This window comes from Lissotriton helveticus, chromosome 1_1 (assembly GCF_964261635.1).
Source record: "Lissotriton helveticus chromosome 1_1, aLisHel1.1, whole genome shotgun sequence".
Classification (NCBI taxonomy): Eukaryota; Metazoa; Chordata; class Amphibia; order Caudata; family Salamandridae; genus Lissotriton; species Lissotriton helveticus.
In genome coordinates this window covers 1654855325-1654927413 of record NC_136057.1, presented here as the reverse complement: position 1 = coordinate 1654927413, position 72089 = coordinate 1654855325, and the positions used below count along the sequence as shown (strand labels likewise).

Genomic DNA, 72089 nt, shown 5'->3' with positions numbered 1-72089 from the left:
TCATCGGGGTTTTCACCAATCGGTCACTGCACCACTGTTGGACATCATTATTCTGAAAACCTTAGCCAGCAAAGTCCTCTCATACCAGCTGGTCAGAAGGGCATTTAGCCCAGGTATCGATTGTCGGTATCAATCGTACAAATAAGGGACCGGGACCATGTATCATCCCAGGAACTTCTCATGCCCACTAGAAGAACACTTATCTATGTCCAGGGTACAGGGATCCATACTATCCCCAATACACAAAAAAGGACCAACTAACCAGCCAGCTCACTCTACACTAATAGCCTTGCTTGCCATAGACAGGAAATGTTATGCCAATACTCTAAATTCAGAGCTTGAAGAATGGGCAACATCCAACACAGGGCTGCACCATGGAGGACAACTTGGTGAGTCTCTACTCCCTTTTTGAGGCAGCAAATAAAAAAAGAAGAGCTTTTGATAAAGTAGATAGATTGAGGCTCTGGCAGAAGCGCAATAGCTGGGGCATCCAGCCACCACTGTTGCGTGCCTACATGAGCCTATACGTTAGTGTGAGTCAAAATCTCCGCCAATAGAGTAACACAAAAGATTCGGACTAAGCAAAGGCTGAAACAGGGGTGCATATTAGCTCCCCTATTATGTATCCTTCTCTTCACCTTCACTAACTGGTGTGTATGTAATCTCACCCAAATTCAAGCGTTCACATCTACAATGCCTGAAATATGCAGACAACTCTATCTTATTTAATCACACCGCTGTTGGCCTGCAAAGATTGCTGAATACCCTGTCACGCTACTGCTATGAAAATAAGATCTCTATCAATGCTCTGAAGACAAAATCAATGGTGTATGGGAGGAAGAAAGACAAGAGAACCAAATTCATCTTAGATCAGATGACCATTGAGCGGGTATCTAGCTTCAAATACCTGGTTGTCTATTTCAACAAGTGTGGCTCACACTATACACAACTTGAGGCATTGAAAGGAATATCAGCCTCAATGATCTTCAGCTTTCAGAAACTAATAAAACAAATAAGAGGGCCCAACCAGGTTCATTACAACATTGTCATATGGCTCCCTAATTTTTAAAGACTGCCTCGTCCCCTGGTTGTACAAGTCCCAGTGCCACTACTACAGAAGTCTGTTTCAGCTGACTAACGCAACCCTGTCTTCGCAAATCTGCCTAGAATTCAACTCAAGCAAGCAAGTGATTTGGGGTAAATCAAGATACCTTAATTATGACCTCAAGCTTAAGGCTTCCCCACCCGGCTTGTTGAGGGGGCTATTATGGTTAAACATGCAGAATAGTAAGCTGGCCTGGTCAGCATATGCTATACTTTCAATTAATGCTGTGGGTGCCCATGAAATTATCGATCTGAATCATCCACCAAAACTACGCGCCAAGCTGCTCACAAAAAATGCATGTCTGAGATCCACAGATGATGATCAACAGGCGCTATCTACAAGGTCTCAAGCAAAATTGTGCACTTCTTTCTATCAGTCCAATGGGAGGGCTTCCTACTAACCCTGGGCGTAAACAATAAAAGCTAGTATCTCTTGCTGCCCTTCCCTTGAGGCATCATCCTCAATGCTGGAAAACCCCTGTTGTCTTGAGCAGTTTCCTGCAATAGACGACCAATCTTTTTTAGATTTTCTGTCTAAAATAAAGTCAGGCTAACCTACTGACAGCTGCCTGCCCCATATTTTAAATGGAGTTTTTACTACCTTCCCCAGACCCACCTTGGCACTTCTAAATGATTTACTATTGCAGGTCTGTGTCCCAAGAGCTTTCAAAGAAGCAACTGTTGTTCCTCTATTAACCCCTTCCGTGCGGGGCTGTTTCCCCCCGCTGTGCTGTTGGGCGGGTGGCGCGTACAGCGCCCCGGTGCTCATGACGAGGTCAGCTCGTCATGAGCCACAGCGCTCCGGTGCTCATGACAAGCTGAGCTCGTCATGGCCACACCCGTTCCCATGGAACGCTCAGCACAGCAGGGGAATCAGCCCAGTGTGCAAGCGTTCCACGGAATGGGCGCGGTCATGACAAGCTCAGCTCGTCATGAGCAACGGAGCGCCATGGTTCATGATGAGCTGACCTCGTCATGAGCACCCAAGGGGTTAAAAAAGCCAGGTGTAGACCCAAGGATTCTGACCAATTACCAGTCCATCTCCCTGCTCCCATAGTTGGCCAAAATACTGGAATCTCACGTGGACAAATGCCTCTGCGCTTTTATTGAGCAGTCTGACTATCTTGATCCCAACCAAGCAGTCAACCGAGGCAGTAATACTTACTGTACTGGACACTCTTCGAGAGGAAGCTGACCCCCCCAGGCCCTGGTGCTGCTGGACCTGTCTGCGGCATTTGACACAGTCGATCATGGTATCCTGATCGACCGTGTCAGGGCTGCTGGCCTTAAGGGAGCAGCATCCAGTTGGATTGAATCATTTCTTGAGGATCACACCCAGTTAGTGCGTCTCTCCCAGTTTTTTGCACCAAAAATGGAAACAACATGTGGAGTACCGCAGGGCTCCTCATTGTCCCTCATTTGTTTAACATCTACCTTGTTCCCCTAATTCGGTCCCTGAAAGTCAGGAAGGTGCGCACATATAATTATGTAGATGACTTGCAACTGGTGTTCACTATCAACAATTCACCTGACTCAGTATCTGAATTCCAGGCAACAATACTACACATCCGCAACTGGATGAAGAGTAATCAGTTAAAGCTGAAACCGAAGTGATTCTGACAGGAGTTCCCCTAAACTCTGGGAATGCACATTTTTGGCCAAGTGAGTTGGGCTCTTCCCCCACTCCTTCCTCATCAGCCAAGAGTCTAGGGGTGATCATAAATAATGACCTTACTATACTATGATATGCCAGATAGGAGGAGTAACATCCACCTGTTTCTTTCAGCTCAGAAAGATAAGAAAGATCAGGAGATTACTTACTCGGGAAGCTCTAATCCAAGTGGTCCTAGCCATGGTGATTTCACAACTGGAATATGCCAACTTCTTATATTTTGGCAACCCACTATATCTCACTAAAAGATTGCAGTTGGTGCAGAATTAGGCAGCCAGGCCGATATTTCAGCAACCCAGAAGGGAGAATGTGTCTCCCACTATGGAAAAATTACATTGCCTCCCTATTACCACAAAGATGTGCATTTAAACTTGGCTGTCTCATTTTTAAGTTCCTGCATGATGCTAGCACAAAATTCATATCCAGGCTTGTTCAAAAATACATACCTTCCTGGAGCTCGCCCATAAGAACCTCCTAGCCATTCCTACCTACAAATGGAACAATTAGGTGGTTGTAGGTTTGCAGTACTGGCACCCAGCTTATGGAATGCTCTTCCTTTGGACATCAGAACCTGCACTGAATTTCCCAGATTCAGAAGGCTTCTTAAGACTTGGCTATTTAACCAGGCTTATATCTCGAACCCAGCAGACAATCAATCACATAAGTCTCAGGCAATATCCTAGATCAGTGCCAAGAAACCAATTGGTGTATGTGCGCTCTACAAGAGATTTTAACATAACATAACAAAATCCGCTGCGCTCGCGGAGTTTGCGTATTTTTGGCAACTCCGTGTTCGGAGCGGAGTTTTTTGTGTTTGCACGCTCAAAATGCGTTTTCACGCGCTCTAGCGACTTACCGGGATGCCGATGTTCGCCGACAAGATTTCACATCTGTTTGCGAGTGCTATGACATTTGGTAGCCAGCCGCACTGTCCTGCAAGAGTGTGCACTCGCGAACACGTCATTCAGGCAAGCCATTAGACTTCTGGCTGAAGTTTTGTGAAGATCGCGATCCCGAACACGCAGAATTTGCAATTTGGAAAAGAATCTCTCTTGAGCATCAAAAATCTTCTCGAAATGATGATTTGGATAAAAAAAACTCCTCAGATTGACATTTGGCTGTACTTTAATGTGCAAGGAGTCCTTTTTCTTTTTGTACTTTTTTTTGAAGAGGAAGGAAGTGCCCAAGAGTCTCTAACTTCCTGTTCCGGCCCAGCAGGCTCCTCCCAGTGCTTTGTCCATCTCTTGTTCACTTTTCATTTGGATTTGGAGCTGGAAGCATCACTCTTCGTGTCTGCTGCATCATATATCATTGGATTTTAGGACTTTTGGATTTCAGATTTCACAAGTAAGTTGGAAAATTGGTGTTGATTGTTTGATTGGGGCATTGCCCCTACATTTTTTTGTACTTTTCATTGTTTTAAAAAAATGCATTGTGGTGGGGTCTGTAGTTTCAGTAGGTGCCTAGTTGTTTCTTTGTATGTAATTTTTCTACTAGTTTTCTTTTATAAAGGAAACATATTGCAAAGTTCACTATATTTTCTCCAATCTTTCAAATCAATTTGCAATACTTATTTAATTCACAAGCACAGTAGTCGGCCAATAGGCCTTTCAGCCAGTAGACCCAGAGCTACTCATGGGTGCATGAAACAACTGTTTCTGTGGTGTCTGAGGAATTTAAAAATCGTTTAGGGCATGGATGGCAATGGATTAAAATGCAAAATGTGTTTTTATGGTATTTTACTTGTTTTATGTGTGTTAAATAAATCCATTTGTTGGATGTGTGTGGTTGTAACTTGAAAACCGTTTTTTGGCCTTTGGATTTTTGTTTTTGGCATTGTTGCATTAACGCTGTGTTGTTTAGCACGCCTCCTTCCTTTGTCTGGCCAGTGTGTGAGTATGTTTGCAATAGTGTTTGTCTTCACTTTCTTGCTGTTGTGGCCTGCCTGCCCATGTGGTTTTCTAATAAATTTGCAATATTATTGATTTGAATTGATTGATTCACTATGTGGCCTAGTCTACCAATGTATTTCCCAACCAATAGGCCCAGAGCTACTCTTGGGTGCATGAAACAACTGTTTCTGTGACATCTGTTGAATTTAAACATCATTTAGGGCATGGATGGCATTGGATTGAAATGCAAAATGTGTTTTTTTTAGGTTTTTAATTTTTTTATGTGTGTTAAATAAATGCCTTTGTTGGATGTGTGTGGTTATTGTTTAACTTGCAAACCTTTGTTAGCCCTGTGGATTTTTGTTTTTGGCATTGTTGTATTAAAGCTGTGTTGTTTAGCATGTCTACTTTTTCTGGCCAGTGTGTGTGTGTTTGTAAGAGTGGGCCAGCCAACATTTGCCTTGGATGAGCCGCCCCATGTGGCAAGGGGCCATTTTCTAAAGTCTGTGTCCATATAGGCCTGCTTGAGTTCATTATTTTCCAGGCCTCCTGCTTGTTGTTGTTGATTGTGAGTGACCATGTGGCTGGTTCCAATTTTATGGTGGTCGTAGTTAGTGTGCTTGCTTTTTCCATAGGCCTGCATGTCTTCTGTCCTTTGTTCCTCTTGGATTATTGCTTCTTGTTGTGCTAACCTGCCTGGCCATGAGGTTGGCGGCCATTTTGTGAAGGCAGCCAGTGTGTTTTTGCCATAGGCCTGCATTGTCTGTCTTCCCTTTCTTGTTGTTGTGGTCTGGCTATGTGGCTGGCGGCCATTGTGTGAAGGCAGCCAGTGTGCTTCTGAATTAGGTCTGCATGTCTTTCTCTTTCCTTTCTTCCTCTTGGATTATTGCTTCTATCAATTGTCAGCTGCAGCTCCCTGAATGCTGAATCCCATGTGATGCACAATGCCAAACAGGGTCCATACATTTGTATTTTTGTTGTTGTTCTTCTTTCCTAGCCTTCCCCAGTGTACTGTACACTAGTACACCAACCATGAAAGCCCTTGTTTTTGTCAGTCTCACAAATGTCTACACTGTATTGTTTGTTTAATAACTGAGGTAATAATACATTTAATAATATTAATAAGTATGACCACACACAAAGTTATATATTATATCTGTTTGTTTGTTCTGGTAGTAATTGAACTACAACAATGAATACCACGTTTCACTGATGTTCTTCTTGTTTCTTTGCTTTTAGGTGCACAAAGAGGAGGAGTCATCACCCATTGTACTGCCAGACAGAAGTCCTGCTGTGCACGACGTCCCGTGACGTGTGACCACAGACATCTCTTCAACTTGTGCCACTGTGTGCTGCTGACATCTGAAGAAGATGGCCCCAAAGAAAGGTACCAGGTCCTCCAGTACCAAGAAAGTTGTCAGTGAGAAGAAGGAACTGCCACTTACCAAGGATTGGTGTGCCGCCCAAGATATTTTTTGGGAAAGGAAAAATTGCATATAAACATAAGAGGGACACTGAGAAACTTGTTCTGGGGAAACATCCAAACCAGGGAAAATAAAAACAAAGGACATGAGTGGATGCCCCAAAGATTAACAAAAATTGGGCAGTAGCTCCAAAAATAAGGGATAATTACCCACAGATCAGTTCACATATTATTTATTTATTTATTTATTTATCATCATTCGGATTTTTTGGAAGATTGAATATTAAAAGTAGAGAGAAATATTTTTTTAAAAGAAACATACATCATAAAAACAATGACATATAAACTACATAAATAATCATGAGACAAAAAGTCAACCCACAGAAAAAATATGCAAGAGAAGTACACACTATATGGAAATCCAACTAATTAGCAACTAAAGCAAACACATACATCATAGACATAATCATGTACAGCTATAAAAAACATAACACAATGCAAAACAATACACAATAGAACAACAGTACACATCACATATAGAACGACAATAGTGAAAAGCGCCGACACGCGTTTCGGAAAGTACCACAGCTTCAATATTCCTTCATCAGGGCGCAGCCTTCATAATTTTTATTTTCAAAGTGGCCAGAAGGTAGCCATCAACCAAAGTAATACATAATATACATGTATAGTGTGAAAGCAGGGCTGAACGAACTGTCTCAACAGTCAATATGGGATAGCTATGAAGAAATGTAAGTCCGGTCTGCACTTAACTAGACTTCAGGGGTTGAGAGTTATTGATTTAAACATCCACGGAGCCTAAGAATGACAGCAAATAATGCAGATATCGAGGACCAAAAATGGAGAATACAGGCATAGAGAAATATAGTCCACGGCAATATGTTCATCGAGGCAAAAAATCCTGTCGCTTAAATATATGGAGCGATGCAATGCTGCTAGTTTCCAAAGCGTGCCCAAAGGGTCACAGGATATAGATAGAAGTGAGGGAATGATCCAAGGCTCCAGACCTCTGGTCAAACACGAAATCATTTGGAGCTCAAAAAGTGCTTCCACAAGAACGTAACGCAGGTAACTCACTCCATGGCTCGTACCGATGCAATTATTTATGTTGTTTATATATCATTGTTTGTAGGATGTATGTTTATTTTTAAAAAACAATTTTCTCAACTTTTTATATTCTATCTTCTTCCAAAAAAACGAATTATGATCAATAAATAAATGATATGTGAACTGATCTGTGGGTGATTATCCCTTATTTTTGGAGCTACTGCCCAATTTTTGCTAATCTTTGGGGGCATTGTTTGGAAATAAAAAATTGCCCCTGCAGAAGTGGTGTCTGGGGAGCAAGCTGGGAACAGCACCCCCGCATCAGTGGACCAACCCCATCATAGACATCAGTCCCGCCCCAGTGGAGACCGACATTCCCCCATCCCAAATTGCTGAGGGATGTGGCAGGGATACCACCAACACAGATCATACCACCAACACCACTCCATCTTACATATTTCGCCGGCAGCCACGTACATCCATCACAAGTACCACCCCTGTAGAAGTAGGTACTGCAGAGAGTCAAACTTCACGGCCACCTACCAGTTCATCTGGCATTGGAAGTGGAACCAGCAAAAGCCCCAGGAAGAATATGAGTTGGTGGAGAGCTTAACCCTTCACATATCTAAAAATACATGGGTGCAAAGAGGCATTGTGTCATCCAGCGATTACACTTCTGCCACAATTCTGGATCCACTGTACAAACCAGTACTGAACACATTGATTCCTTTTCAGAAGGGGATGTTGCCAAATACAAAACTTGGATAGCTGTGGAAGCCAGTCGCTGTGAAAAAGAACAGCTGGTTTTTAGAGGCCCGCTACTCCAGCTCACATAAAGTACGGCAGGGCAGCCGGCATCAAGTTCAACTTCAGAGCCTAAGGGCTGTGCGGTTGGTTCACAGCAGTCAAAACCACCAACACCAAGAACACCATCAATAAGAAATGGAGCATCAGCCCCACCAAAATGTGCATGGTAATGGTTTCTACAGCAAGGGCTTGTTAGGTCCAGTGCTGAGGCAAAGGCAAAAGAGGCAGAGAAGAGTGGAACACCCTTGAGCATTGAGCGTATGGTCCAGGCCTATCTGGATGACCCAACAGAGGTCTATACTGATCAAAACCCATTGCTGTATTGATATGGGAAAAGGCACAAATGGCCAGTTCTCAGCAGGCTGGCAATAAACTATCGGGCTTGCCCTGCCGCAAGTGTCTCTTCTGACCGTGTTTTCAGTGCTGCTGGTTCCGTCCTGACAGTGAGAACAACCACTCTCTCATCCCAAAACATGGAGAGGTTAACCATGATCACAATGAATCAGCACTTTATACCACACGATTACACCATACCTGAAGTAGCACAGCAGGAAGATGATGACGGCGACTTAGGTCATGGAAGTAGTGTGTTAGATGACCTACTTCTGGGTGAACCACCAGCATTTGAGGACGAGCTTTATTTAACCTGAAAACTAGGCTTTCGACTTGTTACTTTCTTTCTTGCTTATTTACTTTTATTATTTGTGTGTGTCTCTGTCTTTCTGATTGAAATCACAACAAATTCATCCCCACCGTCTTACTCTTTTAATGCCGGATTGGAGTTGCAACTGTGTGCAGTCAGTGAAGAAGTAAGTCCACTACTCCGAGTCCTGCTCCTGTCTACTCCTGACTCGCCCTAAATTAATTTCCCTTAAGCCAGACATCGGATGTAAAATATTATAAGAAATGTGTGCCTGCCTCGTCGAGTCCCTCCAAAGAACCTGACTATAGCTATCCTCCTATCCGAGCCGGGAGGGACTGCCCCTTCAGAACAGGTAAATGATGGCATGCATCGGACGCTGACTCTGAGTGATTGGTGTTCGTGTTGTTGTGCATGAAGTCTATTAGTATAATCTACACACAAAAAAGTGACTCAAGTCAATGTTTCCCTTCTTGTTGTTTAATAACAAAATTGTACTACTGCAGGCCGATCCATTGCCTTTTTGATTCTGGAATCTGGATTCACTCTGTACACTACAGAGTTGGACACCATGATTACCATGCTATACTCGCAGTCAGTCAGTAGGATTGGAGATAATTGATGGAATAATTTGGGTGTTTCATGAAGTGGCCTAAAAGGTAAACAAGTTAACAACAACCACACCAGACCTACATGTCTGTATAGTGGTGGTGGCGAGTGTAGTGGTATGACTGACAGCGGTGCATTGATTTAGTTACCTAATTTGGAAAATTCTATGTTGCTGTATATGTGTGTTCAGTGCTGTCTGGCTCAAAATCTAAGCTAAGTGGAGGTTGAATGGGTGCCGCGGGCCTGCTCGTTCCTGTTGTTGTTGTAGGTTAATGTTGGAAACAGAGTAGACATGATTTAGCCACGTCGCATCTGAAAGTGTTCTTGTTGCACTCCTCCTTAATATATGCATTTTAACTTTACTTTTCTCCTTGATTTTCCAATATCCCTTTTGTTTTTCCATCTACACTTACCCTGTGCTATACTGGGAAAAACAAATCATACTTACCTTACCAATCCACATCTGCCAGGCAGGCAGTGGCACCCAAGATTAACGGACAGAGCGTCCATGGAATGAAGGACCAAGAGGAATGCCGAGATGCAACTCCCAATTTGACCATAACATAGTAATTTATAGTATCATCATCTTTTAATTTGATTTATTTTTTCTCTTCAATCATTACGAATATGTGTATTGTTTTTTATTATGTTTGCTTATATATTTGACCCCTACAGCTATTTTTTGATGTTCTTTGCTAGCTTTAAAAGGAAGCCCGGTACAACAGAACATACAATGTATGTAATCTGTGTCTCTCTGGGGGCAGACAGGAAAGGCAATCGCATAATAATAATAATTAATAATATACTGCCACCCTGTACTACTAGTCTAGTACTACTCATCATTAACTTTCCAGTCATCATCATGCATGCATTTCCTTTTTCTCCGTTGACAGACTTATGATGGTTGTCTGCGAAGATTGTGTTTTGTCCGTTTGTAGTGTTTGTCTTTGTCAAACCTTTCCCTCAAATATCCCTTCCCAACAATTCACCAAACCCTAACCCTCTTCCCCCTGGCTGTATGATTTATATTGAGGTGTGATTAAATTAAATTTACACCAATAATTGATCACACACTTGCTGGGGCGGATGTGGTGAAAGCAACACTAACTCAAGGCAGGGCGAGGATCTTCTTCTGCTTGCCCACCAATGGTCAGTATTTGCGAGTACATTTTTTTCCAGAGGAACATAATCCATCATAATTATAATTGCCGGCATCGATTCTTCATCCTTCCAGCACTAAAGGTTTTTCTTGTCCACTTCATAGGTCGAGACAACTTCAGTTTGTAACTTTTACTAGGCTATCCCCACCACCATTATGTTTTATTTTACTTTAGCACTGCTTATTCTCATCATGGTTTCTTGTTTGCCAGTCTTCATGTGTACTGTACTTTTACTACTCGTTCCCATGTCTCCCTCAGGCGACTGACTGTCTCATTTATTTCTGTTGCAAATCACTGTCAGTATCTACTACAACTACCACCATCACCCTGGCATCTTGGGAAACAAACCATCATCACCATGTAGCCATCGCTTTGCCTAAGTAATAAACATCAATCACAGGTAAGAGAAGAAGTTTGGGGGAGGCATAATTAATTAATATGGAAATTAATTCATTAATTCACACACCCTTCCAAGTCCAGTTGCAGACTGCATAGACTAGGAGCCGAGGCTAACAGTACTAGTAGGACAAGTCACAAATGAGGGTACCGCATCTATCTGTTGGTGTGTAACACTATCGCAGAATATTATTTCAATCAAAATACTGGCTGCTGCCCTGCAGCAGCAAAGGAAACCGTGTGAAGTAAAAGAGTAACACCCCCACAAAACATTTAAATTGAATATAAAGTTAGTATAAATAATTTATTACCCTCACAAAACAAACTATTGGAAAAAGCCACAACACCTGACCCACCCTCTCCCTACGCCAAACCAATGCCCAAAGACTGTTCACTCCAAAAGTCCATTGTCCATATAAACCCCAACTTTGCCCCAATGCCCCACCACCCAAAGGTGCAAGGTGTTGGAGTTTTAGTGGCGAGCTCGCAGTTGCCAGTTAATCATCAGGACCTCCTTTACCCGCTCCTCTTGGCGCGCCATCCGGAGGAGCATGCGGCGCTTAAATGCTCTACAATTGCATCCATGGGGGGCAGCAGTGTTGAATGAAGATGAAGTGTGGCGGGTGGCTACTAGACCGCGGCGCCATACCACTGGGGGGGGCATGGCTGGGGTCCGGGGTAGTGCAGGAGGCAGCCTACTACTCCTTCGCAAGAGGCAGCAGCCGCCGATATTCTCTGCAGATGGCCTCCAGCTTCCAGCGCCAGGCCATGGCTGCTAACTCCTTACTGTTTGGTTGGGAAGGAGTAACTATATCAAGAAAGAAAATAAAGTCAATTGTAACCAATACTCTCAGCAAAACTGTAGCACAAAATTAATTATACTCATAGTGGCACAGTAGCACTAAAGCACAGTACACAACATTTGTGGTATCCTTCAACTTCCTCGGCCTCTAACATTTGTGGTAGTTTCAGGCATTACTACTACTAGGCACTATGGAGTAGACAAGTCTATCTCTTCTCTCTCTCTCTTGTTTAGCTAAATTAACTATAGAGACAATTAGGCATGCCAGCTCAGTCAGCTTGCGCTCTAGACAGACATACTCATGTTGCAGACTCACTTTATTTTATTTACTACTGTCTGCAGGTGGGGCAGCTGTAGTCTACAACTACACAATGATCTTATTTTTCGATTATGGTCATACTCTGTTACATCAATGGCAACTGCTCAATTTCACTTTCACCCTGACTACTACAACAAGGCAGATGATATCTGATCCAAATGATCATTGATTATATATGGGATGACGGCAGCCGATAGGCCACCCATGGTAGGCTGACACAGTCGTAATTTACATAGGTAGGGACTAGGGAGTGAGCCTCGAAGATGGAGGGAGGTGCTTAATAATGGTGGGTGGGTATGGGTACATACATACACAATATACATGCTGTGCTTGCAAACTACTGTGAGTCAAGGGAGTATTCTGAAATACAACCTTAAATCAAAAACCTTGAAAACAAACAGTCCTTGTTTCTCTTACCAGTGATTTTTCCATTTATCATTGCATTGCTCTTCCAGCATTATATTTTCTTATTTGAATCTCTTATACTATTCTCCTTAGCTTTGCTAGTCTGCCATGGTTTATTTTTCTTTTACATTGTCTTCATCCAGTGACAGTCTCTACCTATGCTATGATGATTGTACCATCCATCCATCTATTCATTTAAAGTAAACATGGCTATCATTCTTCTTAAGTAATTTTTTAACAGACCTTTCACCCACAACGTACTTTTGCAAATTTCTTTTAACCACCACCCATGCGTCCTTCGTTGCTTGCCTTTTAGTTTGACCCATTAAAACCCCGGAGGATTCTTCCTATCACCCATACAGTTTCACCCAGGCAGGCAGGCAGCCTTTCTTTCACCTTCCACCCATCCTTCAACCACCCATGCATCCGATTCTTAACAGCCACCTATGCATCCCACACATTCTTCTCTGCCAGTCCATACTAATATTATAAAGAGAGAGCCCAAACCTTTGAGGTGGGTAATCTCAGTAACCACAGCACCAACCACAACACCCAATACAGCGTTGGAAAGGGCAGTTGCAGCAGAACAACATAGGCTATGCTGACGGCCACCATATATATTAATTTTTATGCAGAGTTTTATATAGTGCGAACTTGACCCGAACTGAATCAGGTATCAAAGCGCTTTACATAGCACCAGTTACATTACATGAGGACACACATTCATTTTTGTTAGGGACGGGGCGATTAAGTGATTTGCCCAGAATCACAGGATGTCTGGCGTTGTTACCAAGACTCGAACCCAGATCCCCAGGTCCGAGGTCGAGCGCCTTAGCCGTTAGGCCAACTCCTTTATACATTTAAAAGGTAAAAGAACCGTGCCAGCAAAGTAGACCCTTGTGGGCGTATCTGTGTTGTGCTGTGGGCGTGGGCTGGGGGCGTGACTAACGCTGGGGGCGTGTGCTACGGCCATCACATCGTGGGCTGTGGGCGTGTGCTGGGGGCGTGACAAACCCTGGGGTTGTGACAAACGCTAGGGACGTGTGTCCGCCCTTCATGCCATGTGAGTCATACATACAAGCGCCAATTACGTTGCTGCGCAGCATCAAGGGCACGCTGGGGGCGTGACACTCTGGGGGCGTGAGAAACGCTGGGGGCGTGAGAAATGCTGGGGGCGTGTGTCCGGCCTTCATGCCATGTGAACGCAATTGCGCCGCATCAAGGGGCACGCTGGTGGCGTGAGAAACGCTGGGGGCGTGTGCTACGTTCCTTCCTTCATGCCATGTGGGTTGTACATTATTCAGAAGATCGTCTGCTGTGGCCGTGTGGTGGGGGCGCGACAAACGCGTTCACCTGGAGGCCTGGTAAGTAACGTTACTGCAGCCTCTCCTGCGTGCTGTTACTGAACTCTCTCATTCAACGAAATTACACGTGCCTGCTACCATCAACCAGGGCTCCAGCCGGGCTCAGGCGGCGGATCAGTACACTAATTACACTCGCCTGATAACATCAACCAGGCCTGCATCTGGGCCTCAAGTGGGGGAACACGCAAATGAGCGTGTCTGCGGGAACAATTACTGCAGACTCTCCTACTCGCTGTCACTCAACTCTCTCATGAAACGGATTTACCCGCGGCTGATAACTCTCTCATTCAACGACATTACATGCGCCTGCTAACATCAACCAGGGCTGTAGCCGGGCTCAGGCGGCGGATCACTACACCAATTACACACGCCTGCTAACATCAACCAGGGCTGCAGCTGGCCCTTCTCTGTCCCTATTCTAATGAAACATAAAATGTTGTGTATATAATATTACATGTCATCGGTCCTTCCTTCTTCCATCTTTCTTTCCCTATCGTTCAACCCATCCATCAAGGTCATATGACTTTTAGTCTTCTTCATAAAACTTTCCCAGCTGAGTTGGAATCAGATTTAAGAGGCCATTAGTTACTCAACTCCTGCTGCTAACGCTATTGCTAAGTAAAGGGTGTCTCTTCAACCGTTGTTCACAACAACTTAGTCTCTCTCAAAAGTACAGTACAGTACACCCTTGCAGCGACTGTGTAACTATTGTCAATAAGTAAGGAATATAAGTACAACTTACCACCAGCCGCCACTGCTGATGGCTCATCCACCCCTGCAGAAGCTGCTGCATCTGCTCCCTCCTGGCTGGCATCGCCTACCCCACGGCTGGCCCCGGCACTGGTGGTCGGTATGCCTAGAAAAAACATTACACTTTTTTTAGATGGCATATATGCCTCCCCTTTTTTTTCACTAGCAAGATTGTGAAAATAAAATATATACATACATATACCACATACATCACTACAAATTGAGTACTAGAGTATAGTAGACAGTAGTATGTCCTCTCCTATCAAAACTAGTAAAATATCTAGTTGGCATTTTGTTGGTGGCTATTGTTGAAAAGCCTCTCAAGATTAAGACGAAGACAACCCAAAGGACTGGACTCAGAGCTAGAGCTATTGGTGAATCTGAGTTTTCAACTTTTTAAAAATAAAGAGTCGCCAACTGGGCAAGCTACAGACAGACTAATAGTAGTGTGGAGTCAGAGGCAGTTAGATTGATGTAAAAAAACAGACACTGGAAAAAACATAATTAAATAGGTAGGTAATGCAGAGACAAGAAGAATTTTGAAACAGATAAATCGATTTGGTATAAAAAAAATTAGGAAATGGAAATAATAATTCAGAAAAAATAAGGTGCATTTAAAGTTAGGGAAATATAAATATTAATAATAACAACAGGAGGACTTACTAGGACCAGCAGCAGAGCCCTTGGTAGTGGCGTGATCCTGGCCATGGGAGGCATCTCCCGCTACACGTCCCGGCTCAGACAACCCCGTCATCTTCTTGCTCCTGGATGCTGATCATGTAAGATATAATAAAGAGACAAACATTGATTGGTGTGAAACAAATAAAATATTTTAACAAACGCTCTAAAATCATTTTTGGACAGGAAACAACAATTGCAATAAAATTGACCTATCTAATCTGATCAACTAGTAGTAGTATCGCGGACCATGTATTTATTATTTATTAATCCAGTGTTCCATTCCGATTCCAGAATCCTAAACCTGTTAGTAAGTACCACCTAGCCTAGCCTATTCCAGAGACATTGGAAATTAATTGAATTGCCCAAAAATAAATTTTTCAATCTCATTCGAAATCAAATCATCAATGAATCAACCCCCATTGACAGGCCAATTGTTCACTAATTCTGCATTCCGATTTTTTTTAGTCCTCAAAAATGCATAGATGGACACATGCATATTGCATACACCAAATTGTTGGTTGGTTGCTGCTGATGTGCTGATGAGTTGCTATATTACTCACTCACTAACAAACTACAAAAGGTTCTACTAAGGACTGGAATCAGCAACACATGACGGAGGATACGTCACGCCACGGACCGTTAAAAAACTTACCAACTAACTAATACTAAGTAAATAAACTACCTACCTACCAGCACTATCTTAGTGACAGGACAAAGGAAAGGAGCCTCTCTAGCATTACCTAACTTAAGTTCTGTAAACTCTCTTACATAATCAGCCCAAGCAAGCGCAAAGTTACAAACAAGTGAGATTAGTAGCGCCGAGCACATGTCTAGTGTCAAGAAGAATAACAATCACATAAGATTTTGAAACAAAACTTACCTGTCTGTAAACAGCAGCGTTCTTGCTATTTGGGAAAAAAATAATATTCGCAATAACACAGAACAGAACACTCAATACTACTATAATTAGCTACTCACCAAGCCGAACAACCTCAATACCTGACAGGTCCAGCAGGTCTTGCTCCCGGTCCAAGATGTCTCAGCACCTGTGAGTCACCTGGTTGTGGGTGCGCCGAACCTCAGAGCAGTGAAACACTCCTCGTGCACCCTCGCCTTCCAGCGGTGATGCTCCTGGGGAGCGTAGCCGGAGCCTGGTTTTCAGCCTGCTGCCAAGGTTAAGGGGAGGTGGCGCTAAACAAAAAAAAGTGCAGCCAGCTCCACCTCGGAGAATAGGGCTCGGGATTGCACCTCTTCTGGGTGCCGTCTTCCGCAAGGAAGGAGGCTCTTGGTCTCACTACCCTTGGCCTTCCCCTTCTGGCTAGCCTTAGCCATGGTTCTGTGGGGTTGGGGTGGAAAAGAAAAATGTAGAAGTAAAAAATAAAGTCAGGAGAAGAAGTAGGAAAGTAAAAAAAAGCAAGTAATTGAAAAACAGTACAAAAATGCAGGAAAAGTAGAAACAAAACGCAAAATATACACTTAGGGAGAGAGAGGGATAGGTAATAAATAAAAAAGATCTGAAAACAGTGTAAGAAACAAAGGATTGAAAAGATTGGAGAGAGATGAAAAATAGGCCCCAGTACTATGCAAAGAGTCGAAAAACATGATGGCCATGCCCACTGGCGACCACGTGGTGAAGTTCGCTCGATATTTACCCCGAACAAGTAATCCGCATTGCTGAACATCAGAAAACGTCTCGCGGGCATGCGGGACAAGCAACTCCGCATGCTCGCAGAACTCTGCATAGCGTTGCAGAGTTTTTTGACTGCTTCGCGTAGGTTCACGTAGCGCGACTACGCGAACTCCGCCCAGGCATACTTCCTACCTAGCATCCCCCATGAGTTTTCAGTTGAAAAAGATCTAATCAGGCAAAGATGTGGCATTATATCCCTACAAGCCTATAAATACAGATGACTGAATGGTTCAGAGGCCTTGATTTTTTTGTTGTGTAAATACAAATCTGAAGCACTGTTGCACGTTGTCTGTGATTGCAACAAACTGAATGACCTGATGCGTTATTGGTTAGTTCTGGTATTCTGCATTTTAGGAATCAGGCAATTTAGAAATGCAATGGCAGCATGCTTTAGCGGGACTCATGTTCAGCTAACCGTAAGATTTTGGAAATTCCTGAAGGGAACTTATAAAGTTGTGAGCAAGAATGCCCGGCCAGCACCTAACTTGTAATTCTAGCCTTTTTCAACAGGGTGCATTGGACACTTTTTCTTAAATTCACCTACCTAACTGGTGGATAAGTAAAAAGGGGAAGACCTAATCTAACAACTTTTGCCAAAACAATGCATTTTACATTTGCACAATATTGAGAGTTCTGAGTCATTTTCCCCCATCTTATCAATTGTAGAAAAGGCCCAGCCGCACCTTAAATCGAGAACGAATTTTGTGTTTGCCCGGTTTACTTCTAATACTGCATTAATTTAGATGAAGCATTTATCAAGTTGCAAATTTAAGAATATTTTATATCAAGAACTAAGTTGGTGTTTACTTTGCTCATTGTGCACATTGGATCCAACTTTTAGATGAAGGATCAGAATGCAATTTAAGAACATCTCAAACCAAGAATGAAGTCTGTGTTTACCCTGCCCATCCTGCAAATTGAGTCCATTCATATCACAAATTATGACTGTAGCTGGTGTTTCAGTTCTAACTAGCACAGTGCACCTTTTTACTTTACTTTGCTCACTCTGAATCAACTTTTGGGCAAAGCATTTATCATGTATCAATTGAAGAATGTTGCCAGTGAAGCAGTTTTAGTCAACAAACGTTACGTGCTAGCAAATGCATGCAATTCATGTACGTCATAAACTAATAATGTTTACCTTGTTTCTTTTTGCACATGAATCTACACTTAGACAAGGAACTTATTATGCTGTAATGCAATAATGAATCTTGTGTGACAACTAGTTAGCACAATGCACTTTATACTGCCCATACTAGGCCAGTGCTTATTTTGCACACTGATTCAATGTCCTTATTTTGCACATCGATCACTGACTTTAGATTAAATGTTTATTTTGTTCCAACTTAAGAATGAGGTTTGTGCTTTCTAGCTCCAGCTAGTCTCATGTATTTGGCATTCTTATACAAGGCATACTGTTCAAATTATTTCCACACAAGGATCCAATGCTTGATGATATGTTAATCAAGTCTTACGAAATATGGAACCTGTTGTACCTGACTATTTTGTGCTAAAATTGTTATGGTTTTAATTAACTAAACAATACAAAATGCACCTTACCTAGCTAGTACTGTTCATTTTTCTCATTTTCACCATATATAATGATTCCTCACATCATAATCATAATCTCATACTTTGGCTCATATGCAAATCATCGTGTCTTAGAGATTGCGCTTCACACTCCATTGTAACACAATTTCTCTGACTCCTGTCCCAATAAATAAAACTGAAAAGTAATCTATGGGGCAGACCCCCATGCGTTACTTTATTATTTATATTGCCATCTTAACAGGCATCCACACATGATGTACGTATTAAGCACTCTTCATACTATCGAGTGTACCCAACATTCCTATACATAGCGCAATATCAGTGTTACAAAAGACAAGTTATGTGTAACCAGAACCCATAACCACTTGTCTCCGTATCTATATGCCATATTATCGTATCTATATTGTATTGTAATTGCATTTGTATAGCGCTTACTACCCCTGACGAGGCGTTGAAGAGCTTTTTTGGCTAGGAGCATGCCGAATTACTGACAAAATATTGACGTTGAAAATATTGATGTAAAAAATATCGGAGGGGGGATATCGACGTCAAAAATATCGAAGTCCTATCTACATTAAGGTAAGTACAAAAATATCAAAAAAAAGATATAGGGGTCAATTAGGATGGCGGGCAGATTGCCCCCGCCAGGCTGGTGGTAGCCACCGCCAGCCTGGCGGGGGCAAACCGCCCGTCATCTGCACCTAAATTCCCCCCGCCATATTAGGATGGCGGGGGGACCGCGGCGGACGGAAAGACCGTCTGCTGCTTTTCTGCCCCGGTCGCCTTGCGGTGGCAGTGTCTCTGAGACACCGCCAGCCATATTAGCATGGGCATGTACAAATGCCTTTCCGTGGCAGTAAGGCATGCGGAGATACCCTGCGGGGGCCCGTTGCGGGCCCCCAGGGACTCCGGAGGTGGGGGGTGCACATGGGGGGTACCTATGGTACCCCCCAGCATTACAAAGTACGACGTGGCAGGCACCCCGCGGTGCCTGTCACGTTGTGCTTTTTAATGCATTGCATGTATCTTCAGCATTGCGGCGGGCGGTGCATTCAGCACCACTCGCCGCAATGCTGAAGATACAGGATGCGCCCGCTACTGTGGCGGGCGCATCCTAATGCCCCCAACGGGACCCCCGCCCTTATGTGGGCGGTCCCTAGACACGACAGGAGGACGGGCGGACCTAATGGCCCCCATAGTTGTAAAAAATATCGTTTTATGTTTAAAAATAATATAAAAATAAATTATACATATATTTAAAATAAACATAGTTACAAATATATTCAAAATTATAAGTAATACATATCATGTAAAACAAAAGTAACATATACATATAAAATATAATATATATACTTTATAATATTTACAATTAATTACTCTAATAACTTATAAATTGTTAAAATACATTTTATAAATTATAAATACATACATACACATACAACAATACCATAAATAAAAATATAAACTATATATAACACATTTTAAAAAATAATTCTAAATAAATTAGACTACAATAAATAAAACAGTAAATATTGGATAGCGTAGGGGTAAAAATTACTGTTCTAACTCCAGAGAGTGGAACAGTAGGGAAAGTGTTGGATAGCGTAGGGGTAAAAATTACTATTCCAACTCCAGAGGGTGCAACAGTAAGAAAAGTGTTGGATAGCGTAAGGGTAAAAATTACTATTCCAACTCCAGAGGCTGCACAGTAGGGAAAGTGTTGGATAGCTTAGGGGTAAAAATTACTATTCCAACTGCAAAGGGTGCAACGGAAGGGAGAGTGTTGGATAGCGTAGGGGTTCAAATTACTATTCCAACTCCATAGGGTGCAACAGTAGGGAAAGTGTTGGATAGCGTAGGGGTTCAAATTACTATTCCAACTCCAGAGGGTGCAACAGTAGGGAAAGTGTTGGATAGCACAGGGGTTAAAATTACTATTCCAAATCCAAAGAGTGCAACAGTAGAGAAAGTGTTGGATAGCATAGGGGTCAAAAGAACTTACTAATAATTAAAATAATCATTTTTTTGTAAAAAATAACAATTTAATTACTAAATTACAACAATTTAATTAACAATGCCAATAAATAATTATTTAAAAATAATTACAAATGAATTAACAATTAAAATAAATGCAATTAAATAATAATTATTACAAATGTATTAACAAATAATAATAAAATACAAAATAAAACAATTCCAATACCAAAAAACAATAATTATAAAAAATGTTTTACCAATTAATAATTAAATAACAATACATTATTGATAAATACCAATAAATTATAAAAAATCAAATGTAATTACCAATTAATAGTTCAATCAATCAATCAATCAATCAATGCATTTATAGAGCGCGCTACTCACCCGTGAGGGTCTCAAGGCGCTGAAGGGAGGGGGGGGGGGTGCTGTTACTGCTCGAATAGCCAGGTTTTGAGTGAAGTGTTCCTGAAGGTGAGGTGGTCCTGGGTCAGACGTAGGTCGGCGGGGAGGGAGTTCCATGTCTTGGCGGCCAGGTAGGAGAACAATCTTCCTCCGGTGGTGGTTCTGCAAATCCGTGGGACGGTGGCGAGGCTGGTGGAACGGAGCTGGCGGGTCGGAGTGTAGAAGGTGAGGCAGTTGTTGAGGTATTCGGGGCCCATGTCGTGGAGCGCTTTGTGTGCGTTGGTGAGGAGCCTCAACGTGATCCTTTTGGTTACGGGGAGCACTGCAGGTTTCTCAGGTGGGCAGATATGTGGCTGTGGCTAGGGATGTCGAGGATGAGTCGTTCGGAGGCGTTCTGTGTGCGCTGAAGTCGTTTCTGAAGTTTGGCAGTGGTTCCTGGGTATAGGGCGTTCCCGTAGTCCAGTCGGCTGGTGACGAGGGCCTGGGTGACCGTCTTTCTTGTTTCGGTGGGGATCCACCGGAAGATTTTCCGGAGCATGCGCAGGGGGTTGAAGCATGAGGATGAGATGGCGTTGACTTGTTTGGTCATCGAGAGTGAGTAGTCCAAAATGAATCCTAGGTTGTGTGCGTGGTCCGTGGGTGTCGGTGCGGTGCCCAACGCTGTTGGCCGCCAGGAGTCGTCCCAAGCGGATGGGGATTGTCCGAGGATGAGGACCTCCGTCTTGTCTGAGTTCAGTTTCAGACGACTGAGCTTCATCCAATCCGCGACGTCTTTCATTCTTTCCTGGAGGTTGGTTTTGGCAGTGGCTGGGTCCTTGGTGAGGGAGAGTATCAGCTGGGTGTCGTTGGCGTAGGAGATGATGTTGAGGTTGTGTTTGCGTGCGATGGCAGCGAGGGGGCTCATGTAGATATTGAAGAGGGTTGGGCTTGGCGAGGAGCCTTGGGGTACGCCGCAGATGATCTCAGTGGCCGCGGAGCGGAAGGGAGGGAGGCGGACTCTCTGGGTTCTGTTGGAGAGGTACGAGGAGATCCAGTCCAGGGCTTTTCCTAGGATCCCAGTGTCGTGGAGGCGGGTTATTAGGGTGCGGTGGCAGACGGTATCATAGGCGGCTTAGAGGTCTAGGAGGATGAGAGCGGTTGTTTCCCCGTTGTCCAACAGGGTCCTGATGTCGTCGGTGGCTGCGATGAGGGCGGTCTCGGTGCTGTGGTTGGCTCGAAATCCGGACTGGGATGGGTCGAGGTGGTTGTTTGCCTCGAGGAATGTAGTCAGCTGTTTATTGACGGTCTTCTCGTGACTTTTGCCGGGAGGGGAAGGATAGAGATGGGGCGGAAGTTCTTGAGGTCTTTAGGGTCCGCTGTGGGTTTCTTTAGAAGGGCGTTGATCTCTGCGTGCTTCCAGCTCTCTGGGAAGGTGGCGGACGTGAAGGAGTAGTTTATGACGTTCCGGAGGTGGGGTGCGATGATGGTGTCCGCTTTGTTGAAGTTGTGGTGAGGGCATGGGTCCGAGGGGGAGCCCGAGTGGATGGTGTTCATGACGTGGGTGGTGTCTTCAGTGCTGATGGGTGTCCTGGCGCTGAGGGTGGTGGTGGGGGCATTGGTTTGGTGAGTGGTGGCGGAGTTTGGGCGCCGAAGCTGTCGTGTATATCGGTGATTTTGTGGTAGAAGAACATGGCGAGGGAGTTGCAGAGGTCTTGCGACAGTGTGATGTCATTGTTGCTGGAGCTGGGGTTGGAGTGCTCTTTTACGATGCTGAAGAGTTCCTTGCTGTTGTGTGTGTTGCTGTCCAGCCGCTCTTTGAACGATGTTCTTTTGGTGGTGCGGATCAGCTGGTGGTGTTTGCGAGTGGCGTTCTTGAGAGCTGTCATGTTTTCTATTGCTCGTTCGTGGGGCCAGGATTTCTCGAGAGTTCGGCAGGATTTCTTTGATTCTTTGAGGGCGTTGGTGAACCATGTGGTTTTCCTGTTGCCGGTCTTGCCTAGGGGGTCCTTCAGTGGAGCAAGGGCGTTGGCGCAGTCGGTGATCCACTGTGCGAGGTTGCGGGCTGCGTCGTTGGTGTCAGAGGTGTCGGTTGGTGGGTTCTGGCTCAGTGATGTGATTAGCTGGTCTGTGGTGACTTTGCTCCAGCTTCTGCAGGGGATCTGTTGCGGGCGGTGGGGGGAAGTAGTCTTCTTAAAGGTGAAATGGATGCAGCTGTGGTCGGTCCAATGTAGTCCGGTGGAGTGGCTGAAGGAGACGTGGTTGCTGGCGGAGAAGATGGGGTCGAGCGTGTGGCGGGGTAGTGGGTGGGGGTGTTCACCAGTTGCTTGAGTCCGAGGTTGGCGAGGTTGTCGAGCAGGGTGGTGGTGTTGTTGTCGTTATTGTTCTCCAGGTTGGAAATTCAGGTCTCCTAGGAGGATGTATTCTGATGTGGCGAGGGCATGCGGGCTGATGAAGTTGGCGATGGTTTCGCTGAAGTGTGTGCGCGGGCCCGGGGGTCTGTAGATGAGGGTTCCTCTGAGGGTGGTCTTGGGGTCGGTGTGGATCTGGTAGTGTAGGTGTTCGGCGGTGGTGAGGGTGTCTTCGGCGTTGGTCGTGACGCTGATGGTGTTCCTGTAGATGATGGCGATTCCTCCTCCGGTTTGGTTGATGCGGTCCTTACGGGTGATCTTGTAGCCGTCCGGGATGGCTATGGCTATGTCGGGGGCTGAGGAGGCGTTCATCCAGGTTTCCCTGAGGAAGGCGATGTCCGGTGCTGTTGTATCGAGGAGGTCCCAGAGTTCTACGGCATGCTTGTGGATGGAGCGGGTGTTGAGTAGGATGCACTTGAGGTGGTTTTTGTCGTTGCTTGGTCCGGAGGGTGGGGTGCATGTTTGGCGGCAGGTGAATTTGCAGGCTTGGCAGGAGAAGGGTCCGTGGGTGCCCTTCGGGGTGGCTCGGTAGCAGGCGGATGGTCGGCCGGTGTTGAGTGCGTGGAGGGCGGCGGTGTCGTTTCTCAGTCGGGGTTCCTGGCTTTGGCGGGGGCCAGGGGTCCTGGCGCTGAGCGTGGTCCAGGCGCGGACGGGCACACATGGGCTTGCCTTTGGCGCGTCCGCTGTGCATCCACTGAGCGGCCTCCATATGAGGGGAAGAGGGAGGGAGGAGCTGCTGGGAGGCGGGAGCGGGCGGTTGCACAGAAGGAAAGAGGGCACACAAAATGGGTACAAAATACGGCGGGGCAGGCACAAGACAGGCAATAACAATGGGCACACATTTAAAAGAAATGAAAACAAAAAAACGAGCAGAAATGAAATTAACGCGACACCCAGTACGAACCGGGGCACAGCGAGTGGCAGCAGCAGGGGTAGCGTCACACAGGAGGAACGTGTGGTGGCTGGGGGGGCGACCTACCTGGTGACAGGGTCAAGGAACTTATTATGCTGTAATGCAATAAAGAATCTTGTGTGACAGCTAGTTAGCACAATGCGCTTTATACTCCCCATAAACTAGGCCAGTGTATACTTTGCCTATTTTGCACACTGATTCAATGTCCTTATTTTGCACATCGATCACTAACTTTAGATTACATGTTTATTTTGTTCCAACTTAAGAATGAAGTTTGTGCTTTCTAGCTCAGCTAGTCTCATGTATTTGGCATTCTTATACAAGGCATACTGTTCAAATTATTTCCACACAAGGATCCAATGCTTGATGATATGTTAATCAAGTCTTTTGAAATATAAAACCTGTTGTACCTGACTATTTTGTGCTAAAATTGTTATGGTTTTAAGTAATTAAACAATACAAAATGCACCTTACCTAGCTAGTACTGTTCATTTTCCCATTTTCACCATATATAATGATTCCTCACATGATTCCGCAAATCATTGTGTCTTAGAGATTGCACTTCACACTCCATTATGACACAATTTCTCTGACTCCTGTCCCAAACAATAAAACTGAAAAGTAATCTATGGGTCAGACCCCCATGCGTTACTGTATTATTTATATTGCCATCTTAACAGGCATCCACACATGATGGACGTATTAAGCACTGTTCATACTATCGAGTATACCCACCATTCCTATACATTGTGCAATATCAGTGTTACAAAAGACAAGTTATATGTAACCAGAACCCATAACCACTTGTCTCCGTATCTATATGCCATATTATCGTATCTATATTGTATTGTAATTGCATTTGTATAGCGCTTACTACCCCTGACGAGGCGTTGAAGAGCTTTTTCGGCGAGTAGCATGCCGAATTACTGACAAAATATCGACGCTGAAAATATTGATGTCAAAAATATCGGAGGGGGGATATCGACGTCAAAAATATCCAAGTCCTATCTACATTAATTTAAGTAAAAAAATATCGAAAAAAAGATATAGGGGCCCATTATCCGCCCGCAATCCGCACCTAAATTCCCCCGCCATATTAGGATGGCGGGGGGGACCGCGGCAGACGGAAAGACTGTCCGATGCTTTTCCGCCCCGGTCACCTTGCGGCCGGGGAGAAAAAATGGTGGCAGTGTCTATGAGACACCGCCAGCCATATTAGCATGGGCTATTACTATTCCAACTCCAGATGGTGCAACAGTAAGAAAAGTGTTGGATAGCGTAAGGGTAAAAATTACTATTCCAACTCCAGAGGGTACAACTGTAGGGAAAGTGTTGGATAGCGTAGGGGTAACAATTACTATTCTAACTCCAGAGGGTGCAACAGTAGGGAAAGTGTTCGATAGCGTAGGGGTAAAAATTACTATTCCAACTCCAGAGGGTGCAATGGAAGGGAAAGTGTTGGATAGCGTAGGGGTAAAAATTACTATTCCGACTCCAGAAGGTGCAACAGTAGGGAAAGTGTTGGATAGCGTAGGGGTTAAAATTATTATTCCAACTCCAGAAGGTGCAACAGTAGGGAAAGTTTTGGATAGCGTAGGGGTTAAAATTACTATTCCAACTCCAAAGAGTGCAACAGTAGAGAAAGTGTTGGATAGCGTAGGGGTTAAAATTACTATTCCAACTCCAGAAGGTGCAACAGTAGGGAAAGTTTTGGATAGCGTAGGGGTTAAAATTACTATTCCAACTCCAGAGGATGCAACAGTAGGGAAAGTGTTAGATAGCGTAGGGGTTAAAATTACTATTCCAACTCCAAAGAATGCAACAGTAGAGAAAGTGTTGGCTAGCATAGGGGTCAAAATAACTTACTAATAATTAAAATAATCATTTTTTTGTAAAAAATGACAATTTAATTACTAAATTACAACAATTTATTTAACAATGCCAAGAAATAATTATTTACAAATAATTACAAATGAATAATTAATTAACAATTAAAGTAAATACAATTAAATAATAATTATTAAAAATGTATTAACAAATAATAATAAAATACAAAATAAAACAATTTCAATACCAAAAAACAATAATTATAAAAAAAATTTACCAATTAATAATTAAATAACAATACATTATTGATAAATACCAATCAATTATAAAAAATCAAATTTGATTACCAATTAATAGTTAATGAACAATTATTTAATTATCAATACTCAACACAAAAAAATAGGGAATTACAATTTAACTACTACCCATCCTTTTACCCTATAACCTGAGAACACACTTCAATAATACATTAAAACACTTAATATAATTACCAATTAATCAATTAATACAAATTAATAAAAAATGAATTACCAATTAATAATTAATTAACATAAAAATATTTATCAATACCAATAAATAAAAATTAAATATTTACTTAACTACAACTAAATTACTTTCCACCCAATTCCCCTATAAACCCATAACCTGCTACAGAACTAAAACGCAAGATGTATTTAAAAATTTTAATAATTCCTAAAAAATATTTAATTAATTTACTATAATTAAATTACTTCCCACCCTATTCCCCTATAAACCCAAAACCCACTTAATTTATTCAAATAAATTATTACTAACTTCTAAAAATGTAAAACATATATTTTAAAACTAGTATAATAATTAACAAAAATTATAAAAACAAACATAAAATACAGAATAAAATACATAACACTAATATTAATATTGATATTAGTAACATCGATATTTTTTCTATCGATATTACTAACTTCGATATTAACAAAAACAATATTTCTTACCTTCAGGTTGATATTCTGGTTGTAGATATTCTTGATTTCGATATTCTGTCTCTCTGAAATTTTGAACTCGATATTATTGTCTTTCAAAATAAAAACGTCGATATTTAGACTGTTTATCCTATATGCCATATTATCTGGGAAAGACATACACTCAGTCTCATACGTCAAGAGAGTACTCCCGACCTCTCATGCTGTTTCGTATGGTTTTCTACTTGGGAGCCATCTTAAAACGCCCTTTTATACTTCATGTCAGCCAATTCACTAATAATGATAAAAGGACTACTCATAATCGGAATGGCTTCATGCTGAGAGCCATCTTAACATGTCTATTTTGTGCTACACGTGTCCGAGTAAAATGATAATGATGTAAATGTAAAGTATTTTGTAAAGCGCACAGCTGCCCCAATGGGGCGTACCGGCGCTGTATAACGCTGTGGAACCCTTCCTGGCTCTCCCTGTGAGAAGCCCCTCCTGGGGGAGGGGTGAAGCCAGGCATCCCAGTGTTGTAGGGGCCGTTGTGGAGATTAAGCAAGCTATTGCCCAGAGTTGCAGCTTGGGACCCATGATCAGAGTAGGCGCCGAGGCGAGAATTATCAAGTCTGCGGACATTTAGCCCAAGACCCTGCCGCATCGGGACTTGAACCCTGGTCTGATCTTTGCTTCAGAGTCTGCTGCTCTAACCAGTGAGCCACACTTCTCCACAAATGTTAATGATAAAATGGGAAACTTCCAATCGAAGTTTCTTCCATCTACAATGGTGCCAGCATAAGAATATTGTTCTACTATGCATTAGCCAGTGCAACCTAAACGTAATAATATATTAATATCAAATGCGGGCTCCAGTTTTGGGCGCGATATTGAAGTACCTTTTGTAGCCTGTAGGCAACGAGTTTTGCAAGTGCAAAAGTAAAGTTTAAGTTAAACAGGAGAACCAATGCGTTTTCATTCGGGCTCCATGTCGGAGTGCTTCTTATGTTGGATCTAAACAAATATAGGCTATGCGAGTGGGCCTCGTTTATTACAACAAATTAGCATAAACATCAGTGAATACCGAGTTTTAGGGAGAATCATTATGTACCATTCGAGCTCCTATTTGGGCACCATATTGAAGTACCTATTCCATTGCATATGAGCAAATGTATGATATATACGCCAACAAGGACTCTGCAAGACTACAGTTCGATGTGTGCCCTATGCTCATAATATTCTGCTGGGCACTATGCTAAAGTACATCTTGTGTTACAATGAAGGCACTCGTTTTTCTGTTTAAATGGATTTTTACATATAAATATAGACGAAAAACTGTTTTTCCTTTCTCTGTATTTATAAATAGAAATAGAAAAATGCTGACAAACCTGAGCAGGTCTTCTCTAATTGGCTTTGAAGGTGAAGTCTGCTCTCTTCCCCATAACAGTGTCAATAAATGGCAGTATCCAAGTGGAGGTCACAAGAACAAAGGAGAAGAGGAGTGTCCAGAAGTGTCAGGAGATGCTGCAAGGTGAGAAATTGGCAGGGTGACTAAGGGGCTCATTAGGATGGCGGGCGGCCTCACGGGGATTGGGACTGCCCGCCATAAGGGCGGAGGTCCCGTGGGGGGTATTAGGATGTGCCCGCCACAGTGGCGGGCACATTCTGCATTTTTAGCATTGTGGCGGGCGGTGCTCTCAGCACCGACCGCCACAATGCTAAAAATGCATTAATGCATTTGCATAGACAAAGCGGCAGGCACCGCGCGGTGCCTGCCGCTTTGTCTATGTAAATGCAGGGGGGTACCACAGGTACCCCCGTGTGCACGCCCCACCTCTCCTTCACTCTGGGAGCCCGCAGGGGGCCCCCAGAGTGAGGACCGCATGCCTTTCCGTGGCGGCATTGCCGCCACGGAAAGGCATCCAAAGCAGCCCATCATAATATGGCTGGCGGTGTCTATTAGACACCGCCACCATATTAAACCTTTTCCGCCCCGGTCGCCTTGCAATTGGGGCGGAAAAGCGGCGGACGGTCTTTCCGTCCTCCGCGGTCCCCCCCCGCCATCCTAATATGGTGGGGGGGAATATAGGTGCGGATGGCGGGCGGATTGCCCCCGCCAGGCTGGCGGTGGCTACCGCAAGCCTGGCGGGGGCAATCCGCCCACCATCCTAATGGGCCCCTGAGTGTGGTTAATGGTGGGTATCTGCATTTTCTTTCTTTGGAGGCAGGAACACACCCATTCCACGTTCATTCACAGGGAGAGGAGCTGTGAGGCGGGTTGGAGTGGCCTCAGAGTGACACACACAGCTTTAGGAACTGTAAGGTTTTCTCTGGGTGAAGAGTATCAGAGTCCGTGCGTGCGCAAAAAATCCAGTTCGATGCGTTTGATTCTTTTGGTTTCAAAGCACTTTTGTACAGGCTGCAGTGCTCCTCCAGAGTGTTCTCTAATTCTCCCGCCTCACTCTCCCGTTCAGCAGAGAATACAATGGGAGCAATTAAGGCACATTAAAACATGATTGCACATTGTGACCTAATAGCTCTCCCCAAAGAGTAGTCAGTCACTTTCAGAAGGGTACCATTTTAGCCTAAAGGGAAATGTTTTCACCTGTTTATTTTTGGAGGGCATCTTGGACACTTGCAGGTTTGCTTTTTTTTAGACCTGGAGGCTGTCATTGTAGGGTATGTAGCCCTTCTGACCCCTGCATGCTCCAGGTTAGCTCGAGCTAGCACCGCTGAAGGTGGTTTCAGGGAGACCAGAAGTTTTAGGACAGCAAGTAATGTTAGTTTAGATCAAAGGCATCAAAGCGCGAAAGAGTTTTGCAGGTAACCCACACCATTTACCTTTTATCCCACAATTGCTATTGCCAAAGTTGAGGAAGGGGTCTGGCATAGACTCTTGTGAATCCAGGACCCCCCACAGTGCTAATCAGTAGCACAATATGTTCTCTGAATATGATGTATATCTATACACATACACACACACACACATGTGTGTGTTTACATATTGTACAGGGGCTAAAGCAATAGCAATACTTTACACAATAAACAGCAGCGTGCATTGTCTATTTTAAATGAATGTGAAAAAATAATAGCTGCAGCAAAATTAAATGTGGATCAATACAGATAAAATGACCCAATTATAAAAATGAATAAATACAGACAGAAATGTTAAAAACAAACAAAAAAAAACTATAAAACCGGGAGCCCTACTTGCAATTAAGCTAAACGCAATCTATACAATTGAAGAGAGTCTCAATAAGGGCAAATGATAATGTGCGCTAAAATCACATGGTGTTCAACACATATTCAATCTGCATCATTCTGTATGTAGAGATAATGACCTATCTGTTGTCACCCCAAATATATGCTTTACTCGTGATAATAAGCAGTTCAAAGTTCTATACAACTCCATACTAATAGTCGGCTGTCAACTAGGCTATGTTAATTTGTGATGCTACAGGGACAATGTCGCAGGAGACTGAGTAAGTAAAGAAATGTTACTGCTGCGCTCTAGTGCGTTATACATGCGACTTCCAGATATCTAAGCATCATTTTCAGTAGACACAGAGGGGCTTACTTCCAATGAAATGTTGGAGCACGGCGCTCCAAGATTTGGCGCAGCTCAGTGCTCCAAATCTTGGAGCGCCGTGTTACGGCATTTCCAAAACACAAGGATGCGCTGTATTTACAACAATATGGCTCATCCCTGTGTTTTCCCTAGCAATGCCACTACAATTCGCTGCCTAGCGCCAACGCAGGCACCCTTGTGCCATAGTGCAAGTGTGCCTGTGTTGCAGGGAATGGGTGTTGATGTGTAGGACGGGACAACTTTGTTGCTAAAAGTGACGTTCTGGTGACGCTATCCCCTTGTAGATATACCCCTAAAAGTCACTGTGCATCTAGTTTGGCGTTTCCCAAAAGACGAGACCACATGCCACAGCCTGCAGAGCGCTTCACTGATGAGATGTTAAAGCTAGACTGCCTAAGAAAGCAGTGAATGAACCTTTGGGATTTTAAGCAAGCTTGTCCACAACGTAGAACAAAAGCATTTATGCCGGCACTCTTTGTTATTCATTCTTTAAAATGGTATTTAAGGGACAATGTGTATTCTCTACACAGTCCACTCCAATGTTGTACTATCTTCCTCTGTCAGTGAGACGGTATTGATTGTTTGGAACTTTTCATAAACAGAAGAGCCTTTCTTCATTTGGATACTCTTGAAGTTTTTTCACTTGTATGGCCATCGAACCCCCCCCCGTACCCCCCAACCACCATTTTGTTCGTTAGGGATGCTGTACTAGAGCAGTAAATAATATAACCATCTTTGGAATCAGGTCCTTACATGGACACGCCGTTATTGGTCTTTGCACACCTCTATGTGGTCATGAAACTCCTCTGTGACTCCTTACCCAGTTGTTATATTTTGGGGAGCAGAGACAAAAGATCATAACTGTAAGATGATATAACAAAACACAGCATAGCATAACATAACATATCAATGCATAGGATAGCAAAACATAGCATAGCATAACAAAACAAAACATAGGATAGCAAAACAAAACATAGCATAGCATACAGCATCACTCCGCACCAATACAGCATCACTCAGCGCCACCACAGCATAAATCTGTGCAACCATCAAACAACACCTGGTTCAAAAATGTTCTCTGAATGTTTCAAGCTTTATTACAAATGTAACAAAAAGGTGTTAATATTTCACTTCTGTTCTTGGATTTTCGTCACAATAAAATACACTGAACATAATCTTCACAAAAGTTATTTACAAAACTTTAAACTATTGCCATTATAAATTACAATAACTTTTATTTAAGTATTAATTATTGAAAAAAAAATTAAAAGCCATTGTTATTTGTAATATCAATACATGTAAGTCACGTAAATACAACACATATTGCATTACAAATGCTATAGGTGTCACATTTGCGAAAGTTATAACTATTGACATTGTAAATGACAAAGCTATTAATTTCGCTATTTTCAAAAACGAAACATAAATAAAAAAATTGTCATTTACAATACCAATAGCTCAAACTTTCCTAATGCGAGACCTATTGCATTGCAAATGCTTGTTTTAAACTAGACTGTGCAAACAGTTAAGTTTACGCCTAACAGACATGACACAGGCATGCAAGTTTTACCCTCGCGCATACGCAGAGCAGGTTGTACACGGCTCATTGGATACGGGAACAACGTTCTCCTTCGCAAACATCCTTCATTACAAGGGCGCTGAAAATAACTCGCCAACACCTGCTGCATTCCCTACCCTGTTTTCACCGGGTCACTCCGGCTACTGAGAAAGGAGCTGAAAGCCACCTTTTCAAGAGGCCCCTCGTTTAACACAGAAAAGGAACTCTTTGTATACCTAGTCTCCGGCACGTAGACGATTCCTGTAGTGCAGTCAGTTACCCCCCTGCCCCCTGTTGTGAGCCAGCAGTTACCACCGCATGGTGGATGTTAAGTCACACATCTACCCCAGAAGCTGGGCTTGGCTGTAGAGAAAATAAATGGAGTCGGGACAACTCCTGGTCCGCTCCACATCCAGCAGCCCTTGTGTCTGTGGCCTTTGCCAGCTGCTGATCCCTGCTCTGGCCCTGAGTTGAGGCTGAGCACCACATTGGCGACGAGGACGGGATCCTGGTATTTACCCCAATGTATCTCACCTCCAAGGCAACCGAGTCACTAGGAACCCAGATATGGAATAACTCATCTAGCACACTAATTTCTATATCCAGCTAAGTTAAAAAAGACTGTTCAATGGTTATCCTGGGTATTCTATAGTAACATCAATTCATTTATAAACATTCCTAGATAGTAAAGAAGCACATCCCGGAAGATCTCCCCACCTTTTCTTTAATATCAGAGATCAGTATGTCAGAACAGCATGCTTAATTTTAGATCCAATTTTGTTTTCTGTCTACTTTCTATAAAATGACAATTGCAATTGTTTGATTATTTACCTAATGTATTATTCAGGGCCCCGTCAGCCTTTGGCAAGATTTGCACACAAGTTCATGTTTTTTTAGAAACTAAATATGTAGTCTACGAAGTGACTGCAGATGAAAAAACAAAACAGCTTTCTCCACTGAGTCAGCTTGCGGGTTCAATGACGGATCCTGACAAAATAAACCAACAAAGCCCTGACAAACTGGTGAGACTAGCGTAGAGGACGAGACCAAGGGGCATATTACCAAGGACCCTTATCGCCGCTTTAGCTGGACTTTTTCCCGCTACAGCGGCGATAATTTGATCGCCCTATTACCAAGCTGTCGCTAACACTAGTTAGCGACAGCTAATAGGCGATAGCGAGCATCTTGGGGCCCACTTTGCATGTCAGCGATATTTATCGCTAATGATATGCAAAGTGGGCGTGCCAAGATGTTAGCGACTGAAAACAGTCGCTAATATCGCTATCTCCTATTACCTACAAAGGCGTAGTTTTGGAAATATTCACGCTAAGCGCGAATATCTCCAAAAGCTAACATCTGCCCAGATCAGTTCTTAGCCATGTTATCCAATAGGAGGTGGATAACATGGCTAAGAGCATTGTCACGATAATGTGTGAATATCGCTGTATTTCCAGCGGTATTCACGCATTTCTAATCATTTTTATCGTTTCTGAGATAAACCTTGTGGATAGCAAGGTATCTCAGCGATAAAAATCATCGTGGCGCGGCGATAAAATTATTCCCGCTACCCCTGCTTAGCGATAAATATCGCTATTGCTAGGTAATATGCCCCCAAATTCCTAGGGTAGATTGTCACCAGTCGTAGAATGCGTTTTGGGTAAACCACCAAATTCTCCTCGTTAATCGCATTAAGTTTATGGCAAGCCTCTCCAGTCTGTAATCACGGTATATCTCAACTATATGACATGCATTATTTAGCATTGCAATTATATCACACCCATTTTTTTGTCATACCACTACACCACAAGGTAAGTATCGGAAAATACAGCAAATCAATACAATAGATAAAAGCACTCTGTAGATTTTAATATAACGTCATACAATCAGTAATCAGTTGCATAATCAAATTGTCTCTTTGTTGAAGGTGAGTGTTCAATGCATTAGAATTTTTACCAGAAACTTTTATGGAGTGTGATGCTGAATAATGAGATGTTTACACATATATTTCATTCTCTTAATTTTTATGGTGAGGCCATTCTTATTTCTTGATTTTGTCACTCATTCGAAAATTTGCAGATCCATGATCGCATACAGGTCGACTAATTTTCTGCCTTGACCCTTCTATATTCAGTTTATCATTGAATTTAAAATTAGCCTGCCAAAAGGAAAAAAGCACACACATCTGTCATTGCACAAGCACACTACGTGTCACCTGGGCTCGCTCTCAGAGATGCATATGCTGGGGTCCCACGCGAACCAAACCGCAGGGTTGGATGGGTCTAATCACATTGATATTACTGTCAGGCTATAAAAAGGGCTACACAGGTTGGAGCTTTCAGAGCACTACAGCCACAGCTCAGTCACCATGCTCAGGCTCCTGGCCCTCGCCGCCCTCGTCCTCTCAGGTGAGCGCATCCCTTAGACCTCACTTCTTGGCTATGTACTTCTTCCTCTCTAGTCTAGGTTCATGGGCCTTGTAAATTATCTAACCAGATTTAGATCTGTTCTCTAGACATTTTCATTACTGGCTTAAAAGGGAGTGCACTTTTTAGTGTGGGTTTACTGCATTTTTAAACCCACTTTATTAAGGATTTATGTTTATGATGTGTTTGTACTTGGAAGGAATTTGTTTAGGTGGCCTTGGATACCATTTGAACTCCTCTGATGCAATAGAAAGTGTGTTTTACGCTGTTGGAGGAACTGTAGATAACTTGAAAATGTGTAACATTGAGATCAGTGACCATAGCACATGCAGCGAGGTGATTCAACAGATAGTGCTAAGGCAGAGAAAAAACATTCCAGTCTGGGGTAGCCTGTGCAGAACATGTACACTTTCAGCTGGTAGTCTCTTGATGGTGCAGAATTTCTGAAAATGCTGTTGGCGGCAGATCGTTTTAGTGAACACAAGATTGCGAGCAAATATGGTGTTTCAATCTTATTGTGGTCAGCCTTAGCATGGGGAAGTACATGAATTGACTTTGTTCGACTCAGTAGTAGCCATCATTTTTTAGAATGTTCAAATACCAACTCACCTAATTCTTCTCCTATCTTCGCAGGACATTGCTTTGTAGCCAACTTTGAGGACAATGTCACTGTACGTGTCGTAGGAGGCAGCGAGGCCAAGAAGAACTCCTGGCCGACCCAAGTAAGTGCTAGACCATCCAAAGCTCTGTGAAACTTTCAAGTGTTATCAATGGATTATTCTGCTCTGCACTGTTTTTAGTAGTAGTAAAACTTTATTCAATATTTCACGAAAACCACAAAAGTGTACATAAAAAATACATAAAATACATAACATGGTAGTCATTAGCGCTAGTGTTTTTAGTGTGTTTTATAACCTTTTCATTTATATCACAAACAAAAGTGGTGCAGACGCAACAAAATAGCCACACAAATTCAGCGAAACTAATAACAACAAAGGCATAATGAGAAACCAAGGTCCCACAGACTAGATTTTGGGAAGCTGTGGCACACGAGATGGGGGTTCTGCCTAGAATTCTTGGGGAACAAAGACCTCTGAGCCCAGTTCTGTCATTTCTGTGCTTTTTGGGTCTTACATTATTGCCTGTATAATGGGGAATACAAAACCACAAATTTTGAGTATGCAAAGAACAAACCGGACTGCATGAACTAGTCAAGGGCTATTTAGGACGCACTGAGCTTTGGGAGAAGAACCCTCCTTTTCAAGTTATTGAAACTGAGCAGGGAACTCAAGAGTTGGGCTAAAGGCTCGAGAACGGTGAAGTCCTTATGACTTCCCAATCTGCAATTGTACGCCCCAACCGTGTGCAAGGGCGCAAAATTTGGGTGAAAGAAAATAATCAAGTCTTAATGCCTCACAGCATGTGTTTTTATAAGACTTATCACTGCTCGCCCAAATGACACTTAACACAGACAGATAACTCACCCTCATTTCCTATTTGCTTTAAGTCCCTGCCTGGTGTATTGCAAAGCTTAGATGCAGGCATGCAAGAGAAAAGAATGCCTGCATTCTAGGCTTCCTAATTCACCGAACCAATGTCACCATTCCATACAGGGTGCCTGTAATAAAGATGAGTGCCATTTCACAATTTTGAAAATTAGAGATAACAAGCATTTGCAAAGCCAATCAAACTGGTTCTGGATGGCAGCATTTTGGCTTTGGTAATGTTTCTATTGTTTTGCAACGGTTTTTTATAAAACAATGTGGCTGGAGCTGCTGGGTCCAAGCCAATATGAAAATGGTTATAGACGTGCTATTTGAAAAAGAGCGGAATCCCATCAATCACAACAACAGACCAGTGGATGAAGAAAGTGGTACAAAAACCTCAATAAGTAAGTAATTAAAAAGTCTTGGTTAACACCAGCTCTAAAAATATGCTCAACTGGAAAAAAGCCATCGCCTACATTTTCACAAGGCAACTAATATAGCTTTATGTAGGTGTGGATGCATTTGAAACTTTGTGAACAGCTGTGTCTTTGATTGGTTGCCTAACCATGCTGGCGTTTGCCAAATCATGCACTACCATCCTTTTTTGTTGCTAAACAAGACAGAAAATGGTTTCAGAAAAAGTGGTTTGGTGCTGACTACACATGTTTTTTAACAGTTTACAGCTTTGCTTGCTAATTGTACTGCATGTCACATATCTGCTTGGGTCTTTTCTCCTAGATTTCCCTCCAGTACAACTCTGGTGGCAGCTGGTATCACACCTGCGGCGGGACCCTGATCAGGAACAACTGGGTGATGACGGCTGCTCACTGCGTGGACAGGTATCCAATGGAGTTAAAGGAAACAAACATCCCTCCGTCTATGGCCTAAAAGCCTGTTGAGGACTGGCTGACTGCTTGATTTAGAACATCTAGACTGCGACCAATACATTTAAAAAGCCTCTTGTTGCTGGAAAATCATATCACATGGTGAGAGGATAGGAAGGGAGAAAGGCTCAGCCACTCTCTAAAGGCCTTACACGATCGATACATAAACAGACACGCCTTGAGAAGGGATCGGAATTTGAGATAGTCATTATCAAGACTGATTTGTATTGACAGATAATTCCACCATCCAGGGGGCAAAGTAAGAGAAAAAGACACACACACGCACGCTCACCCCACACACTCCACCCAACCCCACCCCGCACCATTAACTAGCAAACCTTGTAAACTGAGGGACACATTTACTAAAATTTGACACAACACAGGGCAGCAGGCAAAGTTGCTACACAGTGTTGCGTGAAATGGAGAGGACAGAAATGTTCCATATTTTCAAAGATATGGAACATTTCTACACTTCCCTTGCATTGGTGCACTGTGTACCGCCTAGTGCCAACACACTGCGTTAACCCTTTCCGTGCGGCCGCGATTCCCCCCGTGTGCGGCCGCCGAACGAACAGGGCAGGACCGTAACGAACCCCAGCCGTCATCCGCACACGAGCACCGTGGAGCATGACGGCTGGGGTTTGTCACCAGCATGGAAGGGGTAAAAGGTAGGATTGTTTTTGTGCAGGAAGGGATACCTTCTTGCATAAAACAATCTTTAGAGGCTTTTCCTCTTTCTGCATTCTGCAGCACACTTAGAAAGAAGAAACAAGGAGTTCAAATAAAGATATGTCTCATTGTTACAACTCACTTGGGAAGTCGTAGCCTTTTGACGCATTCCCAGGTTTTCAAATCTTTGTAAATCTGGAAACGTGCCAAAATCCATGGGTGGGTGCATGGGAATGCCCATACTCCATCCATGGAATGCCTTCCAAGTTAAAAATGTATTGTAACAGTAGAAGCAGCTGCCTTGCATTATATTTCTTTACAAAGTAATGCACGACCACCCAAATCAGGCCTTGCATGGCTTTGTAAATATTACTGAAGCCTTTGCGTTGTCGTTTCGTCGCCTCGCATGATGCAAGAACAACGTAAATACTTCATAAATATGGGCCTTAGTGATGTTTGTGGAAAAAAATAAACATTCATGGGAGTACAAAAAATGTGTTTTGCTTGGAGAAACTAAGCAAAATAGGTATAACTGCGTTAGCAGTTTTTTGCTTTATATGTCTCAAAATCAGCTTCAAATCCAACTTTCGTGACACGTTTTTTCAACGTGAACGGGTTTCTTCTGTGTAAAAACAGTAAATGACCAACTTTTTGTAACTTCACCAAGTGCAGATATGGTGACCATCTAAATCCGCTGACAGCATTAAAATTTTACCTGTCTCCAGGGCCGGCCCACTGGGTTAAGTCACTGGTTCATCAGAGTGAAGAGTTGCATTCTGTGTGGAGAGGAGAACCCTTTTCTAGCTTTCCAAATTTCACATGAATAGCGACTTGGGTGACTCTGGGTCAGCTGGGTAACAAGGCGTAAGGAATTACAGGCCCCACTCCTTTCTTCCACTAGTAGGCAAGGTTAGAGCGACTGTCAACAAAAAAGAAGCTGCTCCAGGGTCGGACTGGGACAGAAAATAGATCTGGGCACCAAAATAAAAATAGCCCCTGATTAGTGAATTAGAGAAGTAAAAAAGTGGCCCATGTTTGCCTACTTGTAAAGAAAGACACGCTCTATAAGTGTTTTCAAAAGTATGACTCCATGGATTTGGGATTGCTGCAGGCAATATTTTTTTTGTATGGGGGAAATCAATATTTAAAAAAACAGCCCATCAGACCATAAAAAAACACAAACAGCCAAAAAACACAGCCCACACACTGACTTGTTAGACCAACCCTTTTGGGCACTGCCTGATTGCCCTCAGGGGCGTAACACAGGCCCCCGCAGCCCATGTGGTGCGGGGCGGGGCGGGGCCCTAGCTCTAAGGGGCCCCTTCGGAACTGCACTCTGGCCGGAGAGCTCCTGATTGAGCCCGGAGGGGGCCCCCCTAAGTACCGTGCAGGGAGGCACCCTCACTTTTCGTTAAGCCAGTGATTGCCCTATAGGCCAGTCTGATCCTGGGCTGCTTGATCCCGAAGACAACATAGAGTGCAGCGAAACCTTTAGCCCCCCTCACTCCCCACAGTAGAGTCCGAACTTGTAGCAATATTCACTACTAGTGAGCACTTCTGATCCTTGTTGCCTGCTTTTGCCTCTCTACAGTAACATGAACTTCCGCGTGGTTCTGGGCGACCATAACATTCAGGTGCACGAAGGCACAGAACAGTACATCTCCGTCTCCAGGATCGTCAGGCACCCCAACTGGAACCGCAACAACGTCGCCGCTGGGTAAGGCACGCTCATCTCTTCCTGCATAACTTTTTACTAGAATTCATTTTCCACAAGAGGTCACCGCCATGTTGTATATGCCCAGTTTTATTATCTTCTTATGATATACAGCTTTCTGTTGATGCCATGCACCAGGCGGCTGCCATAATAACATGCAAAATAAAACAGATAAAAAATAAAATAAAATATATGTCCAAGATACATACTGCCTGTGAATAACACCATGGCGAAGTACCATTGCAATCAGGATAGTCGCTGGTTTGACCACATTTTAATATGAACATATAATATTTTTTCAATGAACATGATATTCCTGAAGAATAAAAATATTTCAAACGTTATTTTTTAAGTTTTCACATCGGAACCTGTCATATTCTTGGAGATTTAAATGAATCATGGTGTAACTATGTTATTTCTCACTTGGCATTGGTCCTCACACCATTTGACTTCACCAACTGTAGAAATACATATACATTCTTGAGGGGCATGCCCAGAGGATTTAGGACTATATATACAAAGCATTTTTGCTGTCGCAAACAGCATTATTGGCAAAATCAAGATGTTTGCAACCGCAAAAATTCTTTTTGTAATGTACAAACACCAAATTGTGAATTGGGAACTTGTAACCGAATCGCAGTTTGGGTTTAAGAACAAAAACAGAAGTGCTATTTGGAAGTGTGTGTTCAGGGCATCCCTTCTAAATAAGTCTGAATAGACTGTTCTAATGTTCTGCGACCGAAATGCAGGCACAAAACATTTGAACTTTACCACCAATTAAAAGTTGGTGGTAACCTATTTGCAAATGGGAAGGAGTCCCTTGGGACACTTTCTCTTTTGAAAATATTTGAAAAAATACTTTTTTGAACAGGCAGTGGTCAGTAGGAAAATAAAAATGAAACCGGTTCTTTCTTTTGAAACACATTTCATTTTCCTTAAGGAAAAATGGGATGTGTTTGAAAAAAACTCAGGATTGCTTTATTTAAAGCAATCACAGACATGGTGGTCTGCAGATCCCACCAAGCCACCATTCTTTTGACGGTAGCGAGTCCTAGTGGGTCATAAATTGCGACCTACCTCATAAATATATTTATGAGGTTAGGTTTATTTGCGACTCACTAATAATCGCTAATTTAGAAATCAGGGCCAGATTTAACTTTAGTACATTAGTAATAGCGATTAACAAATAGTGAAAGGATGGCATAAACCCCCATATTGCGACTCGGTAATGTGCTACCAAATTGCAAGTTGGACTTGACGCATTAGAAACAGCCTTTTTGAGTTCTCAAATGGCCCAATTCTACGAATCGGGCCATTTGTGACTGCAAAAAGACTTATTACATCTAGCCCTTAGTAGCTAAGGGCTCTAAGGATGAATATTGGTTGGGCCCAAAGGTTCAATATGGAAATATTATTACTGAACTCCTTTGCTAGGGCGGTAGTCTCACTAAGGGTCAAGAACCAAAATATGGACAGGGATCAAGCATTTGTTGCACATTTTCCATGAATTCATCTTGAGTGAAAATGAACTGCAGATACACTTGTGCAAGGATTTTTAAATTAATCCTCATCCAACCAATCAGGCAGTGTCACTTGGTGGTATGTGCTGGGCACATACTATATTTACTAGTTAGTGAAGATTCATCAAATAATTAAGAGGCTGATCTAAATGTATGTCATCTACCCTCAGAACAGGAGAAGGCAGGTTTTGGTAGTACCTCTCCTCAGGGAGGTATGGCAATGCATTATTATTTAATTAGATGTGTCTGTGGGCTGAGAAAGCCATGGTCAAACGTACATCCTTTTGCTCCAATGAGCAAGTACCCAGCTCCTGAATGCTGTGCTTCCGCACAGTATATTATCCAATGTGGTGAAATCGACACTAAAGAGGAACAAGCATTTACAATGCAATGGTTTTGCCTTTGTTAAAGTTAGAGCTATTGGCATTGCTCTTGACATTATTTTTATTAATGTTTTTTTTAACATAAATAAATGGCATTGTCATTTACAATGCCACTAGCTTTATCTCCCGCAAATGACACACACAGAGCCCCCCCCACACACACACCCACACAGAGCCCCCCACACACACAGCCACACAGAGCCCCCCACACACACAGCCACACAAAGCCCCTCACACACAGAGCCACACAAAGCTTCCTACACACACAGCCACACAAAGCTTCCCACACACACAGCCACACGGAGCCCTCCACACACACCCACACAGCACAAGCAGGCAACAGGGGCACACGGAGGCACAAGCAGGCAAATGGGGCACACGGAGGCACAAGCAGGCAACAGGGGCACACAGAGGCACAAGCAGGCAACAGGGGCACACAGAGGCACAAGCAGGCAACAGGGGGACACAGAGGCACAAGCAGGCAACAGGGGCACACAGAGGCACAAGCAGGCAACAGGGGCACACAGAGGCGCAACAGGGGCACACGGAGGCCCAAGCAGAGTCCATAAAAAAAACGGCTTTTATTTTGAATGTGGTACTAGGCCTTATGGGTGTGCACTAATTTCGCTTCCAGCACTGACATTCATTACCTCTTTCACCAGTTGTTACTCAGTCTATACGCCAAAATATTGTTGATTCTGTCTTATTAGCTCAAACCTGGAAATTCTCCATGCTGTCTTCCTAATTCTTTACCAATGGGTATTTACATTTTGTCTTCGCCTATTGCTTAACCACTGGAAATACAGACAACCCAATTACACAGAGACAACCACACTACACAGATGCACCCACCCCTGCACAGTACCACACAGCCCTCCCTACAGAGGCACACCACAGTGCAGACACACTAATGCAGAAACTCTATCATGCACAGACGTTCGCATGTACAGACACACAGATCCCCTTTAGACAGAAGTACATACTCCCAGTAGGCTGACACACACACACACTCACCTTGAAGACAAAGATACCCAGATTTCAAAGCACACACATACCCTGCTGCACATGCATACACGCACCCCTGAAGTATACTTTCAAATGTCAATACTGGGCATTTATACACATACCCTGCTAGAAAGCCAAGGCAGGATGTAGTAGCCAAAGACAGACGTTTTCACATTCTCAAATACAGTGCGACACTGGAGTGGTCCACATCGCTCTCCGACTCTGAAACTCGAAGCTGGTTGCCCAGTTCCAACATCGGCAGCTCTTGTCGGTAAGCCACATCGTCTCCAACTGAATAGTTTGGCATCATTTTCAAACAATATACCAAAGAGGAAGGGTGGATGTTGGGATACAAACCTAGAGTACAAGGAGCTGCGCGCCGCAAGTGCTTGAAGAATGTAGGTTCGGTGTGGAAATATTTCCTCGGAGAGTTTGTGGGCCTTGGTCCAGCAGTCCTTGTCTAACAGCACCAAGACCTGCTCTGAAGCGACGGAAAGCAATGTTTTAAACATGCGTTCCAAAGCAGGAAATGGCGGCCACCAGTGAAAGGCTGAGAGCCCTCGGCTCGTCCACTAGAGCGGGTGGGCCCTCTCAGCTGCAGCGAGCAGGCAGTTCATGGGAACCACTAAGCGTGCAGGCCCCGCATTCCGCGATTGTCATATGTGCCGGCACCAGTCCCGCGGAGAGGCAGGGGAGGGACAGGGCGGAAGTAATGAATGCTCCCGGGCTTAACCACTGAACAGCAAGTATATGGAAAACAGGAGCTGTAATTAACACACCAGGCACTGGGAAGCAGGGAGGGTTCAAAAACGGCGCCATATCTTTTCATATGCAACTTTGTGCATTCACAGCCGGTTAATAGACACTATTTTATACTCTGAAAATAAATGTCAAAAGAGCACGTGCTAACAATGGGAATACATGAAGTTCCTAAAATCACAGCGCAGGTGCAAGCACTATAGCCTTAGCTGTAATTTATAGAATAATATGCCACCATTTACATTTTATTCTGAGGCACTTAAAGGTAAGGCTTCGGGAGGGCAGTTGGGCCAAGGGGTAGCATGGGGCACTTGTCCCAGCTTTTAGCTGAGTTGTGACATCACAGGCAAATGATTGGCAATAATAACAGGCTCTAGGAGGCGCTCCACGGATCACATCTGCCGATTCTATGCGCTGTAAGTAACCGTCGGTACTATGAACCAATTTATTAGTGCTCAGCCAACCTGGGAAGGATAAAAGGTGGAGTTTGCCTTACCATGACTCAAACCGACAAGAAAAAAACTTATATAAATTGCAACAATTCTTTTTTTTTTATTTAAACATTAGCTATAACAATCGATTAAAAATAAATTGTAGCAATAATGCTAGACCATAGAAACGACTCTTGGGGAACATGTGAAAATCGGGAATCTTATTTTAAACATCAGAATCTCCAAAAAGTGAGAGGAAGGTCGAGTGCAGAAGTCCCTAGGAGGCTGATGCCGGGAAAGGTGTCAGGTTTTGTCCGAGCGGCGTAAATTAACAGGACATAAATTCATTTCCGCCTCTGGAACGTGGCATCCGCCGTTCACGCGCATTTGAAGGATGCGTGTCTACTCAGTCTAACTGACCCTCGGCTTTCCCCTTTTAGCTTCTTCCGGACCGAGCCTGCAATTTCCGGAAACTTTCTTTCTTTTTTGCCTGCCTGGCTCTCGTGGAAAGAGAGCAAGCGCCCCTGCTGCGTAGGAATGTTTACATGTAGGAGGAGTCGCCCTCGAACGCCTTTGTCCCAGAAAGGATAGAAGGTATGGGGCAGGGTCAGTAACCGTGCATGAACATGCGCCCCTTGGTCGGGGAGGTTTCGCCTCACAGAAGATACTTCTCGTTTCTGTGTAAGAGGCTGCCGTAAAAGTGGACTGCCCTTGAATGAGAGGGGGGGGGGGGCGTTGCTGACAGTGACATCCAAGGATGGAGAGGTCATGAGACATCCTTGTCATGTCCATGGTCAGTTGAGCTCTGTCTCACAGACCATGAACCTACTTTATTAAACTTTTACCATGACCAAAGAAAGGCTACGTAGAGTTTTATCCCAGGAACTTGCAGTCTAAAGAGTTTTAAACAAAGGACACATTTAGGATAATATTAAACCTGTTTAACCTGATGGAAGAAGTAGTAATGCAGGCCCCGTATGTTAGAGGAAGGTACTGGTGTCTGGTGTTACTGTCGGAGGACAGGCCAGTAGAGCTGGGACAGACAGCGCAGCAGTGGCATGCCAGACTGGCTGAGCCTCGGGTGCCACTGACGCTGGTCATTAACTGCGTCAGCCCGTGCCTGAGGTGCATCATCAGAGCTGTGTGAATAATAACAGCAGGCAGCCCTGTGCTTGAGGTGCATCATCAGAGCTGTGTGAATAATAACTGTGTCAGCCCATGCCTGTGGTGCATCATCAGAGCTGTGTGAATAATAACAGTGTGTCTGGATGCCCCCATGGCCCCCCGGGGACCGGTTACCCATGCACGGGGAGGAGTGCAGCTTGCCCAGCACCCGCTTCCCCAGCTTCTGGGCTGCCATCGGATGGAGGGGACAGTGAAGTGACGCGCCTCTGTTCTTCCGGTGCTAGTTCTCGAGGTGCCTGTCCGGGCTTTAATCCAGTGCAGATGCCCGGTACTTTATGAACTGTTGGATATTGCTGTGGAAGGAGCAAAGCTGAGTGCAAGGGCTAGATGAGGGCAGTCCGGTGAGGAGGGCGGCGTCCAATAAATAGTCCGGGTGTAGTTATAGTTAGGTTAAAGGTACTGTGTACTGAAGGTGTAGCCTGAATACCATGCAATCACTCTATGTCGTCATAGAGTCCTGCTCGTGAAGACGCTATGAGTGTGCGCCCAAGTTTACTCCTCTGACCCTCCCTAGCCCGCTGCTCTATCCCAGAGCTCTGTTCAGCACTCTCATTGTGGTCTGTTCCTCAGCCTGTATTTATAAAGCCCACAGGCTGGAGCGACAGGAGGCGGCGCCACTGGGTCACAGCGCGATCCTGCTGTGGACTCAGCTCAGCTGCGTGTCGCATTTTAGGACACCTAGTTTCATGAGAAAACGGTGAAATAAATAGATAACGAGGAAAATATTGTCAATATTAGGAAATGCAATGGGGGGTCTGGCGTACCTGTCAAATAACGTGGAAATTATGAGAAACGGGGGGAGGGCGAATGAAAAGAAGACCCTTTCGACCACAATTAGAATATCTATAACGACGGCCTTATCTATTCTTCAAACACGCTCGATCTAATTAATTACAACTTTTACATAGATTCCTCGCTGACATGTTTAAGCAGTCTGGCTCAGTTTCACACACCCTAGATCTTACTACTATACTCAGCACGTAGTCTCAACCTAAAGTCTCACCTAAGGATGCAGCAGACTTGATGTCAAACCCACTAGGTCGCATTGCTAGGGTGAGATCCTCAAACCTTTGAGCACAGTCACGATCTCAAGTACTTTAAGTCCTGCTCAGAGTTAGCGTATCTAATACCTTGAGGCAGTTTCAGTCTTAGCCAACTTTTGGCTTAAAACACTCAAATTGTACTTAAAAACTATCTGGGATCTCTGCATTGGACAAAGTCCTACTGTGTATTCTGGTACTCACCCAGTCCCTGGCTCGATCCCAGCTTTCTCCCTTTCAGCGTAGTGACTACTCACGATGTGCCTCCTACAAGCGTGTCAACTCGAGTAGGGCAGTCCAGGATTGCGTCAGAGGTATGGGGAGGGAGCGGGGTTTCCATTGTGTCCTGCAGCAATAACCACTCTATCTGGCGTTAGGGGAGGGGTCACATTCAGAGGTGCGCATTTACGATATCCTAGCAATGCGCTCCCACCTCCTGGTGTTAGAAAACCAAGGTCACAAGCGACAAAATACATTACTTTTTGTATAGAATGTCGAAAGTACAGGAAAGCAAAAGAATAGTGTACATACACGTTTACAAGAAGAAAGAAATACTGAAAGACGTGCTAAAATATTATGCATGAATTCAAAATAAATACAGAGATGCGTTCCGACTAGCACATATTATATCTGACTCGTTGATCTCCAATATATCAAATAAACGAAAAACAATCTGAAATGCCAGCCTAAACAAGGGTCTACAGCCAGTGTTACCGACTGCACGTGAGTGTATTTCCCATCAGCGAAAGGGATGCAGTTGGGCATCTGCTCCTACGGTCTCATGGACATACCGCATTCTCTGACTGACGGAGAAATGGTCCAGTTGTTGGAAGGAAAAGAAAGCACTGAAAATGACATAAAGAACTCCGCTGTCGGAAAAAGTGCTTAAAGAGGAGGTCAAATTAAACGGGCGCGAATATCTCTGCCTTTAAAACAATAATTTACTGAACATGTGGTGCGCGTTCGAGGTGGCTTGGTGGTGGTAAGTCACAGCCGACCGCCACGGAAATAACACCTTTCCATGCCATTGACAACAAGCGGGAGGGGGCGGGAAAGGGGGGTGGAGAGACGCAGAAGTGCCGGCAATGCCGGACCAGATTCGGGGGCGTTCCCGGCTTTCGGCTGACGTCGCGTGACGTCGGCAAAAGCCAAAGAATCTCGGGAACGCCCCCGAATCTGGTCCGGCATTGACGGACAGGCCCCTCGTCCAATGGCTAGGCTCCATTTATGGAGCCAGCCAATGAATGACGAGGGCCGACCCAAACCCACACTACAGTTCTCATTAGGTTTTCGCCTGCGCGAAAAAGATGCGCAGAGCGCATCTTTTCGCCAGGCAAAACCTAAAAAGGGGTCAACATTCATGGACATCAATTACAGGTAGCCATGCGTAGCAGCTGCTTTTCCTCTGATATGCCAGTAACTGTCTTTCCTGCCCCAGGTCTCAGGGGTCATGAAAGTAGCATTAGAAAGAGAAAGTAAACTTTGGGATTGCCTAGTACCTCTTTCATGGACATGTTGTTTCGTGAATTTGTCCAGTTGTGAATTTGTTGTGAGATACATTCAAGTTTCACTGGTTTGTTTTCTAACTCTGGTGATCTTTTTCAGGTATGACATTGCTCTTCTGAAACTGTCTAGCAACGCTGCTCTTAACAGCTACGTGCAGCTTGGGCGTCTGCCTCCCGATGGACAGGTCCTATCAAACAACCATCCCTGCACCATCACCGGCTGGGGCATGACAAGAAGTGAGTATCTCCAACCACAGGTACTTCATATAGAACCTTAGACTTAGGTACCTTTCATATTCAAATACTGTGGACCTTGGTTTAGCTAATATTTTCAAGAAAGCTGTGAAATGCGTGGAATCCCTCTTTTTGTGCATTCCGTGACAAAATGAAAATTCACTTAATACTAGCTTTGATTTTCTCCTTTTCAAAATTCAAAATTGTCCTTTTCAAAATTCAAAATTGACACCTCTACTGGGTGCGCACTCCCCCTACACTGCAGAGCTATTCCGGTAACATATCTGTCATCATCAGTAGCCAGAAGGCTAATTTTGATTGGTTGAAGGCAGTCAAATCTCATTAGATAAAAACTTCAGCATATTTCAGGCAATGTGATTAGCTTTCCAGGGACCAGCTTGGATTGACCCTTGCGTTCAGCCCAGTCTTAAAGGATATTTGGCAACCAGTCTGAATGGTTGAAACCGTTCAGAAACCTTGATCAATAAGCATTGCAATGCAGGTAGGCATCAAAGGGTTCGGCATGGGGCTGCCGGATGGGAACAACAGTCACCCTATCGCAGTCCGTGCCTTAAACTGGAGCTTTTCAACTTGTTTTACATTTCTATGAACTTGGAAGTGGATCCTGGATGATGAAGATCATCACAGGAAAGAACGTGTCCCACTCACCACTAATGGGAGCAAAGGAGTAGTAAAAACAAAATCTTCTCCACTCCCCCATTGTGACAATACCTCCAAGCCATCAAGCGACTGAGGCAAGTTAGTCTGACTGTCCCTACAAGGTTTCAGGAGGAATGGTTGGTGTTAAGGTTGTGTTTGCCTCTAAGAACTTTTTTGGTAAAAAATGCCTAATAATGCATTTTACAGCACAATTAATTAGAAAGGATTTGACCAGAAAGGATAATCCTTTCCAGGTGCGTCTAAATGGCCCCTCATTAATAAAATCCTAAACAATAAAGTACTACCAATGTCCTGAGGCTGACTACATCAAGGATGTCGGGGTGATCCTTCCTATCTTCTCTCTTTTGTTTTTTCTTTCTTCCACACCTTTTTCTTTTTCTAACCTCCATACCTTGTACACAACAAGGAGAAGTGGAACTGGAAATGATAAAAACTAGAGAGAAAGAAACACATTCTTTCTCTTTAGTTCGTATAATTTCCTTTTCCACTTCTCCAACACTGTAGGGTAGATCGGTTGCCAACCCCCACCTCATACCATTGTCATGGCATTCTATGGAACTTTTATTTATTAAGCTTCTCCATAAATAACATACAGAAAGAGCTCCATAAAGTAGTAATTCAGAGTGATCTAGCCATCTCTAAGTAACTTCTAGAAAGTTTGAACAGAAACTTTATGCCAAATAGGGCAGGCGCTCTCAGATCCGAGGAGATCAAGCAGGTCTGGACCCAAGGATAATATCCATTTAATAAAAAAAGAACTAAGATTAATTTCAAATTTACATTTTCATAATCATGGAAAATAGTAATCGAGCACATGTAAATTATTTGCAGTATTTTTGAGCAAGCAACTATGCAGCTCTTCTCATGTCTCACCGAGTGTCCTGCATACGTGGTTTAGGCGTCCCCAGTTGTGCCTACTAACAGTAAGATATTTATGCCCAAGGATGGCCTGGGGCAGCCTACAGATAGTAGATAAGCTTCAAACTCGGCAGACCAGCTGGGTTAGTGAGCGAACTGCTCCTTTGTACATGCTAATCCCAGGACAAATAGCTATGCAGCTTCACACTTTTCCATATTTTGAAAGTTTGTGACCAAGGTGACACTGTAGCACAGGCAATGCAGGATGAGCTGGGATACAGGTACTGAATAGCTTGTACCCATTATATGATTATTGCACAACCCCATGGTATGAGACACGAAGAAACTAGCCCAAGAGAAGGAACCATTGAGGTCACGCATCAAGGCAGTTGTAGTATGACAAGCACCCCCTCTTTACCCACCTGACGCAACCTCAAAAGGAGTAGTCCATGATGGGCTGCTCTTTCCTTTTCAGCACTATTCGGTGGGTAGCTTCTCCAAGGTCTGATTTGATCTAACCTCTTCATCACTTCACTGAAAAATGAATTCTTGCAGGATCAGCTCATCCACCACTAATTCACACCACCAAAAGGAGGACACGGGCTTGCGATCTGTAGGGTGGCGGTACGCAGCCCCCTCCACCCTCATCTTGACACTGGTGTGATGAGTAGGCAGTGGCAAGGTTAAACCGTTCTCTTCCTGGTTGAACAGGTGCAAATCACGAAAAACCTGAATAGACTGTCATACCCTGACCAGCCACTGAATCTAACCACCACCAAGCCCAGCACACCCGGCAGTCGCACAGACTCAGGGGTGTGGCTTGGTCAGTAAGATTGGGCCGGGTGAGTTTCAGATTTCACAACAATCTTGTTGACGTATAATGTTAAAATACATTATATGACAAGCAAGGTGTGTGAGAGGGGCTTAAGGGCCAGTAGAAAGGGAGAGGGATGCAGAGTGGTAGGAGTACTAAGTTAAAGAAGCACAATATCTTATAAATTAATTAACACATTTTTAGGACTTTCAAAACAGAGATGATAAAGAGTGTGTGTGTATTTTTGTCAGTGTGTGCATGCAAAAATCCCAGGCGAAATCCGAAAGACACCTCACCATACCCGACTGAAGGCACCTGTACCCTACTATTCATCAGAAAATACATATTTTTAAACTTGGAAATTCCAATAAAAACTGTTAAAACAAAAAAAAAAAGAAAATACATATTTTACGGTAGTGTAACACTCCAATCACCACCTCCCCTTGAAGCTTCACCCCTGCACAGACTACAGCCTAAGGAGGAAGGAACCCTGTGATGGCAATTTGTCTTACGTCAATGTTTTTTTCCCTTTTTCCTATCCCCAACTCACACCTTCTTTCTTTCCAATGCTTTTATCTGCATTCATTTAATTTATAAGTATTCAAGAGAGGCCGCTATGGATGCACCTAGCACCACAGCTTAACCGCATGCGTGCGGGCGGAATTCCGCCCGTACGCTGAGATTTGCGAAAGCGCACTTTACGTGACGAGCTGGGCTCGTCATGAGCGTGCGAGGAGGCTACCTCATGACGAGCCCAGCTCGTCATCAGCGTCGAAGGGGTTAAGAATCCTGGCAATTATACAAACCGTGGCCCTAGAGAAAATCGAGTTATGGTGATTCAATTTATTTCCATGTTTTTATTTCCCACTTTCCTGTCCTCGGCTCACACCACCTCTATTCCTACACGGAAAGGCCGCAAGGCCAAAGTTGTTGATAAAATTGATTGACCGGCTAATCTTAGTTTGCTAGGGCACTCTGCCTAATGGTTGTGCTGCTGAGTATCAACACCATCAATATCATGGTGCAATATCGAGGACAAAATATCAAAAGGTAAGTGCATACAGGGAAGTATAGATTTACTAGTCCTGATTCTGCATCCATGTATCAGGTAGAATTATGCAGCACCACAGTATATATCTGGAGTTCGGTATAGAAAATGTATACTTACCTGTTGATAAGTTATTTACAATATTCTGTCCTCGGTATTGTGTTTTTCGGTATTCACGGGGAACGCTGTTTAAATCCCTCCTGGGTGTAAAAATCAATACCAAATACATATTTTAAAATGCTTCAATACCTGGAAAAAATAAGTCTTTCCTGTTTTTTATTCATTTAATGAATAGAAAGTAAATCTATTTTGTTCAAAAAAATGCCAATATTTGATCACGAAAAAGGGAAGTAAGGACGCTATCCAACCATACTTCAGTGTCATTGCCTTATTCATGAAATTACGCATGATGCCAGGCATGAGATCACTATGGCATCAGCTTTGATCAAATAGACCAGTAATCAGATAAGGTACACAGTGCTTTTTCCTTCCTCCCTTTCCTCTCTCCTTCGTGTCTGTACCTATTGTAGAAGCTGCCAGTCACCAGCATTGAAAAAGTCTTGCTATGAATAAATAAAGAGGCACAGGCAAGGCAATTGTGTCTTTTCTTGCAGGCAATGGCCAGGTGTCTTCCACCCTTCAGCAGGCGCCCCTTCCAGTTGTGGATCACAGGACCTGCACCTCTTCTTCCTACTGGGGCTCCACCGTCAAGAGCACCATGGTGTGTGCTGGAGGAGACGGCGTGCGCTCTGGATGTCAGGTAAGTACAGGCGCTCGACACATTTATCAGCTTGTCTGTGCCAGACCTCTTCGGCAAAACTGAGGACTCGAGCAGGCAGCCACCCGCACCATCCCAAACATCATGTCCTGCTATTAGCCGATTCTTCTGTGAAATGGTGTTGAAACGTTCTGACCAGTTAACTGTCTGCTGCTGACCTTGTTCAGAGTTTGCTCTTCAACAGACAGATCTTTATATCCACATATCTTACATCTATGATAAAGCATTTGTATCAATTTATTTCACATCTCTGCTTTACCAACATCAAGATCAGAGGTTGTCCAAATACAAATACAAAACCATACATATAACTAAATACAATTAATCACTGATATAGTGAGCTATTTATCACAACAGCAACTATATCTTCATTCTATAAACAACTCCAGTAAATGGTATCAGATTTTTATAATCCCAATCCTGGAAATCCCATCTGTGTGTAATCCAAGCCACAGGGTTTAATGTCAATGGGCTATCCCCGCTTATTATCTGACCAGAGTAAGAAAATGATTACCACCAAGCAAAAACAATATGCGCTTTTGGCTCGGCTCATATATATTTGATAGAATCAGACTAGTGTACAAGCTTCTTTCTTACAAAATACACAGATACAATTGTCGGATCCATGCCCATTCTGAGACTGTCCTCAATAATCTCTGTTTCTTCTTGTTTGGTTTTAATGAGAAGAATACCAGTACATCTTTATTTGCCAGATGGTTTTTCTTTTGAGCACTGCTGACTCAATGTGTGCAAATTCAAAATATTCCTTATTTTGACCAGGCATTGTCCTCACAGAGCAATAATGGGGCATGGGGGCATTTTCCAAGAATGTCTAGGAAGCCAAAGTGAGCCCCAGTCTCAATGGGAATCCATTGCATGACTGCCAGGATATGTGATCTGCTTGTTGTGACAACGTCATTGCACCACAGTACTTAACAGGTCCCGGCCATTATGTATCCTTCGATGTTCATCTCATTGTCAATGTACTTTTTTCGTAGGGAGATTCCGGTGGACCACTTCACTGCCAAGTCAGCGGCGCTTACTACGTCCATGGAGTGACCAGTTTTGTGTCTTCCAGTGGATGCAACACATACCTGAAGCCAACAGTGTTCACCAGGGTGTCCGCCTACATATCCTGGATAGACAATGTGAGTACATTGCAGAAGGCACCTGTCAGTGAGATAGCCTTAGCATTAAAGAATGATTCCTGAATGTAAATGCTGGAATATGCAGACCAATGGTCAAGAAGGTGTCTTTGAAATAAGAACACCTAAATCTGAGTCCTGGTTTCCTGTTATTCTGTCTATCTACTTGCCCCTCTATTTATTTATTTCTCCATTCCGTTCTATTCTCCAAATTCAAGTGAAAATATTATTTTGTTAAATTATTCCAATTTCAAGAAATAAGTAAAATTATATAGTAACCTGCTCTTAATTTAAAAAAGCATTGAATTTATATAGATGGATAGAACCACCTAAGCAAGTATTTATTCCCTTCCAAATGTCAAAAAACGATACATACAGCCCCATCTAGAACAATGTTTGTATCAGGAGTCCCACAATCGTAAATTAAAACACATTTTTAATATCCTCCTTATCTTCATTTTGTTAAGCTTTGTAGATGTAAGTCCTTATTTTTGGAATTTATTTTCAACCCTAACAGCTGTCTACGTTTCTCAATTTCATCTCTAATTTTGGCACTTTTGCATTAGGAGCTTTCTGGTACCACATAAAGAAGTTCTCTCAGTGCCGGCTTTAATTACATGTGAAAATTACAACCCTTAAAAGTTTGTTTGTAGGTGCAGAGGTCAGCTAGGGCTAGACAGTTAAGATGCTGACATTCTGGTACTGCAAATTGGAGGACTATGGTTTCACTGAGCAAGTTATTTAGCAGTTTAGTCCAAAATGTGTGGATCACTTGCAGCTATGTTTGACACAAAAAATATTTAAGGTTTAACAAATCACTTCATTTCTTCTAGGCCATAAGGACCAACTAAACGCAATCAAAGTCAAAGAACACTGGGTGAAGCCGCTGAAGATCTGTGTCGGGTTGATTGGATATTCCAACATCTTTGTATCGCATTGTACTAGTGAGATCTTTGTAGCACTCTGCAATGATAATAAAGTGACATATTCCCATGGCTGCCTTGGCTCATTCTTTGTCTGGCTCTCATGGTGATTTTAATTGGCATATCCCAGTGGCGTCCATCCTAGATCAAGGAAAGTTGGATCAATGACATTTGCATAAGACATATTTGCGATCAGTGAACATAAATGGCACACTCTTGGGCTGTCACTGGGCTGTTAGTCAGTCATGCAATCAAAAACTGTATCTGGTCAATCAACCATAAAAGCACAAAAAATCACAATAACAACAGGGTCAGAAAAGCATCTTATCGCAGTAAAACTATAATACATCAAACACGAAAATTCTATACTCCCCCATTACAAAATGCAGAGAATAAAAATTCATGGTCAATAAATAAAGATCATTTTATAAAAAATCATCATAAAAGGAGCTATCGCCAAGAATACTTCAATATTAAAACACTAACATCCCTCAAATTACACAGCATATTTTCTTCTCACTTTCACTGGGTTGTTTTAGCATAATCCTCTGGTCCCATCAAGTTCTGTCTGTGGGTGTTTTGAAACAGTTACAGTGTTCTGCTGCTGCAGAGTCGAAATGCAGTCCAAAGGTTAAGCTGCTGACCAGAAATCTTTAGAAAATAGTTTCCCTACTTGAACGAGTTCTCTGATTTTATCCTTAGGAAATCACTCAGCTTCACTAGCCTCACTAGGCCTCGGGTGCAATTGGCCAACACTGTGAGTCTACTAAAATAGGTCATGTTTCTCTTAAGACCTGGGTAAAAAAGTTCTTGTTCTCTGTGCCGGCTCACTTGTGCTGTAAATTCAGTTAGCCAGAGTGAAACTTGACCAACTAAAATCGGACCTTCATTTTTGTGACTTGGAGGTTTGAGAGTCACCGCACAGTTTTTAGTTTCAGGTGTCCCTTTTACTGTAATCATGATCTCAAATAGCATTCACTCAACACAGCCTCTCCATAGATCCAAAGGGATGCATTGGTTTTGAATGAAGGAACATTTTGTGGAGCCGGAGTCAGAGCTTGCTGGTAGGGCAGTATATGGTAACCTTACACTGGCCACACCTGATTTACGGATATGGCAAGAAATGCACAAAGAAAAGATCTCCTTGCGATCATTAAATCGACTAGTATGGTCTATAGATACTCCCAGACAAAGTAACAGAACAATGGTCACAGAAGAACATTTACGTGTTTGCGGCCAAACCGGATATTTAGGAACCAATGGCAGCAGAGATGACCAGTCAGTACACGTTTTTAATCTAAGCCAATGGATATGAGTGCAGTCAATTGCTATTTGGCAGATAGTCCTGTTGGTAAGACCTTTGGTCTCACGTTACAAAGTGATAAAACATTGGATTGATTTAGATATTATAATTGATGTTAGTAATAATTACATTTCCATTCTGAAAACAATATACAGCTTTATGCACGGCAATATTGATCTGGGTCGTATAATTAAGGTGGGCTAATTTCATGTTAAATATTTGGGAACCATAACAGAGTTCCGAACCAATCAGATCTCATAAAATAGGCTATTTTATTCGCTGATAAACGTATTCATTTATAGTGTGAAATCAAGAAGTCCTGGAGGAAAGGAGAGCATTGTGAATAGCAGAGACAAGTCAGGATCATATTGACCATATATATAATACGCTAATTAATTAATTCAGATCCAGAGGTGGATAAGGTGATCCCCTTAATAGTAAAGATGCATGACTCTCTGTTAGATGGCACATCTCAGTTTAAGTATCAAGCTGCCTTTGTCGCACATGAAAGTATCCATGAGAGGGATTGTGCGTTTGCCTCGAGGTTGATTTCATTTTATTTTGGTAAAGCGCAGCATTTACCCATAGGCATCAAGGCGCTGCAGTCACGACCATCGGATACTGAACAGTCTCAGTCAAACTAAATTCATTCTAAGAAAAGGCTGCCTAGATGGTATAGAGCAAGGTCTTGAGTGCCTTTCTAAAAGGCAAATGCTCAGTAATCATGGTCCGAGACTGAGGAAAAGAGTGCCAAAGTCTGGTGGCAGCGACTGAGGAGGCTCTGACCCCCCCATCTCTTTCTCCGGACCCTGGGTATGATGATTAAATTGTGGTTGACAGAGCGAAGGTTTCTACCTGAGGAGTACTGGTGAAACATATCTTTAATCCCAGCAGGGCTCGAAAGGTGGAGGGCTTTATGATCAATACCGATGGATTTGAACATAACGCGCTTCCTGATGGAGAATCAATTCAGCTCACCCAGCTCGCAGCAGCTGACTGGGACTTAGGAATGCCAAAAATAGCTCTGGCACGAGCATTCTGTGCCACCTGAAGTTTTGCCTGGGTGCTGATGTTCAAACCAGGGTAGAGGGCAGTACAATAATCTAGTCTGGACATGACCACGGCTAATTTAACCTACTTTCGCTCCAACAGGGGTTTTAAGAGAAAGATCTTTTTTAACTTTCGAATAATCCAGAAGCAGGTAGTGACTGTGCGGTTGAGCCTGTCCATTCAGAGAAAGTTCAGTGTCTAAGATTACCCCAAGATTTTTAGCCCTCACAACTGGAATCGGGAGTGTGCCTAAGAGGTCCGGAAACCAATTACCATTCCAGATCAAGGTTTGCATCCCAAAAATGAACACCTCAGTTTTCTCCCCATTAAGTTTAGGGAAATTCCTTTCCATCCAATCTGCGACCACCGACATACATTGAGAGGAATTATCTGCGGTAGCAGTGGAGTTCCTGAGGATTAACACAATGGTCTGGGTGTCATCATCATAAGGTAGCACACACATCCCGTAGGCACGAATGATGTCAGCAAGTGGGGACACATAGAGTTTGAAAAGCGCAGGGCTCAAAGACAATCCCTACGGCACCGCGCAAGGCAAGGAGAAGACATCCGAATGGAACTGATTACGCAGTACCCTCTGAGAGTGATTATTGAGGAAGGAGGATAATAGGGCCAATGCCTGCTCTGTAATGCCCAAATCTTGGAAGCATTCAATCAGCAGTGAGGGGAAGATGGTATCAAAGGCTGCGGACAGGTCTAACAGATCCAAAGCTGCACCTTGCCCCTCATACACTAGTCGCCTATTCCGGTCTGTGGCCGAGACCAAAGCAGTTTCGGATCCATGATGTTTTCAGAAACTGAACTGAGATTTGTCCAGCCTTCCCTGCTCTTTCACAAATTACATCAAATGGCCACTCAGATGTTTCTCAAGAATCTTGGCTGGAAATAGAAGTGGCAAGATCAGACGGTAGTTTTTAAGATCATTGCTATCAAGATTGGTGTTTTTTTTAGCAGAGGCATGATCACTGCCTCCTTCCATCTGCACAGATAGCAACCAGGGATTATGGCTTTATTTATCAAGACCGTAAGAGGACTTGCCACAGAGCATGCTGCCATATGCAGATTTGCTTTCCCACATGATTCCAGGGCTAAGCCTGACTTAGGGCCTGATTTAGATCTGGGCGGATGGGTTACTCCATCACAAGGGTGACAGATATCCCATCCACCGAAATATAAATCCTACTAGCAGCCCGTCCCGACGTTGTCCGGGTATGAATTGCTGCCGGCCAGTAGTATATTGTTTTGTAGGATTTCGTTTTGATAGCATTTCTTATCAGTGACAGGCCTGTGAAACGCTCCGATTCACAGTACACTGCTGATGCACTTAAGAGTGCGCGTTCAGTAGTGTGTAAACTCGAGTTTCCCTACTTTATTTTTCCTTGCAATATTATATAGCGCGAACTCGACAACATGGCATGAGCACAATTTACATTACAGAAGAACACATTCATTTGTTGTAGGCACGGGGAGACAAAGCGATTTGCCTGGAATCACAGGATGTTGAGCTGATGCCGAGATTCGAACGTAGCTCCCCAGCTCTAAAGTTCGCAATTCTAGAACTTGTGGCGGGAGGTGTGTCTAATAGTGTATGTCGGTGCTGGCTATCAATGAGAGAGACCTGTGCATTTTTCAAATCGGTGGTGAAAAAATATGAGTATGTTGCTGGAGATGTGGGCCGCCGTGCCACCAATGTACTTACCGGGGCAGGGTAAAACCCATTATTCCGCAACTTTCTTTCCGCATACCATCACTCTGCATACTTTCATTAGGAAAGTACCATGACTCCGCAATGCCATTATAACGCATGGCATTACATTTTATATGCTTTTACCACGCATACATTTACAACGAAATTCGTTGTAAATGCATGAATGGTAAAAGCATGTTTTTTTTAATGTTTGGATAAGGTAAGTGTGGGTATAGGGGTATATGTTTTGGGGTACTGATGTATATGTTTTGGGGTGTTTGGGTATTTTAAGGGTTCAGATATAGTTTTGGGTTAATGTTATAATGTTATAATGTTAATCGGTATTTGTTAAGCGCTCGTACGCCCGAAGGCTTCATGGCGCTATAGGAAAGAACCAGGCAAGGCAGTCAGTAAGTGGAGCTGTACTAGCTCAGTAGTGTGCTTGAGAGAAGAGCCAGGTTTTCAAGGAGTGTCTAAAGATGAGGATGTTGTCACTCAGCTTTAGGTGAAGGGGGAAAGAGTTCCAAAGAACAGCAGCAAGGTGGTCGAAGCAACTACCTCCGAGGCGCTTCCTTTTGAATGGGGGTACAATCAGGAGTGATTTGTAAGTGGACCGGAGGTGACGGGAGGGGCTATATTTTTTGAATAAGTCTCTGATGAATAACGGGCCAGTGTCATTCAGAGACCTAAACAGAATACACCCGGCTTTAAAGGCCACACGTTGCTCAACTGGCAGCCAGTGTAGCTGCTTCAGACCAGATCTGATGGATTGCCTCGTGGGTATATTCAGAAGGAGCCTGGCTGCTTGGTTCTGAACAAGCTGGAGACGTTTGAGCTCTCCAATTTGGAGACCGAGATAAAGACTGTTAGAAAAGTCCAGCCTGGACAGGACCAAGGAGATGACAATCTGTGTGAGGGCTGTTGAGGAAAAGAAACGGGCGATTTTTTTTATTTTCTTCAGTTGGAAGAAACTAGAGGATACCACTGCTCCGACCTGTCTTTTTAGCGAGAGATCCTCGCTGATGAAGATACCCAAGCTCTTGACCGAGGATGACTTAGATGGGGGAACGCCCATACTAGTAGGCCAGAAGCTGGGATTCCAACTGAGTGTGCTCTGTCCGGGCAGGACCAGCTCGGTCTTGCCTGGGTTGAGCTTCAGGTGATTGCAGCTCATCCAACTCAGTATGTGGGACATAGTTCTTTGAAATTCAACCACAGAGTCCTTGGTGTTAAGAGGAAAGATGAGCTGCAAATCATCCGCGTAGTTGAAAATAGTTACCTTTGCATTCCGAAGGGAGTGCAAAAGGGGGCGTAGGTATACGTTAAAAAGCAGGGGAGATAACGAGGAACCTTGTGGTACCCCGCAGGTGGTAGGTATAGTGGGAGCGGAGAAGGAGCCCAATCTGACCGATTGTGTACGGCCCGTGATGAATGAGCGGATCCAGCTCAGTGCAGGGCCCCTGAGACCTGCCTGTTCGACACGGTCGACCAAGATGGTGTGGTCGACCGTGTCGAACGCAGCAGAGAGGTCCAGAAGCACAAGCGCCTGATGGATTCCTGCATCTGCGTTCCGCCTCAAAGTATTTTGCACCGAGAGAATGACCGCCTCGGTGGAATGGCAAGGTCGGAACCCGGCCTGATTCGGTGCCAGATACTCAGATTTTTCCAGAAAGCTGGAGATACTATCACATACATGTGACTCCAGCAATTTGGCACAGTATGGCAACAACGATATGGGTCTATAGTTGAGGGGATCTAACGGGTTTGCTCCTGCCTTTTTTATGAGGGGGACGAGGAGAGCTTTTTTCAGATTGCATGGAACTTTGCCCTGTACAAGTGACCCATTCAATATAGAAAGTAAGCACCCAGGGAGATTGGTGCCCACTTCTTTCAAGATGTGGGGGGGACAAATGTCATCAGGGGAGCCAGTTTTGACTTTAGTTAAAAGTTTGAGTAAATTAACATTGCCTATGAGGGGATAGGAGTCTAAGGTGGCAGAGTTGTAAAAAGTGTCTGCAAACAAAAGAGGGGGCTGAGTGATGGGAATACTTTGTTTGATAGTACAAATTTTATCAAAAAAGAAAGAGTTGAGTGTGTTACAAAGCTCTTGGGTAGGGACCATTGGAAGAGAGGTTCTGTCACTGGTGCTAAGATTTTCCACAATATTGAACAGCTCCTTTGACTTATTTTGGGCGTTAAAATTTTTTTCCGAGAAGTAGTCAGTTTTACATTTCAGAATGAGATTTTGGTAGTCCCTGCGAGCCTTACAAAAATTGGCTCTGTCGTATCCTGAATAGGCTGTTCGCCACTTACGCTCCATTTGACGAGCCTTAAGTTTGAGGGTTTTCAAATGAGGTGTAAACCACCTGTGAGCGTCATTGGGGCGAGAGCGAGAGAAGTTGATACAGGGAGCATGGGCATCAGCTGCCTGGAGTAGCCACTCCGAAAAAACTTCTTCTGATTTTCCTATGTCCTGATCAAATGAGGGACAGGTAGAGGTTAAAGATTCAAGAAAGGCCGGGATATCAACATTCTTCCACATTCTTGCCTTCCCACCTCGTTGAAACACGGGTTTACTGTTTTTTTCAATGGTCACGATGAAGTTGATCAAAGAGTGATCCGACCAGATGCAGGGCAAGATGGAATTGACAGCCAGAGAGATGTTTTGAGACCAAATTTGGTCGAGGCTGTGCCCTTTCTCATGAGTAGGGAGGTGAATGTGTTGGATGAGATTCAGATCTAGAAAGATTTCTTTCAGCGTAGCTGCCTGAGAGTCAGACTCCACCGAGTCCAGCCAGAGATTAAAATCGCCCAGCAGTACAATTTTGTTATGGGAGATAATCAGAGGGGCGAGTTGTTCCGCTAGGGATGCAGCAAAAGAGGGCATATTTTGAGGGGGGCGATATATGAGGATCACAAGAAGTGATCCAGTGTCCACATCCATTTTGAAAATTAAATTGTCTGATCCTGTCAAATCAAAAGATGGTAGGAGAGAGACTTTAAGGTTTTTGCGAAGAATCGCAGCAACCCCTCCGCCCCTTTTACCGGCTGGCCTGTCGACATGCAGTATATAGTAATCAGAGGGAACTGCAGCCAGGATGTCGGGTAAGGATGCCTCATTAAGCCAAGTCTCAGATAGACATAAAAGATCTGGTTGTTCGGCCTGGAGCAGAAGGAAGATGTCCAAGTGGTGTTTAACCATGGACCTGGTGTTTAGATATAGACATTTGAGAGTGGTCTGAGGCTCATGTGGGGGTAAGGGAACAGACCGTGGTAAGGGCTTACAGGCTTTGGCAAGCATAAAATCAGGCTTTAAAATACCATAAGTGGCGGCGCGCTTTAGAATGTGAGCGGGTGGGGAGAGACTAGCGCTGTCAGAGGGTCTTAATGACAGCAGCGATGCAGCGGAGTATTTGTAATTTTGACCAGGGGTTCTGGCCCCGAGCCCCGGTCTGCCGCGGACGGGCGCAGACGGGCTTGACTTGTGCGCGACTTCGGCGCGCATTCGTCGCGCCCGCTGCGCTCGTCCGCTGCGCTCCTGGATGCACATTGTTTATATGGCCTGCCTCCCGGGATAGCTAGACCGCTAGGTCTGGTCCGGCTACACCCAAGATGGCGGCGCGTCTCACCCTCCACACAAACGGCACCAGCCGCGATGGAACGGGGCGGACGACAAAAGAAACAACAGTACAGTCAGTAAGTGGTGACAGGCAATACTTTTAGTGATTTTAAAATGAAAGTTAAAATTTTCCCTCGCGCTAGCGCCTTAATCGCGCTAGAGCGGCAACCGCTTCAGCAAAGTGACTGCGCTGCGAAGAAATGCTCAACAGGGTTCACGAGGGCCAGGCTGCTGCCACCAGCCAAGCGTTCTCGAGTGGCCCTGATTCGAGGAGTGTTTTATGGCCTGCCTCCCGGGATAGCTAGACCGCTAGGTCTGGTCCGGCTACACCCAAGATGGCGGCGCGTCTCACCCTCCACACAAACGGCACCAGCCGCGATGGAACGGGGCGGACGACAAAAGAAACAACAGTACAGTCAGTAAGTGGTGACAGGCAATACTTTTAGTGATTTTAAAATGAAAGTTAAAATTTTCCCTCGCGCTAGCGCCTTAATCGCGCTAGAGCGGCAACCGCTTCAGCAAAGTGACTGCGCTGCGAAGAAAGGCTCAACAGGGTTCACGAGGGCCAGGCTGCTGCCACCAGCCAAGCGTTCTCGAGTGGCCCTGATTCGAGGAGTGTTTTATGGCCTGCCTCCCGGGATAGCTAGACCGCTAGGTCTGGTCCGGCTACACCCAAGATGGCGGCGCGTCTCACCCTCCACACAAACGGCACCAGCCGCGATGGAACGGGGCGGACGACAAAAGAAACAACAGTACAGTCAGTGAGTGGTGACAGGCAATACTTTTAGTGATTTTAAAATGAAAGTTAAAATTTTCCCTCGCGCTAGCGCCTTAATCGCGCTAGAGCGGCAACCGCTTCAGCAAAGTGACTGCGCTGCGAAGAAATGCTCAACAGGGTTCACGAGGGCCAGGCTGCTGCCACCAGCCAAGCGTTCTCGAGTGGCCCTGATTCGAGGAGTGTTTTATGGCCTGCCTCCCGGGATAGCTAGACCGCTAGGTCTGGTCCGGCTACACCCAAGATGGCGGCGCGTCTCACCCTCCACACAAACGGCACCAGCCGCGATGGAACGGGGCGGACGACAAAAGAAACAACAGTACAGTCAGTGAGTGGTGACAGGCAATACTTTTAGTGATTTTAAAATGAAAGTTAAAATGTTCCCTCGCGCTAGCGCCTTAATCGCGCTAGAGCGGCAACCGCTTCAGCAAAGTGACTGCGCTGCGAAGAAATGCTCAACAGGGTTCACGAGGGCCAGGCTGCTGCCACCAGCCAAGCGTTCTGGGGTACAGGGGTAGTTTTAGGGTTTAGGGATAGGTTTTGTTTTTGGGGTACAGGGTATTTTTAGGGTTCAGGGCTAGGTTTGGGTTTTTTGGGTATAGGGTATTTTTAGGGTTCAGGGGTAGGTTTGGGTTTTGGGGTACAGGGGTATTTTAAGGGTTCAGGGCTAGGTTTGGGTTTTGGGGTACAGGGGTATTTTTAGGGTTCAGGGCTAGGTTTGGGTTTTGGGGTACAGAGGTATTTTAGGGTTCAGGGGTAGGTTTGGGTTTTGGGGTACAGGGTTATTTTTATGGTTCAGGGCTAGGTTTGGGTCTTGGGGTACAGGGGTATTTTTAGCATTCAGGGGTAGGTTTGGGTTTTGGGGTACAGGGCTATTTTAAGGGTACAGGGCTAGGTTTGGGTTTTGGGGTACAGGGGTATTTTAGGGTTCAGGGGTAGGTTTGGGTTTTGGTGTACAGGGGTATTTTTAGGGTTCAGGGCTAGGTTTGGGTTTTGGGGTACAGGGGTATTTTTAGGGTTCAGGGGTAGGTTTGGGTTTTGAGGTACAGGGGTATTTATAGGGTTCAGGGTTAGGTTTGGGTTTTGGTGTACAGGGGTATTTTTAGTGTTTAGGGATAGGTTTGGGTTTTTGGGTACAGGGTATATTTATAGGGATAAGATGGGTTAGTGTTTAAGGGTGTTGGGGTATTTTAAGGAGTAAGGGTGGGTTATGATTATGGGGTGCAGAGGTATTTAAAGGGAGCAGGGTGGACACCCGGAGCTGGAATGTACAGACCCTGGGAAGAGAAAACAATGAAATATTGGGCACAACGCTCAATTTTTTTGTTCCGTAATCCCGCGCCCCGCACGCGCCCACGCCCCCAGCACACGCCCTCAGCACACGATATGAGACATGGCATGAAGGGCGGAACGTACCACATGCCCCCAGCATTTGTCACGCCCCCAGCAAACGCCCACAGCACAACGCAGACACGCCCACAAGGGACTACTTTGCTGGCACGGTTCTTTTACCTTTTAAATGTATATGGTGGGCGTCTGCATAGCCTATGTCCTTCTGCTGCAACTGCCCTTTCCAACGCTGTATTGGGTGTTGTGATTGTTGCTGTGGTTCCTGAGATTACCCGCCTCAATGGTTTGGGCTCTCTCTTTATTATATCAGTATAGATAGATATCACACTTCACTTACTTTTTGCTCAGTACCAATTAGAAGGATTCCTCAGTGTATTTCATGTTATTTATGTTATAGATGTATCCCCCGAAGAAGGGCGAAATCCCTGAAATGCATTGGGATTCTTAAAACTGTGAAGGACATAATAATGTATTTTGGATGATTCTGTTGTCAACTTGAAACTACGAATTAAATTTAAATTCATATGATTTTGTGAAAAGAAATAACAAATACATTAGACATTCAACAACGAACTTTGGATTACCTTCGTTATTTTGCATGAATTTGAACTAGACCCCACACAGGGTTTGGATTGTGGCTAGGGGGACTCACCCTATTGTAGGTGCGCTATTTGTTTTGGTTGTTCTTTCACGCTCTTGACCGGAGAGCGATACCCCGGGTGCACATCAGAATACGTTTGATCATATAATATTTTTTATTGAACATTTTCGCATTGAACATGGTTGTGCGCGTACACTAACCTTTTTTAGGCTCCCCGCAAGACCCATGTACGCCTTCATAGTTGCAAAAACGGTCCTGTAACAAAATTGGCTGAAAACCGGCCCTGGCAAAGAGCGCGGTCGCACCCCCAACCTCCCTAGGGGGAGGGGGGCGGGGGGCCGGCTGAGCACTTTGCCAGGGCCGGTTTTGGTTCCCAGTAGCTGTTAGGTCTTGGATGAGCTCATATTGCCTAAAACTGAACTCTGGTAAGACAAAGGTAATCCTTTTCCAATACATCTCGCAAAAATGGTCCCCAGTTTGGTGGCTGATCGAGTTGGGCCCTCTGCCCATGCCGGTGGTAAAAGCAAAAAAAATCTAGGAGTGATCATTGATGAAAAACTTAACTTTGGGCTGTTGGTGAACGCCATCACTTTCTCTAGTTTCTATTTACTCAGACCTCTGAAGAAAATCATGCCTTTTTATCCCGTCCCATACTAAAAGACAGTAATCACTATCTTAATTCAAGCAAATTTAGATTACTGTAATGGTCTACCTGAACATGCAGGAAAAACATCTCAATAACCCCAAACGGTGTAAAATGCAGCGGCCAGACTTATACTAGGCATTCCTGAGTTCCATTCTGTGATCAAGGATATGAAAAACCTCCACTGGCTTCCCGTAAGAAGTCAGATCAAATTTAAGGCCTTATATATCACCTATAAGGCACTGCACAATATAGGTCCTCAGTTCCTTAGGCAGTTCTTGAAATGGTACTCTCCTAACAGACTCCTCCGTTCATCTGAAGCCAATCGTATGATGCCTCCAAGAATCAGAAAGACCAACTGGGGGTAGAAGCTTCATCACAGGATCCACCAAACTTTGGAACAGTTTACCAACTCATATTAGGGCCTTACACACTCTAATCGCCTTCAGCACAAATCTTAGAACTTGGGGGCATATTACCAAGAATAAGCGATAATTATCGCTAAGCTTGGTTAGAGGCAATAATTTTATCGCCGTGCTTCGCCTATTTTTATCGCTTAGAAACCTTGCAATTATCAAGGTTTGTCTCCTAAGCGATAAAAATCGGCCGAAATGCATGAATATCGCTATAAAGTCAGCGATATTCATGCATTACTGAGCAAATGCTCTTAGTGATGTTATCCACCTACCATTGGATAACATGGCTAAGAACTGCTCTGGGCAGGCGTTAGCTTTTGGAGATAATCGCGCTTAGCGCGATTATTTCCAAAAGTAGGTAATAGGAGATAGCGATGTTAGTGACTGTTTCCAGACGCTAATATCTTGGCACGCCCACTTTGCATGTCATCAGCGATAAATATCGCTGACATGCAAAGTGGGCCCCAAGATGATCGCTATCTCCTACTAGCTGTCGCTAACTGGTGTTAGCGACAGCTAGGTAATAGGGCGATAAAATTATCGCCGCTTTAGCGGGAAAAATTCCTGCTAAAGCGGCGATAAGGCCCTTGGTAATATGCCCCTTGGTTATTTATTAACTAGGGCTGGATTTAATGCTCAGGATAGCTAGCACCAAGACACCTTTCCGTATTCGTGCGCCTAATAAATTGATATTAAAAATAAATCCACAAAACAAATGTAGAAAGACCCCCCTACTTCTAAAGATTCTTTGGTGCAATGGCCCATAGGCTAAAGCAATGGTAGAATAACCTGGCTTCCAATGGTAGTAGTAGCCTGCTGAATGGCCAGTTGCTTTTGGATCACGCAGCATTTAGGAAGTGCAACTGCTGTTGGTTCTTTAAGAGGTTGCAATTTACAAACGACTCCTTTTTTTATGGGGCATGCCTAGCCGAAGAGCCAACCTTTCTGGATTGGGAGAGTGCCCCTGCAGGAATGCACCTTCTTGAAATGTGATTTTTCTTTTTTTACCTTTTCTCAATGTCACAGATAAGGAACAGGCTTCTGAAGCAGTGACACCTCACTGATAATACACTTTCCAAGCAGCATTCCTGTGACTTTTCTCTTATACGTTAATGGTTTTCGTCTCACTCTATATTGTTGGTCACCTGAGGACATACAACTCTGGCATCCCATTAAATGTGAGGTTTGGTTTACTGAATCACAATGTGTAAACCCAAGGGCCACCAAAGAACAAGAATCTTAGTTAGAAAAACAATATGATTTGAATAATTGTGACCCATTATCCTAAGGGTTGGGACGAGACTCACTATAATGCAATAAATTCCTAAGATTAATATAGAGACTTTTTCAAATAGTGATATCTCACAGCAAGAGCAATAGGACAAAGCATAAGACTTACGAGAATCCCAAAAGTCAAATAACAAAAACTTTTAATTTTATAATATCATTAATTGCAAATTTCGACATGGAGTAATCGGTGTTCTGCATGTTTTGCAGTAATTCAATTGTATGTGCCCACAGAAGGCTTGGCACATTAATGGGTTTCTTATGAAAGATATTTAGGGGCAGATTTGCTTGGCCTTTGCATTGCCCTCGTGTTACACAAGACAACGCAAAGGCTTATTTGGTATTTACAAGGCCACACAAGGCCTGATTTGCGTGGCTTTGCATGACTTAGTATAGAAATGTAACGCAATACAGCAGCTTGCGATGTGTTGCATTACATTTCTTAGTGGTAGGCTTTCCATGGGTGGAGCATGGGCATTCCCGTGCATGTACCCATGTATTTAACACAATTCCAGATTTATTAAGGTTTGTAAAGCTGGAATAGCACGTAATTGGTAAGCGGATCACAGAGAGGAGTAACGATCAGAATTTTTTTCTTCTCTTTATTTCACGTTTTCTCTTTCTTTAGGTTTTTTTTGGGCAGGAAGATATCCCTTCTTGCATAAAAACAACATTGCCCACAACACGGGCACATGGTGCAAGGGTGCTTGTGTTGGGCTAGGCCGCCTCAGGTGCACCAGCCCAGGGAGAGAGATGAAGGGCACCATATCTTAGTAGACATGGCACTTTTCAGCTCTCTTCCATTCACACAATGCACTGCAGCAACCTGCCTTGCTGCACTGCGTTGAATTATTAATAGATCTGCCCCTTATTCTGTATATTACAGGCCCATGATTTTGGTCATTGTGAGTTGTCTGGCTGGTAGATTAAGTGATCTTGTGCTACTGGAGGACGATGATTCCGCCTAATTATTAATTTTACCTGTGGAAGCCTACTGGGTTCTACACAGTGGTGGCTCCTCCGCTAAGGCAGAAGAGCGTCGCCACACTGCTTTTCACAGTGGAAAAAAAGGAAAAATAAAATGATAATAACTCCACGTTATTATCATTTTATTTTTCTTGCTGAGGAGTCTCGGTGGGCGTGACAGATCTGCTCTGCTCTCAAAGCAGGGGAAGGAGTGGTGGGCACTATGTAAGTGTGCATGGATGTTAAACCTGCCCTCTGGGGCCGGCCAAACATTCATTTGCACTTTACATGTTCTCTATGGAGGCTCCATTACAGCCTGCATTGAGAACATGCAAAGACTCCAATTCCCTGGCTGAGCGCCGAACCAGGGCCCTCTGACCAATCACAACCCTGCATTGCAGCGTTGTGATTGGCTATTGGGAGGCTGGGAGCCGGTGCTTCCTGCTTTCTTTGCAGAGAAAAAGCCCGGAAGAGGATGCAGGAGAGGCGGTGGTGGACAGCCAGCAGGCCAGCCGGCTGATGTTTTTTTTTATCTTTGGTTTTTAATTTCCCCTCCCTCCACACCCTCTTCCCCCTACCCGCCCCACTGCTGCTTCCCGGGAGCAGCCACGCCTGGTTCTACAGTTAGCTTAATAGTCTATAACATCTACCTCTTCCCGTTTAGAGTTAAGCATGATTATTATGGCACACTCCTGTTTCCGAGAAAATATGTTAATGTTTAGAATGTGACACTTGAAACTGCATCTCTTATCATAGGCAGAAGTCCCTCCTTGGAGTTTGGGAAATACAATCTTTCTAAAAAGAATGATGGGGATAGGAGACAACCCAGAAAAACCCAGGCCTGCAGACATGCACTAGTCTATTTATTATAAAAAGTATTCGATTATGTAATAAATCCCTTCTTAATAAAGATTGTCAAGGTGCTTTAACAAGAAGTTGAAGGGGCTTAAGATATTGCTTTACTTATCTAAAAACAAAGCACCGTGATAAAATGCAGTGCCTTAAGTTGGAAGCAACAATAGAAGAACAATGGCAGCTTTGGAAATTGGTGGCTAACTCAGAAAAGAAAAGTTAAGGTGGTGCTGATTTGGTTAATAGTACATCAGATTGGAAAACCTATACTAAAGAATTGTACGCAAATAGAGTCACTGGTGAGAAGGCTTTAAAAGTTTACTGGAAACCAGAGCCACTGAGGCTCGGTATGGCTATCAACAATATGAATATTAGTTTGAAAGCTTCAGCGTTCCCGGCCACACAGGCTCCATGCGGTACTGTTAAAACATTTTCAATGTGGTGCTGTTATCTATTTTCAATCAAGTTCTACAGACTTATTGCCCCTGCCTTGTGAAGAGGGATCCATAAAAAGGGGACCATGAATGAAACCAGAAATTATTGCCTGATAGTATGGCTTCATGTTTTTGTGAGTTTAGAAAGCTTTATTGAACAAAGATAAAACCATGTAAAACATCATTACAGAAATAAATAGTAACAAGATACATGAGAAACCTGAGAAAAACTAATGTTTAAACTGCCAAACCCAAAAAAGGGGTATATAACTATACCAATAAACTAAGCTTTTATGGGTATTTTCATTAGTATGTCTTCATGTTGAACGGAAGACTTTCATTAAACTTTTCTTCGTATCCATGGCTGCATGCACTTCTGTTACCTTATACATTTTAATGTAGGTTTTGGTAAGGTCGTCGGAGAAAGACACTTCAAGACATCTGCTTTCTTTGACATTCACTCCAGTCTTTTCTGGGTACTCAGAGCACTGCTTGAGCATACATAGCTACAATGGAGTTAACATAGTAGCCGTTTTGATAACTTCTCTAAGTACAATGGCCCGAAGCAAAGCTGCAGTTTGTCAACTACTTTTTTCCATTTATACTTCAAATCTCTTGGAGTTTCAAATATCTGCAACTTGTCTTCCTGTTAAATTTGGGTACACTTTTGCCCTTTTCTTAGCCTTGTTCTGAAGAAGAGTGCGAACTCATGTTGTGGTCGAATAAACATTATTTATTCATAGCAGGAGTCAGGTGCCCTGCTTCCACAAGTGATCTAGGCCAAGTGGCAGTAAACATAACACAGGTATAGAGCAGAAACAGTCTGCCTGGAACCAAGAATACAGCCATTGCAACATTCTTCAAACATTTAAAAGCTAAACAAGAGAGTCGATGATAAGAAAGTATAGTTAGTCAAGGATAAAGAGTCGCTTATCTACAATACAAAGCACACCCTTAGAGTGGAATGTCCATACATGAGGAGTGGATGCAATAGAATTGCCTTAAATTCATTGGTGAACAACAGACGTTCTCTTTTTTGGAAATAAATCTATTTTGTCTCCTGCTTGGTGGCCAAATGATCAAAGCCCAACTCCTGTGTCAATGAGTTTGGGCAAAAACGTAGACTTTATGTGTGAGCATAAACTTTCTTTCTGTTTTCGAGACCCTAAGGTAGGAGCTGTGTGTTTTTCCACACAATGAAGGCTTCACAAGTTTTCCTCTCAGAGCCAGGGCGAAAAAACCGTAACCAAGGGGGGGATGATTATTTTCCACCTGGACAATGAGAATTCCCTCTATCTTGGATGGCCTTGATCTCTCCTGCACACACTACAGACTGTGCCAGGAGCGGCTACATGACTGCACTCCGCCTGCATTCATCCTACTTCACAGGCTCCTGATTCAAAGCGAGTCTCTCTCAAAGCAGTATGCACTGTTCACAAAGCCATTCACTATGCTGGTCCTTCCATCTCAGACTGAAGCTTTCAATTCCCCACCCACAACCCTTGCTCCGTTCATCATCTGCTAATTTGGTTGTTGTTCCTTGCATCTTAAGTAGTCAGACAGGAGGCACCCCTTTCTCGGACCTTGAGGGCTAACTTTAGGACACCCTAAGTGTCCATTTTAGGAACATCCACAATATGCAATTCAGGAAGCAGTTTAAAACCTAGATCCTTGTAAAGTTTTGCACATTTTACCTTGATGTTCTCCAGCATCAGGAAGCTGAAGTTTGGGTAATCGTCAGGCTTAGTAAATATCCTTCATCGTTATCATCATCAGAAAATGATCAAATAAGTACCATTTGTACACTTGATTTGATATCCTAAAGTAGCCTTGAAACCAACGTGGAGCTCTAGCTCTAGATACAATACGCACAACCTATTTACTCTGAATTTGAAACAGGCAAACATCATTTTTTGATTGAGGTTGAAAGCAGTGTTCGTGCCAGGTATTTTAGGTCACGAGCAAATATTAGTACTTAGGAATTGAACTTTTTGCCATGCTGAAAATCTTCACATTAAGTCCACCTTCTCATGAGGGCCGAATGCATTTGTCCCAGGGTAGCAAGTTAGTCTACTTTTTACACGCTGTACCCATCCCATGTTGTTGACAATGGTAGATCGCCAGACTCTCTGGGAGGCAAAGGGCGACCCCAGCTCCCCCTTCTAGATGTATCCTCCCCCTCGATTACACACATAGCGAAGCCAGGAGGGAACTTCCCATAGGCAGAGGTGTAAGAAGATATGGGGGCCAGATGTAGGAAGCCTAATTCCGGTCGGTAACCGCCGAAATTACCGAATTTCGGCCGTTACCGACCGGAATTAGGCTTTTCAGATGTAGGTGGCTACATTTTAGATTCGGTAATTTACCGAATCGGTAATTTACCGAATCGGTAATTTAAGGAATCGGTAAATTACCGATTCCTTAAAATACCGAATCGGTAAATTACCGAATCTGAAATGTATAGAGCAATCAAGGGCCCGATGTAGGTAGCCCTTTACCGATCGGAATCGGCCGAAAATACCGATTTTCGGCCGTTTCCGATCGGTAAAGGGCTATCGAGATGTAGGGGCACATTTTCGGTAATTTTACCGAATCGTTATCATTTCCGAATCGGTAAAGTTACCCAATCGGTAATATTTACCGATTCGGTAATGATGACGATTCGGTAGAACTACCGAAAATGCAATGTAGGTAGCCAATGTTCCATCAGCACATGGCCTACAGAATCGGTATTTTACCATGGAATACAAATCCATGGTAAAAAACCGGTTCCTGTGTACATGCACATCTGTGCATGTACACATGTACCATGTGACAGACAGACGTGCCCTTAGGGCATGTCTGTGTGCCACATTGCACACATGCCCGTTTTGGGGGTGCTAGAGGGTGTCAAAGTGACACCCCCTGCACCCTTGTGAATTCTTTAATTACCGATTCGGTAAATACCGAATCGGTAATGCCTAATCATTCCTATGGGCTTGAAAGCCCATAGGAATGAATGGGCATTACCGATTCGGTATTTACCGAATCGGTAATTAGAGAATTGTTAAGGATTCGGTAACGAATCCAGATGTTGGGACCTACATCCCATTTACAGATTTTAAAATACCGAATCGGTAAGATTCGGTATTTCAAAATCGGTAAATGGGATTTACCTACATCGGGCCCCAAGTGAGTGCTTTTTACATTTAAGGATTCGTTATTTACCACCAACTAATAGTTGGTGGTAAATACAGAATACCTTATAAAAAGCAAATTTGTGCTTTTTATTCAATGCCATGTGGCAGACATACATGCCCTTAGGGCATGTATGTGTGTCCCATGTGCACACAAGCACGATTCAGGGGTGCAACAGGGTGTCAAAGTGACACCCTGGCACCCTTGAATGTTTTCCCCATTTAACCGAATCGGTATTTACCGATTCGGTATTTACCATTCATTTCTATGGGCCTGGGGACCCATAGGAATGAATGGCAATTACCGAATCGGTAAATACCGATTCGGTAAATACCGAATCTTACCGATTCGGTAATACTTACCGAATATTTAGCTACATAGCATTTACCGATTCTAGAATACTGAATCTGTAAAATTCGTTATTCTAGAGTCGGTAAATGTACTTTACCTACATCTGGCCCAAGCTCATCTTAAGAAGAAAGGGAAGGTGATACACAT

General features: G+C 43.8%; 1 protein-coding gene across 1 annotated transcript; it reads left to right on the top strand.

The window, feature by feature from the left end:
• Nucleotides 1-34203: 34203 nt before the first annotated feature.
• LOC144829849 (chymotrypsin-like elastase family member 1) lies at nucleotides 34204-53483 on the top strand. The gene is made up of 8 exons (XM_078688862.1): nucleotides 34204-34332; nucleotides 34984-35072; nucleotides 36576-36676; nucleotides 38982-39107; nucleotides 47033-47169; nucleotides 51182-51327; nucleotides 52344-52493; nucleotides 53324-53483. The coding sequence occupies exons 1-8, from the start codon at nucleotides 34293-34295 to the stop codon at nucleotides 53339-53341; spliced, it is 807 nt and encodes a 268-aa protein (XP_078544988.1). The 5' UTR covers nucleotides 34204-34292; the 3' UTR covers nucleotides 53342-53483.
• Nucleotides 53484-72089: the final 18606 nt, after the last annotated feature.

Coding starts and splice junctions, on each gene's coding strand:
- LOC144829849 (XM_078688862.1), top strand. CDS start 34,293: ATGCTCAGGCTCCTGGCCCTCGCCGCCCTCGTCCTCTCAG. Junction 36,677..38,981: donor GCTGCTCACTGCGTGGACAG/GTATCCAATGGA, acceptor GCCTCTCTACAG/TAACATGAACTTCCGCGTGG. Junction 51,328..52,343: donor GCGTGCGCTCTGGATGTCAG/GTAAGTACAGGC, acceptor CTTTTTTCGTAG/GGAGATTCCGGTGGACCACT.